The 72089-nt window shown below is 32.3% G+C and overlaps 5 protein-coding genes across 5 annotated transcripts; 1 reads left to right on the top strand and 4 right to left on the bottom strand.

The window, feature by feature from the left end:
* Positions 1 to 177: 177 nt before the first annotated feature.
* LOC139495756 (uncharacterized) lies at positions 178 to 24301 on the top strand. The gene is made up of 18 exons (XM_071284129.1): positions 178 to 1103; positions 5712 to 5871; positions 7960 to 8114; positions 8678 to 8848; positions 9621 to 9727; positions 10256 to 10404; positions 11468 to 11565; positions 13060 to 13179; positions 13673 to 13913; positions 14938 to 15028; positions 16541 to 16605; positions 17007 to 17136; positions 18212 to 18309; positions 19163 to 19255; positions 20677 to 20778; positions 21125 to 21259; positions 21910 to 21997; positions 24100 to 24301. Exons 1-18 carry the CDS (start codon positions 479 to 481, stop codon positions 24202 to 24204), a joined length of 2733 nt encoding a protein of 910 aa, XP_071140230.1. The 5' UTR covers positions 178 to 478; the 3' UTR covers positions 24205 to 24301.
* A 13210-nt stretch (positions 24302 to 37511) lies between these two features.
* Positions 37512 to 43961, bottom strand: LOC139495755 (uncharacterized). Its single transcript, XM_071284127.1, has 5 exons — positions 43844 to 43961; positions 42093 to 42142; positions 41018 to 41199; positions 39960 to 40040; positions 37512 to 38755 (listed from the first exon to the last, which is right to left on the bottom strand). The coding sequence occupies exons 2-5, from the start codon at positions 42103 to 42105 to the stop codon at positions 37832 to 37834; spliced, it is 1200 nt and encodes a 399-aa protein (XP_071140228.1). The 5' UTR covers positions 42106 to 42142; positions 43844 to 43961; the 3' UTR covers positions 37512 to 37831.
* A 7896-nt stretch (positions 43962 to 51857) lies between these two features.
* Positions 51858 to 53417, bottom strand: LOC139494347 (uncharacterized). Its single transcript, XM_071282513.1, has one exon. It carries the CDS (start codon positions 53415 to 53417, stop codon positions 51858 to 51860), a length of 1560 nt encoding a protein of 519 aa, XP_071138614.1.
* A 13-nt stretch (positions 53418 to 53430) lies between these two features.
* Positions 53431 to 55740, bottom strand: LOC139494345 (uncharacterized). The gene has a single exon (XM_071282512.1). It carries the CDS (start codon positions 55738 to 55740, stop codon positions 53431 to 53433), a length of 2310 nt encoding a protein of 769 aa, XP_071138613.1.
* A 499-nt stretch (positions 55741 to 56239) lies between these two features.
* On the bottom strand, positions 56240 to 57070 carry LOC139494344 (uncharacterized). Its single transcript, XM_071282511.1, has one exon. The coding sequence runs from the start codon at positions 57068 to 57070 to the stop codon at positions 56240 to 56242; it is 831 nt and encodes a 276-aa protein (XP_071138612.1).
* Positions 57071 to 72089: the final 15019 nt, after the last annotated feature.

The raw sequence follows: 72089 nt of genomic DNA, 5'->3' as shown, positions 1-72089 counted from the left end.
ATGTTGTGCTGCATCAATTTAAACAATATTGTACGTCGAACTGTGTACGTCATTTTTACTTTGAACCATTAAAATTATGCATAATAAAAAGCCACAAATCACAGTGTTTGTACCAATCTAGTTAGAGGTCACCAATTACAAAGGTCAAATAATTATAATCAATACCCAACAACCCGTGGAATATAATCAACTGTCAATTGCTTTTTAGGTTTGCTGATTGATATCTTATTAAAGAAACGCCACCACTATAAATAGTCAATTTCTTTTATTGAAATTCAGTGATAACCGACAATCATTTAGTCAGATTTAATTTGTAATAGTTAGACGTTTTGATGGATTAATATTACATGATAAATTATGATTTGATATTAGGATCAATTTTAGAGTTGATTTAGATTGACAACATACAAACTATATTCTTTTCTAGTAAACAGTTATTTTTTATTAGATTTTTGTGATACGAGTACGAACGTTTAAAATGAAATCATTTTCAATACTTTCAGTATTATATCGTTTAGTTTTTACATCAAGCAGTCAAGTGGGTAATCGCACAGAACTATTCAATGACAATTCCAAAATGTATCTTTCGGATTTTACAACCACCTCTGTTATATCACTGCTGCATTTTGAAAATGGAAGGACAAAGAATACATTTAAACCGACATTGCTTCAGACACTTAATTATATAACTGATACCGTGCATAAGGTTTCCATGGGCGAGATTAAGGTTCATACTGAAACCGATGGATTGACAATGCAGGAAAATGTTAATAACGGAATTGTTCAAATAGGATGCACATATTTTGGGACTTTTGAAAAGTTGAAACATACCAAGCTAAACATTTCACACTCGAATAAAAATACTCAGGAATGTGACAATAATACGAAAGGCCAATGTGAATCAATTATGCCTGCAATAAAACATGGACACGTTATAAATGTGTGTGGAGAACATTTTAATGGATTGTCTATCGTATGTTTTCGTAATTATCTAAAAAGTTGTGCATTTCCATTTGATATAAATGCTAACATCGATGGATTGTTTTCTAAAAAATCAGAAAGTACAGCCCGTCAAAGACAAATAACAGCCATGATAATTGAAGGTAAGCTTAAAATAAATTTCCTGTCAACACCATGGTCAACAAGAGTGCACACACTGAAATGTCTCGCCTTCTATACTAATCATTGATATTATGTTGATAGTCCTAAGTATAAAGCTAAGCTATAATACAACTGTCACATAAACTTAACATTAACCAAGATAACTAAACAAAGACCAAGGAACCTTGAAAATGAGGTCAAGGTCAGATGAACCATGCCAGGCAGACATGTACAGCTAACAATGCTTCTATACAACATATATAGTTGACTTATTACTTATAGTTTAAGAAAAATAGACCAAAACACAAAAACTTAACACTGTGCAATGAACCGTGAAAATGAGGTCACGGTCAAATAAAACTTGCGCGACTGACATAAAGATCATAAAATATTTCCATACACCAAATATAGATGACCTATGGCATAAAGTATTAGATAAAAAGACCAAAACTCAAAAACTTAACTTTGACCACTGAACCATGAAAATGAGGTCAAGGTCACATGACATCTGCCCGCTAGATAGGTACACCTTACAATCATTCCATACAACAAATATAGTAGACCTATTGCATATAGTATGAGAAAAACAGACCAAAACACAAAAATTTAACTATAACCACTGAACCATAAAAATGAGGTCAAGGTCAGATGATACCTGCCAGTTGGACATGTACACCTTACAGTCCTTCCATACACCGAATATACTAGCCCTATTGCTTGTAGTATCTGAGATATGGACTTGACCACCATAACTTAACCTTGTTCACTGATCCATGAAATGAAGTCGAGGTCAAGTGAAAACTGTCTGACAGACATGAGGACCTTTCAAGGTACGCACATATCAAATATAGTTATCCTATTACTTATAATAAGAGAGAATTCAACATTACAAAAAATCTGAACTTTTTTTTCAAGTGGTCACTGAACCATGAAAATGAGGTCAAGGACATTGGACATGTGACTGACGGAAACTTCGTAACATGAGGCATCTATATACAAAGTATGAAGCATCCAGGTCTTCCACCTTCTAAAATATAAAGCTTTTAAGAAGTTAGCTAACACCGCCGCCGCCGCCGTAGCCGCCGCCGGATCACTATCCCTATGTCGAGCTTTCTGCAACAAAAGTTGCAGGCTCGACAAAAAGAAAACTACTAAAGGACAAATAACATTGGCAGAAAACAATACTTCCAACTTAAATATTAGGAAACACGAACACCATCATACAATGGAGGGAAACTCGTGTTCTGGATCACCATCATACAATGGAGGGAAACTCGTGTTCTGGATCACCATCATACAATGGAGGGAAACTCGTGTTCTGGATCACCATCATACATTGAAGGGAAACTCGTGTTCTGCATAAAGGTTACTTTATCAGCTCAACTAGTTGCATCATATGTATTATTCCTGTTTAATGATGAAAATAAGTCGTATAAGATGTATTCTCTTGATACATTAATGGAAATGTCAATATATCTTTCATAGGCATAAGACATCAACAAATCCAATAACCATCATCATAGAAAGGTCCGTTGTCAAAATGAAGTGAATATTGCAGCTATGCGAGGTAGCAGAGTGTTCAAGATTCTGTCATATGGAACAAATTGTCAACTCCACTCATTTAGCATTACGAGTTCCAAACAATTTGATAGAAAATTATTTTTAAACACGCCTTAAGTAAAGTAAGCGATCCCTTTCCTGGCCTTGTCACAAGCACAGCAGGAGGTAAAAAATAAAATCACAAAAATACTGAACACCGAGGAAAATTCAAAACGGAAAGTCCCAAATCAAATTGCAAACTCAAATGATAAAAAACATCAAAAGAATGGACAATAATTGTCATATTCCTGACTTGGTACATGCATTTTCAAATGAGGGAAATGGTGGACTGAACCTGGTTTTATAATACCAAACCTCTCATTTGTATGACAAACGCATAACATTCCAATATATGATATGTGAACAAAACAGACGTAATAGGTAAAAAAAGTCACAATATGGTTAAAAGTAGTCGTCATTGTATCACAATCTCAAAACAAACAAATATTCAACAAAAAAGCACAAAAAGCATCTATCAAGTTTAAAAACCACATGCATTGTTTCGCGTGTATGACGTCGGAAAATATGAACGTCATATAGGAAGAAATTTAAAATAATTTTGTCTTTCAAAGTATTTTCAGAAAAATTGTAATTTCACATGGGAAATGGTGGTATAAATGGTTATACATCCAAAATCACTATTTACAGAAGAACAATATGTTAAATTGTACTTTTTTGTTGTATAACGCTAGTGGAAAAATGAAAGTATGTTGCTACTTTTATATTTAATTTTCCTAAGAAGAATAGGGACACCTGCTAAGGAACGTTATTATAATTTAAACAGCAATTATCATATGACATATCAAGTACAATGTTTATCCTCAACTCTGCATTTTAATAAGCATTGCCTTTACAGCAAATGGAAATAGTTATGAAAATACTATTTGCTTGCTTTTTCAATGTTTTGCTAGTATAATCTGTGCAATTCAAACACAAGAACACCAATGCACTAGAGATGTTCATAATACTTTATGATGATTAAAGTTTACCATTTGAATGGCTGGCATATGCCACGCATTATTAAACGATTGTGTAATTTTGTAATAACAGTTGACTAATTTTTGTAGGTAAAATAGTATTTACTTTTCATGCAATCAAAAACGAAATCTGATTGCTAATATTTATAAATAACACAATAAACTAGTAACTACCAATCATTAATTGTTTTTATCTTGAAAAAACATCTTCACTTTCTACTTTATTACATCTGAAAAACTAAATAAAACAAATCCATTTTCATATTTTACCAAGCCAAAATTACTTGATTTTGAAAAAAAAATCAGTCCTTGCCATTTCACAGCATTCCCATTTGTCGACAATTAGCCATTCATGCATACAGTGTCAATAATCAATGTGTTAAATCATCTGTTATATTCACACGCAGGATAGTGGTATGATATATTGTTTTTTTTCAAACACGCGTGTTTCAATTTTTTATTCAAAAACACATAAATAACTAGTTATATCAATATTATTATATCTGTTGATAATGGTCTTCATGCAAAATGATTTAAAGTTTGATGAACTGATAAATTTTAACTTGTTAGACAGTTACAGGTCGATATGAAGAGATTGTGCAGATACTCAATTATTTAAGGAAAATAAAAACAAAATAGAATTTTCTAAAAGAGGAACGAAAGATATCAGATGGACAGTCAAACTCATAAATCGAAAATAAACTGACAAACGCCATGGCTAAAAATGAAAAAGACAAACAGACAAACAATAGTACACATGACACAACATAGAAACTAAAGAATAAGCAACACGAACCCCACCAAAAAACTAGGGGTGATCGCAGGTGCTGCAGAGGGGTAAGGTGATGTGGCATCCGTCGTGTTGACCATGTTATAACAAATCCGGTAAATAGTCTAATTCTTTAGGTCACATTCATGAAAGGGAAGGGGATTGTAGTTACGACGCAAGGAACATATCAGATATTATTTGTGAAACGGTTATTCCATTACGGTCTAACTTATTAGATTTCACATATAATGCGCGATATTTGAATAATTACACTAGTATAGCAATTATCATACTCGGCGTGGCTAGAGAAAAAAAATCTCTTTTTATAGAACAAAAAGTAGCTGTAATTGTTCAGAACATTTGTCGAACAGCTGCGTTAACGTTGTTGGCAGTGACAAATGTATGTAGAAAATTTCAAAATAAAAAGTAAAATTAAAATAGCAAACAGGCAATAACTAAGATAATATTAAAAGGAGCAACGAGTTAGTTTCAACTCGATTCCATTTTTTGCACAGTAGTATTCAAAATCTATTTTATTCTTATTTTATTCGCCGTAAAGTGGTGATTTGTATGTTTTCATAACACAATGTTAGGACTACCTTTTGGTTTGTAACATATCTTGAAATTTAAAACAACATCAAATTGTAAAAACGTTTGATGTAAATTTTTAAACAGACGGACGTTTTATTTATGTTTAAATGCTGAGTATACTAAAATGTATATTTATTCAATTCATCAATTACTGATAAAGTATATTTGATATGGTCTTATTTGTGTTTGAAATTCTTAATATCAATAATAACATTTCAGAAATAATTAAAGACACTATTAAAACCTTAACGATTGTCATTGATATAATTTTATGTCATAATACCATATGTCACTATTACATCAAAGATAAAAAGAATTTAAATGAATATAATGAGAAGTTTACAGCAATTATCCACTGATTTTAAAGTGCATACGCTATTATTTGATTAAAAATAACATACGTAAATAAGGTTGTTTGATACACCATGGTATAAAAGAAATAAAATAAAATTGTTATTAGCTTCTTATTCTCTATTCCATTGTTAGATGATAAGATATTCATTTGTACCATTTCTTTGATTTTTATACTTCATTAAATGTCCCGACGAAAAGTTTAATGAAACGATAATTGCACTAATTATGAAAAGTAATTATTAGAACCAGAAAACGAAAAAAAATAATTACAATATTTTTTTCACAATCGATTCTTTTAATTATATGATTCTTCATTGCAGGCAAGCGTAATAAATTGATCCTGACTGTATCATCTCCATACTTTTATCGAACATCATCGCAGTGTAAGCTGATATTTCAAGTGTACGGTGACTTTGACTATGAAGTAATGATGATTCTTAATAATGAGACGACAGTACTTTCAAAAGGATATGATATGAGGTAATACAAAACACTGAACAGGTCTTTAGAATATGTAGGTAATGATAAATGTGCATGTGCATTCTAACAAAAATGTAAAATTGAACATATTATTTTACTAAAATTTTTGACAAAAGAGACAATTTTTCATTTCCTATTGTTAATTTTCCTTTTTTATACGGCGATGTGCCTTTGGCTCCGTCGTACGGTGATTATATATCCCAACTCGTTCGGTATGCCGTGTGTGTTCTGATGTCATAGATTTTAACGAACGTTATCAATGCATCACTGGTAAATTATTGTGTCAGGGATTTCGATGCCATAAATTACATAAAACTTTTACTAAATTCTTTCATAGATACAAAGATTTGATTAGTAAATTTGGCTGTACCTGTCAAAAACTTATTAGAAATGGTATTTCACATCCTAAATTTACGGTAATATTGTACTTAAAGCGCGGAAATCACTATGTGATCCGTATAAACTCATCAAACCTTTAAACACACTTATAAGTAAGGGTTATCGTACCAATATTGTAATTAGATCTCTGAATATAGTTTACATTGGCACTTATATCGATTTTGTCATTAGCAAATTAAAACATAACTAAATTGTATTTTCTTGAAAGGCGGGATGTAAAGAGGCACACCCACGTTATTTTTTTTTTATCTCTAAAGAAGTCATTCCTCACTATCCTACTACCTGTTGATACCATTTAATTTGGCATTGCACAAGTCATGTCTTCTCTGACTGTACATGACGTTTAAATATTAAATCCCTGGGATGTGTTTTAGTTGATTTGAGTCTCTGATGCATGTTTTTTAATCATTAATTGTTTTGGCTTTTAACTAGCTGTCAGTAACTGCGAATACTCTCAAATCGAACTTTCTTGTTAATTTGACCTGTTGTTACTATTTGTAATGCTTTTTTTGCTAGTTTATATTAATATGGATCTTGTCTATATACCAGCTTTGATTATTTGGAATATCTACTAATTTTCACTTCTTCCTACTATGAGCATCAGAATTATTCCCCTTTAATCTGTACAGGAAGTTTTATCTACCTCTAATTGTAAAGGTTTATTGTTGATATTTACCCCATATTTTTCAAGTGTTAAATTAGGTATTTAAATTACAGAACTTTCTTGGTATTCCTTATTGGTAGATTTTATCTTCACAGAAGTAGTATACCTAAAACGACAAAGTTCTTTTTCATTTACCTGTGTATATAATGAAACCGTTTTTTTTAAAGTGATTATTTTCGAAGAGCTGTTAAATATGTCGAGGTGGTGTCTTGCAACTGCTTTGTTTGGACTTGTTTGTTTGCCTTTTGACCTTGAAGTTTTTTCCCAAATAAATTTAATCAATTGTGTGTTTGCATTCTTGTGTCTCAGTTCGGATTTGTTCGTTCATGGTGTTTTAATTTACGTTTTTTGTTTGAGTTAAGCCTTCCAATTGATATTTTATCGTGTGTTTTATTTATGTTGTGATCTTGTACTATTGTTTCAGAAAAAGGGAGAAGGTTTGGTACCATTTACACGTTTAATCCCGCTGCAAATGATTGCACCTGTCCTAAATCAGGAATCTGATGTACAATAGTTGTCGTTTGTTTATGTAATTTATACGTGTTTCTCGTTTCTCGTTTTTTTTTATATAAATTAGACCATTGGTTTTCCCGTTTGAATGGTTTTACACCAGTAATGTTGGGGCCCTTTATAGCTTGTTGTTCGGTGTGAGCCAAGGCTCCGTGTTGAAGGTCGTACATTGACCAATAAGGTTTACTTTTATAAATTGTTATTTGGATGGAGAGTTGTTTTAATGGCACTCATACCACATCTTCCTATATCTATATTTATTATTTATTAGTTTTCAATTTTCTTATAATTGGATATATTTATATTTGTATTATCATGTCACTATTTTTGTCAACAACACTTATCCCAATTCATTATGACCTTCTACTGAATACAATAATTTCGATAACTGTTGAGAAAACCGTTTATATGATGAGAAGTTCAATTCTATTGGTAATTGTAAAGAGAAAACAGCTGTGAAACCTTATTATATTAAGCTCTGTACTATTCTGAGAATAAGCCTTTTGTACTTGTAGGAACAGTGTTATTCAACAAGAAATTGGTTATATGGTAACTCGATTCCGGATTTTAGTCAGATTAAAATTAAGTGGTCGTCAAATGAAAACAAATGCACTGAACTTGACGGAAATAAGGATGATAAATTGTTCTCAGGATCACAACAGAAAATTAGGTAAATAAAAGTGACACTTAAGAAGCACTTCATTATGCAATGTAATGAAGGCATACATTAATTTGACGTTTGACCTTTTTGTATGAATAGGAAATACAAACATGTTTCAGAAAATTCATTTGGTGAAAAAATAGGAATAAATGGTATGTGCCACTTCAAAAAGTATATTTTGCCATTTCTATCCAACTTTGCGGGGATAAACCATGTCATCGTTGACGATTTTGAAAATTTCTTAATGTCCTATCATTTAAAATAAAACAGGATAAACCACACAACACAACATATCGATTAATGATACATCCTTTACTGCAAGTATCTATAAGAATAATAAACCGACTTAAAGGAAAGTTATTTATTATCTTTTCACTGCAACTTATTCTTTGTGGAGAAGGACACATTTATGCTTATTTCATATCATCTGCCTTTCTATTTATTCAATGAGTCAACACCTGTAATATCGTTAAAGGGGAAAAAATCACTAATTTTGTCAATTGTTTTTTTTTTCTATATACCATTAAATATGGTTTAAATATTATTTCAAACGTACATCTTTTAAATAACAGAGAAAGACAGAAGTTTGAAATATAGGGAATGCAGCTTTGAAGATGGGGTATGTCCATGGATCAATACAACAACCAGTGACGAAAGCTGTACATTCAAAGTTGTAAATGGTCTTAATGTGGCTGACACAAGGATAAGAGCACTGACTGACAATAGTATCAATTCTTTTGTAGGTATGTCTTATATTTTGTATCAAATTTCATATAACAGTATTGAAATAGACATGAAATATGAACCGGTCATATAAACTCATTGATAACACCATGACCAAAAATAAGAAAAACAATGATCACAGCATACACATCATTATACAAAAAGCTGCAACATATCAACAATGTACAACTTCGCTTCTAATATGGTATGAAATTTTGAAGCACCTAGGTGCTCTTTTATAAACTTTAACGCAGTTTTAATTTTCTTTTCATAGTTCATGAGTGAATTATTGATTTACAATTTGATGATTACACACAATTTCGTAAGTCACGTTTTGTAAACGTATAGGAACTGTATGTACATAACGACGGAGGGGTTTTCGGATCAATTCATTTATGTTCAATGCACATATAATTGTTAAACCATTGTGATACGTAGATTGAGTATCAAGTCATTTTTTTGTAAACGTATGTCAACCTCGTAATAGTCTCTAAAATCAATTGGTGTCTTTTTCATGCCATTTTATCTCAATGTACAAAAATTCTTACATGATGATGCAGTAAAACGCACAAGGACGTCTTTAAACGTATTTAAACCTTGAAATAACGGTTGTATAGTTTTTCTAGCAATTTTCTTTATGTTATCTTTATTGTACGTTTTACTGTGTTTGTACGAGTTTTCGTGCAGACAAATTGTAGAACCATATAAAACGTACAATAACCATTTAGTCACGTTTAGTAAACATTGTTTAACATTGGAATAATCTGTATCTAACATATTGTATTGTTTTAGGCCACTTTCTTTATGTTCATGGTAAGACTATTTGTTCTAGACGAAGTGCCTCCTTTACGTCAGTTCTAATGAGTTATGCAGCAGGTGACAGAAATAATACTTGCAACGTATGTATAAAACATTTTTTATCATTTCTCTTCCATCAGATTTGAAAAATGATTTTACGAATAGAAAAATTGTCATAATTAGACTACACTCATTCAGAGACAAATGTATTGAGACAACTGGTTGACGGTTGTAACTACACAGAAACGTCTGGTCATAACAGATTCCCTTCATCAGCTTTTTGAAGAAATATTGGACATGTTTAAAAGAATGATACCAGCTCTTATCAAACATATTTTCATTTTCATAGTTAAACATTATACAGTCAAAATTATCGGATCCAAGATGACTTTACATACTGATTACTCTACCATGATTACCTCATCTCCAAATTCTAATGAAGTAATACTATTTTTAACATAAAAGTTCCTTCTTCCTAAGTAATTCATTTGACATTAAGATTTTTATAACATTCTGACACAATCAATTCATTTGAAAAGGTAACGATTATATAACAAACTTACCTTTTCTTTATCATTGATCAAATAAGAACCAAAACATGACCTTTACATCTTTTGTTAACCTTTTAGGTACAATTTGCTGTCATTGGAACATTACTATTAAAGCTGGTACTGATATCGCCAATATCGGGAGAAATATTGATTTTATGGAACCAAAGCTTGATATTTAAAGATTGGACCACCATATCAGTTCCCATTCCGGTAAACATATTGGATGTGTAAGTTTTATAGAATCAATTAAAAAGTATCCAAATACAAAACTTTAGCGTCAACATTTTATAAAGTAATTGATAGAGATAATGAGGCAAGACAAAATGACCGTGCATGTCTTTTCTTTAATCCGGTTAACAACATCAACAAGATATGTAGGGGAATATATGTTCTTCAATCTTTCCTTCTCCCTTCTTCTCCACTTCCGGAGCACCTGATTTTACTCCCGGTTTTTAGTGGAGTTCGTGTTGTTTCTTAATTATTATTTATAACTGTTGATTTAAATGTCCTTTGGTTTTGTGAGTCTTTGATGTGTTATTAAGATATCGACCACCAGGAGTATTATCATGGTGGATAACAAAGCCGTGAAAGAAATGGAAATGCATTTTTTTACATTTATTCTAGATGTTTACCGAATTCGGAGACGAATAAATGACATTAAACATGTTAAATAAGTAAGAATATTTCTGTTAAAGATCAATTTATTGCAACAGTTAAGAAGCTAAGTTTCACTTTAATGAGAACTTTACTTGGATACATTAGAACAACATTACTAATAAATATCTGTTGTTAAAGTTATTACAGCGATTAATGATTTATTGGATGCGCTACAAATAAATCGGATGATTAAGACATGATTTTTTTCTAATGAACTGTCTTTTATCCCTAGGAAATGGTTTGGAAATATGTAATCAATTTCAAATAGATATTTTTCGAATTTTAAAAGAAAAGCATACAATTTGAAACGTTAAAAAATATAACTCAAGATATGCATTTAATATCAAAAGAGGGACGAAAGATACCAAAGGGACAGTCAAACTCATAAATCTAAAACAAACTGACAACGCCATGGCTAAAAATGAAAAAGACAAACAGAAAAACAATAGTACACATGACACAACATAGAAAACTAAAGAATAAACAACACGAACCCCATTATATTTTACTTATGATGACAGAATTATGATATCAACATATATGTCAATTTCTTATATTCAGACACTTGGCTCCAATGTCATTTTTGTTTCGTTAGCGTGTTTTGTAAAAGAAGTACAACTCTTTATATTTCAGATTTTATCTACAATTTGAGACTGTAAGGTCAACTGATCTATTTAAGGACTATATTGCTATCGATGATGTATCATTTTCGCAAGGATGTACTTTTGTAGGTCAGTACTTTTTTGGGGGTAAAAAAGTTAACAATCATTTGAATGCATTAAGCTTGAACATGAATTATGTTCACATCGCAAAGGAGGTCACATAAGTTAATTATTTATTTTTCTTATTTTTCATTTCTGTTTCTCAATCCAGCTATGATTTTTATTTGAAACAATACATGCTATGGCTTTAAAAGTTGATAATACCAGAATCAAAGAAAGTCACTGTATAAAAAAAAAAACATCAACATTGAAATTTGCGAAACGAACCACCAACCTCACTCAATTGTATTTTATCTTGTGTTCACCGAAGGAAATTACCTAAGAAAAAGTGTACTAGAACTTTATAAATATCTACAACAGTAATTTTAATGTCATTGAACGTGTAACAATACACGCATGCACTTGGGACCATTCATACCCATAACTTAATTCTGTCATCATAAGTAAAATATAAACGTTTGTTATATTGTAAGTGCAGCTATTGTTTAGATGTTTTTGTAATTTTGCAAAAATAGAGACAAGAAAATGTTTACGAAAATAACAACTTGCGATTTGAATGGTTATTTCATTGTTTATATAAAAAAGAAAAGATGTGGTATGATTGCCACTGAGACCACTTTCCGCAAGATGTCAATTGACACAGAAATTAACCTGTTATAAGTCACCATACGGGCTTCAACAATAAGCAAAGCCAAAATGTATAAAATACCGCGAAATCACAAAAGTAAAAAATTAAAGAGAAAACTAACGTCCAAATAAATGTACAAAAAATTTACCAAAAACAAATATATAACACAACAACAAACGAAAACCACTGAACTACAGACACCTGACTTTGGGATAGGCACATACATATTGAATTTGGCGGAATTAAACATTTTAGCGAGATCACAACCCTTTCTTTACATAAGACAATGTTGTAACAGTACAACATAAAAACGAACTATTGAAATCATTTGAAAAAACTATTTCATGTTCGAGAGTAGATGCAATTCGTGATAGCTAGTTTAAAGCCAATATCAACTGATACGAAAATCATGCATCTGAGGCTAAATTATCAATCAAACATCCAACATCCAATGGATTAAGTGTAAAAATAAATATGAGCAGATATGATACTCTCAATTCGAGTCACATTTTGTAAAAAAAACCCAACTAGAGGTCAAAGTACAATCTTCAGCACGAATTTTATTTAAAGGATCGATAAGTTTACTAGGATCGTTTCGAAATTTCCCGGCACGGTAAACAACATCGCCGTAAAAATGAGGACATAATATCCCGTTTCAAATACGTTTTCTTCAGATACAACTGAATTGTAAATCAAATCTTATATCTATAAAAGAATCTAGTAAAAGTTTGCATGCCTCATTTCCAAACTTTGAAATAATTAGTATTTGCCGTTCATTTTTCACCAATCGCAAAAATAAATTCAAGCAAGCATTTCTAAATTGACAGTAATGAAAACAATGCATGAATTATTATAATGTATACCATGTATTACAGATTCAACTAGCATCGATATGATAGAGGTAAAAGAAAACAATGATGTATTGTCCCTAGAAGTTATTATCCCAGTGATTGTGGGTGTAGCATTTACAACATTGGTTTTGATAACAATAACAGGCATGTATTTGAAAATGAAATTTCAAAACTTTAATTTTACGTTGGTTAAATAAGAAAAGGATGATGTTAAAGAGCTGGTATATACCGTCTGAACAAGACATCCTTACATTGTAATACTGAATTACCAAATTTGCATCAACGCGTCAAGATGCAAACAATAATATACGAAACTGAACTAAATAGAATAGTGCATATGAGCTCTTAACAATTTACTTTGAAAATTCAATCTTTCTAAAAACTTATTTGGTTTTACTTAGAACAGGTTCTGTCATATTGAAGACTATATTTTAAGATAAAGAACATAAACTGTAAGATTTGTCGGAAGCATGCAAAAATTTTGCGTTAACAATTGATGCACGATAGTTTCCTATTAATTCTTGTGTATAAATTGTATCGCATAGGACTTGAGTAACTGAACCAATCTTATGATGAAGGACATATTATATCACACATGTTTTATACATTGTTATTGAAACCATCATTTATGTTTCAGTTGTAACAAAATGGTATAGGAGGAATTCGTTTAATAGAAAAAGTCAGCCTTTACATAAAAGCCCTGTGAAATGGACAGCTCTAGAAAACTCAGAGACAACATTATCTTCGATTTCACTCTCAACCTTTTGCAATATTGAAGAGTTTCTTACAAAGAAGAATCCAAATTATGAGTGGTATAATGGCCGCATTCTCAACAATAAACTTATTGAAATCCCTCGTGAAAAACTGACGATATCAAAGTAAGTTGAGCTATGATTCTTTTTCAATTATAATCTACACAATATAATATTCTGAAGGTTATGCAAGTACTTTTCGTTCTATTGTAACGTGATTGTTAATTAGGAACAGTTTGATCATTACCGCTTCAATCATTCTATTTCTATCAATTTAAAAGACATGCTAAATTCGCCCGAGTGACATTTCCACTCAGAAGATGAAAATAAATGGACGACGCCATGGCTTAAAAAAGAGAACGGCCAGCAGACAAAAAAAGTACCCAAACTGTAAAAAAGAAAGACTGAGCAACACGAATCCCATCAGAACTTGGGATGACCTCAAATGCACCGGAATGGTAAGCAGATCCTTCAACATATGTTGCACCATTCAAGGTGCGTATCTAAGTACAATCCCGGTATATAGTCTAATTCGGTAGGTCAAATTCGGTCAAAGTGACTCTACTAGTATTGTATTGTGAAAAAGAAAGTGAAGGTATTAAAATGTAGATTGGCAGAAATAGATGGTTTTTAAACTTTGACTGTTCTTTGCATATTTTTTTTTTGAATTTGTATTTATGATAAATATTTATTAAAAAATATTTTGGTTCGTTTTTTACGCATTGCATTCATTAATCTGTGTTTTTCATGTCGTTGACTTACTTACTCATTTATCTAATTTTAAATATATCTATTGAATAATACATGGTTGTTTACATAATAATACGAGGTAGAATACCAAACCTTATCTTACCACATTAAGCATTGAAAAAGGACAACAGTCCTTTTCCGAAAGCAAAAACCATAAATGACATATTTTCGTATTATGCATGATAAAAAGGTCTTGCTTTAAATCTTGAATTTATGTGAATATAATTAAAAAAAAAACGATTGTCTATATGCAGGTATATGCAGCAGGAATTTATAATGTGATTTCGACTACCAGTATTCTACATTTACATCCAACATTTGTATGCTTTCAAAGTTATTATTTTAACATATATTGATCTAAATAGTTTACCTTCAGTTTTATAATTTCTTGTTTTGATAGTAAAATAGGAAGTGGTGCCTTTGGAGAAGTGTATAGTGGTATTATTGTACAAGATTTTCCAACGAAAAATTGCAGACATGTTGCTGTTAAGGTAGCATTAGAAATAAAGATACTTTTAATGTATAAATTCATGTTTAGCATATGCTTAGTTATTTTTGTGAATTTGAAGTTGACGAAATCTTTTTGATAGTATCAACACTTTTTTATATAATAAGTAATTTAGGCGATTTATAAGTTTCTAATGTCAATTTTGGAAGGCCAAACTCTATTCTTCCATTTACATGTAAACAAGTATTTACAAATTATTTTGATTACAAAAAGACGAGACAGCAATACACAAGTTTCATATTCAAAAACACGCATGATGATTATAAAACAACGATCAACAAAACAATATGATTTAATTATCATGTATACACAGGTTTTTTCTTTTTTTATGTAGTAGAAGCGCCAATTATTCTCAACCAGAGACCACATTAAATCTAAGGTAGTGACTATAGGTCACTGTTTTGCAAAAAATAAACTGATTTATGCACAAAAAAATGAACAAAAATAATATGATATACTGCAACAACCGACAACCACTTAATTTCATGCATCTAACTTTGGCCACACACATACATAATGTGGATTGGTTAAAAAAAGTAGATTTGAAATCTGCCAAAACATCCATACACGATTTTATCACTTTGTAATATAGTAACGTTCTGAACGTGATAGTTTGTGTACTACTTTCAACAAAAGGACAACCTAGCAAGAAATAATGACAACAGTATTATACCGCTGTTCTATCGTCATAAATTGAGTACGCAAAATCAAATACATGTCACAAATTAAAACTGAAGTTAACACATCAACTTTTACAGGAAAACAACGGTACAACAGAATCATTATACTGTCAAAGTAAAGCTTACTTGATACAATTTTTTTATAACAACTGCAATGGTCCTGACTTCGAACATGTCATTTTGAGAGAAAAAATGGGTAGAATGAAACTGGTTTCATGGCAGCCAAACCTCGCACTATTTTGGCAATTTTAAAAATACCGTTTAAATAACAACATAACACGAGACAGGAATACAGTACTAGTACATATAATTAACAAAAAGACATAATATAGTAGTACACTGCAGTTCAGAAGTCATCAATTGATTAAGAGAAAACATGATCGTGTTACAAAAAGAGGGAAACACAAACATCTATAAGAAGAAAGCAACGAAACAACAACGACACTGACACAAAACAAACGCAAATACATACATGTACACCAAATTTTTGATAACAACTGCAATATTCCTGACTTGGTACAAGACATTTCAAAATACATGGTCGGTGAAACCTGGTTTTATGACTCGCCAAACCTCCCGCTTTTATGAATATGTTAATGCATATATATTGATATTTTAATTTGATCATGTTGATGTGAGCTTTGGAATAAATGACTATAATTAAAGTCTCCAATGATACAGAAATAAACATAATATATCATTACTTGATATTTAGATAGCTGCTCCTTAATGACCTATTACAGGTGATTTTTATTATATAAATTGCATTGAATGTTGGAAGTTAAAGAACTAATTCGTGTTTTCTTATATTTCAGTCAGTATTACATGGGTCTTCTGAGAAAACTAGAGCCGACTTTTTCCTTGAAGCTTTAACGTTAAGGTACAAGGTGCATTTTTTTTAAATTTTAACCCTTATGCTTATATTAAAAGAGAACGGAAATTTTTCGAGTTTAATGATCTTTTTCACGTTTAAAGTAGACGAACCTTACTTTTAATATTCTAAAATGTATCGAAAAGTTGAAAAAAAGTAGTAATCGATAAACTCACTTAATAGTAAATTGCAAGGAAATCAGCAAATTACGTTTTTTTTTAAACTTTGACAGACAATGTTTTAGTTTTGAAAACAATATTTCTCCATTTTTTATTTCTTTAATTTAATAGTGCACAATTTAACACGCATACATACGTAACATACTTTTGTATCATTAAAGTCTAAAACATTTTATTTGTTTCGTCTGACCATTTTCATAATCATATGTTATTCTTTTGTTTTTCTTTCAGCAAATTTTCTCACAAAAATATAGTTGAGTTTTTAGGAGTTTCACTAGAGAAAAATTCCATTTTGTTAATTTTGGAATATATGTCAGGAGGAGATTTAAAAACATACTTAAAACAGTTAAGATTAGATATGGTAAGTATTAATTGGTTTGCAATCAATGAATGTAGTCTTCGAAACTATTACATTATATGATGTTTAATAAAAAATGTATCATGTTCTCATTTCGGCTCTTTAAAACTATCTTATACAAAACTATGTTGCGTGTAAATTTTGTGTCCTACCTTATGCACCTGTTAACAAACTCTTGTTGAAACTAAATATTTACCTAAAATTGACATAATTTCTTTTGATAATCGACCTTTAGTTAGTATATCATTAAATTTATATATCTTTTTTTTACATTTTATCTCTCGAAGTAATATTAAAAGTTTGTTCAATACACATATGTTGCTTGTATGTATGTCTTTTTTATATAGATTATACCGTTTGTTTTCCCATTTGAATGGCTTTACACTTGTAAATTTGGGGGCCTTTTTAGCCTGTTGTTCGGTGTGAGCCAAGGCTCTGTGTTGAAGGCTGTACATTGACCTATAATGGTTTACTTTTATAAATTGTTATTTGGATGGATAGTTGTCGAATTGGCACTCATACCACATCTTCGTATATCTAGGCCATTGAATGTGTTAATGTGTTTTAATTTGTTATTGTTAGTTTAGTTGTCAACGGAAAGGCTGACATGAAATGTAAATGAACTATTGTAAAATTTTTAAATCTTTTACAATAGGTTTGTCTTGTATAAGGTATTTTGATCTTTGATGTTCTCAGCCAGATTTTGCACAACTTACCTTTTCCTTTTTGGTTTAACGAAAATAGGTATTAGCAATTAATATCAAATGATCATATCGAAGCAAAAATTCAGCATGTAACTACTTCACTAATTACTTATAAACGTGAAAGTCCAATTTAACGAGCATTCGGAATGTGTTGATCGTATGAAGAATAAAATACATGACATAACTATTAAAACCTATCGGAGAATGGATCCTGTGTGTTCTTTAACCTTAAATCTTTTTTGACCTTTTCACTGTTTGTGATTCGAACGTCACTGTTGAGTCTTTCGAAGTTGAAATACGAGTCTGGCATACAAAACTATAGCTCTGATATCGGTAATTAGTTTTGAGTCATATCTCGTTTATGATTATTTCAGAATAACGAGTCAGACCTAAAAGCAGTTGATATGTTGAATATGTGTATTGATGTTGCAAATGCCTGTACATATCTAGAACAAATACAGTTTGTACACAGGTTTGATTGTGTGAACCTTTATGTTTATACGAGTATTTCAAATAATTAAATCACATACGATTAAACGACGGTTAATTGTGTAATATACCATTTGGACTCGTTTCAAATATATTCAAACAACGTTTTATTTAATAGTTTCTTTTTCTCAATTGATGCATTAAACCATTATACATCAGCTACATTCTAATATCTTTAATTACTGTTGAACACTTATTTTACGAAAAGATATATCTTTACACGTTTGAAATAAAAAAAATGCAAAGTAAAATGATCTCTGTAAACTGAAATTATAAAACGACAATCAACACAACAAAATGCTTTAATCATAATGCACACACAATGATCTTTCATTTATATTTTGTAGTATAACCGCCAACAATTGTCAACCAGAAACCAAATCAATTTAAGGGAGCAACTATAGGTCACTGTATGGCAACAAATAAAATTGAGAATGGAAATGGGGAATGTGTCAAAGAGACAACAACCAGACCAAATAAAAAACAACAGCAGAGGGTCACCAACAGGTCTTCAATGTAGCGAGAAATTCTCGCACCCGGAGGCGTCCTTCAGCTGGCCCCTAAACAAATATATACTAGTCCAGTGATAAATAGTCTGATTTATGCACAAAATAATGAACAAAAAACAATATGATATACTGCAACAAACGAAAACCATTTAATTTCATGCAACTTACTTTGGCCACCCACATACATAATGTGGAATGGTTCAAAAAATAGATTTGTAATCAGCCAATACATCCATACATTTCATTAATATGTAATGTAGCAACGTTCTGAAACATGAAAATTTGTGTACAACTTTCAATAAGAGGGCAACCAAATCTTTTTTTCAGGGACATAGCAGCACGTAACTGTTTATTAACGTCGAAACAGACAGATATGCTTGTTAAAATAGCAGATTTCGGCTTAGCAAGAGATATTATTGGGTATAATATTTTTTATTTATATATGGTACAGTAATTGATAATATAACTTAGAAATGACTCACAGTAACACACACAACATATATCCTCAAATGGCGAACGAACATATCTTGCATTGAAATCCAATTTTTATGCATCGCCTTAATCTCAAATCACTATGATCTATTCTTTAATATAACATTGAAATGTTGGTTGATACAAAGATATATTCTTGTCACAAAAATTAATAACAAATAACTTGATAGAGGTTTGCTGCTCACAAGGAAGCTATTAAACCAAGAGTTCCAAATGGTGAAGTTGAAATCATCCCTTCGTAAATTTTACGGACGCCATCACGAGTTGGTTGACCGTTATGGAATAACCGTTTCACAAATGATATCGGATATGTTCCTTACGTCGTAACTACAATCCCCTTCCCTTTCATGAATATGACCCTACCGAATTAGACTATTTACCGGATTTGTAATCACATAAGCAACACGACGGGTGCCACATGTGGAGCAGGATCTGCTTACCCTTCCGGAGCACCTGAGATCACCCCTAGTTTTTGGTGGGGTTCGTGTTGTTTATTCTTTAGTTTTCTATGTTGTGTCGTGTGTACTATTGTTTTTCTGTTTGTCTTTTTCATTTTTAGCCATGGCGTTGTCAGTTTGTTTTGGATTTATGAGTTTGACTGTCCCTTTGGTATCTTTCGTCCCTCTTTTGATAAAATAACATTAAACATCAAATTAAGAATCCTTTGAAATATCTTCACTGTATGTTATTTTAAAGAAAAAGCATCGTAAGATTCACATTCTTCATTTTTTGTTTGCTTCTTTTACATAGATATCTAGTGTACTGCTGCAAGCAATACTTTTTACTGGTCACTGTAATCATATTATTACAATGTAAAAAGGGAATATGATATGAATAGTGTATACCTGTATCAACCCCAGACACTAACATAATCAAAACAGATCACAATTCGCCTTTTAAGAAAGTAGAGGACTATGGGCAATCTCATTGTTCGTACACCAAAATGAAAATAACGTTACGTCATTGGTTGAATTTCAATTGTTTAGAACGGTTTTAAGCAATCACAATGTTTTTTAACATATTAAACTGAATGCATTAAATTCTGAATAGGCGAAGCCGTGTCATCGTGACTGATATCGACGACGTGACGCCATATCAATTAGTGTTTTTGATAAAGCCGTTGAAACCGTGACTGATATGAAAATCCTCATAGATACATAATTATTTCCTTGGCTTTACTTACACATTCACTTTATCTGCATGCACTATTTAGTATATGATAAACATGCTATTACCTTTGAACTATTGGCGTCTTTAAAAAGTGTTTTATATAAGTTCAAGACGAGAGATAAACCGAAATATAAAATATATTTGGAGATATAAATATAATGCACTACTATCTGTTTCAGTTCCAACTACTACAGAAAGACTGGTTCTGCAATGTTACCAGTTAGATGGATGTCGCCAGAATCGTTTTCAGAAGGAATGTTTTCAAGTAAATCTGATGTTTGGTAAGAACATACGAAACAACATTTTATCATTTAAAACCTAAAAATATCTTGGTTAAGACCAAAATACCATTTATTCTTCTTTGGAGTAATTACAAGTTGTATTTATGTGGGCTTTGTCAACTCATTGGACATTCTAATGATCGATAAGGTGCAGTCCAAATACATAAAAATACTTATCTTTTTTCTATTTCGTCGCAATCGGAATTAGATTTGAAGATTACAATGAATATCACCTTTTACATACATGTACTAAATATTTGTCATATAAACCTTAGCGCTTTTTTAATGAAAGAACGACATGTTTTTCGCACTGATTATTATTTTGAAGATTTGATATATATTGCAGGTCCTTCGGTGTCTTGATGTGGGAAATATTTTCATATGCACAGACACCTTATGGAACAGACAACAACACAACTGTCGTTACCTTGATATTAAAAGGTCAGCGATTACAACAACCGTCCGCCTGTAAGCCAGCCATGTACGTAAACATATCCTAAATAAATTTCTAGGTTGATAGAATTAGATGTATAGCCATATATAAACCCTTATGGATTTTAAGTTTAAAATATCTTGATGTTAAAACATGTATAGAAAAAAAACTTGTCTTGTTCGACATAAATATGTGCCTATTAATCACGAATCGGTTCAGACCCATTTTAATTCGACACTTGCTATGTATAAGTCAATGCAAGAAGGTGTTTCCTTCTAATCGATCTCAAACACTACGTGCTATAAAATATGATTCTTATATAAATAGAATTAAACAAATTAGAGATTTGGTACATGAATGATTGTCAATGGGAAAAATCTCCAACAAAACTCAAATGAAGTGGATCTTATCAATTATAGACAATCGTTTGTCCTTCGACAATGTGAAAAACCTTTACCGTAAAGTTGGCTCCAAAAGTCCACATACAAAGCATATGCAAAATTTGAATAACAACCGGCCTAAAGTTTTACCAAAAAAATGACGAAAATTAAGATGACAGACATGCCCCAAAGACAATCATTGAGGCTCGTAGATTTATACTATACCCTCTTTTAGTTTAATAACCCGGATTCGTTTTTTTCTCAATCGATTTATGAATTTAGAACAGCGATATACTACTGTTGCCTTTATTTTTCTAGTTACGATGTCATGTGTTCATGTTGGAAAACAGATCCAGTTGAGCGTCCGTCCTTTCAAGATTTGTCACATTTGGAGACATTGAAACAGGTAGGCAATTTGGTAAATAGTCTTTTCGAACCTCTGCCATTGAGATTTAGGAAATTACAAATATATAGATAGTCCATAGGGTATGGCATGGCAAACACATACGTATTCAACGAGATACAGAATAATATATAGAGAAATAGTTCATGAGGTACGAAATGGCATACATCTAGATATTCCATGAGGTACGAAATGGCATACATCTAGATATTCCATAAGGAATGAAATAACATACATCATGTACATTAAGATATTAATTTAATAAAGATATGCTCATGGTAGAAAATTGTCTGGTTCTAAATGGTTTTGCAAGGGTACAAAAGTTTTTTTTTTTTGCGGTGTTCGACAGGTACAAACTATTGTACGAAATTGCTATAATTTCCCGAGTTAACCTAATCTTTAGTATAATACATAATATACAAAATATGTAGGGCTTGTTGAACAGCAAATGTCAAATTCCCGACTTGTTACAAGAATCGAAGTAAATGATGGATCAAACAAGGTTTCATAGCGTGCTAAACCTCCCACTTGTTGACAGTGGTGTATACTATAGTTCCATTAAAATAGACAAATTGTGTGAGCAATCCTAACAGATCTAAAAGATATACGAGAAACTATTAGGAATTTAGCAGCCAAACTGTGTAAACATCCATCAAAGACTACAACACAATTACAATGACGCCATCATACAGTGTTGTCCTTTTTTATATTTGGTTCTTTAGTTTTAAATGCTTTTTTGCATTGTGGAATTATTCTCGAACTATGTTTTCTTTCAAAACTATCGTATGTATCCATCATAGACTAATTCTACTTCGGATGTTGCATCCTTAACTTCATTGTGCAAACAAATCAAACCATGCAGTGTCATTTGTAAAGAATATCATTGGTTGAGTAATATCAGACACGATAAAGACGGTCCATACTCATTTCGCTCTTACAATTACGTGTCTTATAAGACAACTGCTCCTTGAAATGAGAGATTTTACAGCCTTCAGTAAAATGATATGGGGTAAAGACATAGAATATTTTTAGTTCTAGATTTTACAATGTACGCCTGAATTTATTTTCAATACTTTTTAACAGGGAGAAAACACGATTGTAATCATATAACATATACAATAATTTGAAACTGACGACTTTAAACTAACATGTAGAACATCAACAATGCAAATAATAGTTATACAATTGGTATAAAACTGTACATTGATTGGTTATGTCGGTTTAAAACATGGTTGTAAAACGTTTCTGGTCCTCCTAAAACAGGTAGTGTTTAAATCATTTTGATTTAAGGAGAGCCGTGGTGTAGTGGTTAGCGCTTCGGACTTCTAACACAAAGGTTCCTGGTTCGATCCCCTGTTCGAGGAGAAAATTTCAGAGACTGAATTTTAGGCTCTCCCTTGACACCATTTGCGAGTATGTTCTTAAGAAACGATGATTATCCTTTGGAAGGGGACGATAAATGGCTGACCCATGTTACGGGAGAGACACATCTCTTGCACGTAAAAGACACCCTTGTAGATTTCGAAAAAGAGCTGGTTAATGCCGCTTCAAGACAGTTCTCGCACCCGCAAAGTGGAAAAGGAATTAATATAAGTTGCAATAACTAGTTTCCAAATCCACTATCAATAAATATGTTTGAATCATTTTGAGGATGCAACTAGTACAAATGTTCATGACAGCTTAATCATTGTATCAACTTTGTTTATCATTTAATGCGTATCTTTTATTTATAGAGTGTCCAAGGTGCATTTACTCTTTAAAAAGAAGGAAGTAACAAAAACTTTCAGCACAAGCCAAGTTCTTTGCGTTTCATTAACATGATTAAAATAATAAACATACATACAGACCTATAAACAAGTATTTAGATACATCGATCATTCACATTTATCTGAAATTAATCCTTTATTCCATTAAATCTTGGTCACAATGTTCGTCGCTGTTTAACTCCTCAAAAATTTGTCGACCCCCATAATAAAATGAACAATGATTATAAGGAAATGCTTGTGACTGTTTCCATCCAGAAATGCACATTGGCTTGTTTAATAAAAATTACTTGATTAATTTAAAGCGAAAACCTTGATATATACATCATTTTCTAATTGTAGATTCATCAGAGTGAAATCCACAAGACTCCTAAAATATATGTCCGACAAAAGAAGTTTAATACATATACCAAAGATGAGTTTGAAGGATCACCTTTAACATCATGATTTTCAAACTGACTGATTTATTTTAAAAAGAATAAGACAAAAACTCTTACCAAAGATTGCATGTTGAACTGGAATTTATTAAAATTTATATTTCATATTCGCTTGCGTTTGTTCTTATGCTTGTCTATCATTGAACATAGGTTGATTTTTTTGGTTATTTTACTACTCCATAAAACAACAGTTAGGTTGCACCACTAGCACGTTGCTTGAGTCAAAAAAATCAACAAGGTTGGCTGTTTGTTCTTTATTAAGGCCGGTTGGTGGTTCATTTTTGTTTTCAAATTATTTTTTGTATATTTTGATACATTTACATAAAGACAACAGTAGTATACCGCTGTTCAAAACTCATAAATCCATGGACAAAAAACAAAATCGGGGTAACATATATTGTTCGATTGTTAATACCCATTGGCATATAGCTCATGCAAGTTCAGATTAGCAGCAATAACAAATTGTTGCAAGAGGTAGGTAATGTTATAAAGCCAGACCGAGATTACGGGCGAGTCCTTGAAGGAATTTTTTCAAGATCGGTAAATCGTGAAAAGAGAACGATACAGTCTACTTACATCAAGGCATCGAATTAAACTGCCTAATTCTGTCCCAAAATGACTGCGTATTAGTTTATCTTAAACATTTAATCAAGCCCCTCGTGTAAATGTGTGAATATTTGAACTGTTTTGGATACATTTTTGTATATTTATTTTGTCTTGTTTTTTTGAAAAAAAAGGGTTTTCCGAATGTTTCACTATCATCGATTGGCGATGAGCGGCAAAACAGGCTATGTGCAATATCAATATTTTTCAGGTAAAATTCGAAATGTTCACTCTAATCGTTCAATAGTTGTGTTGGAGATATTGGAATATGACACGTTATGTCCTATCTGTCCGATAACGTGTAAACCGCTCAACAAATGCTTTCAAATTGTAATGTTATTTTAGAACTAATCGCTAACAAAAAAGAACCAGTTTCAGTATTTACAATTTTCACTTTTATCACTTTGGGGTAATGATCCTTGAATGATTAGAACATGACTCTTCGTATATGTTCTTTATGATAACTTGTGTATAATTTCTTTTTTGCCGTTCAGGATTAATGGTACTTAATATATTTTTAAATGTGACAGGTCAAACAAGCACAACAAATGTCTTGCTTATATGGAAAATCCGGTTTTTCTGTCAATATGACATCTTATTGCTTTTTCAATTCATACTTCAATCAAAGACATATATTTTTGAAATACAATGATTTTTGTAATTCATTTTTGATAATTCGTTTGCGTATGTCTTTCATAGAGTAATCACGAATTTTGTCTTTCATAGAGTATTGTCTTGTTTCGTTTTTAAAGCGTTTATTCAGAACATTTCTTTTAGCGAGAGCGACATAGGTTTCTTTTGAATGACATAGAAGACATTTGTTTTCAAATTAGCTGTTAAAATTTAGGTATCGATAAAATAACGAGTATTGTTGTTTTTATTATAACACTACAAATATAAATGACAAATGCGTATCAATCAATTGTATTAGTAACAATTGTATATATAATTATGTCAATGTTAACACAAGTAGATCAGTTGGAGGCAAGTGTATTTCATTGCTAAAATCAGAAACATACATTAGGAAGACGGGAATCAAGGTAAAAAGGAAACACGTTTTTGTTTGGTTATTTTACTTATTATACGAAAGACATCTCTTCAAAGTGGACATTACGAATATTGCTAAATAACCATATATCGTTAAAGTCAAGATCACGACACCATCCAATCCTATTAAAATGATTTACTCGTTGTATCTACTACACAGATCAACCAGATTAGAAACATAACATTAATTAGCAATAATACTTTCAGCCTTTAATCATTATTTTATTAATTTCGTCATTCTCTCTGCTTATTGCGATGGCGTTTTTACAGGTGACCATGACCAATTAATTTAGATGTGAACCACAGATCAATTATTTGTAAGTGATTTTATAACACCATCTCCCTCCACCACCCAAAAAAAAATAATTGATCTCCTTTTCTTAACAATTGAACAAGTTAACACTTTGCGTGATTGTGACACGTTTTTGAATGAATTATGACCAACGAAATGGTTATATATTTAATCAAAATGTGAAATAATTTTGTCAAGAACAAAGAATTAATAGTTGGTTCTGAAATCAGATAAAAATTAAAAAAATGTTAGACTTTTCGGCAAATTTGTTTTCATAAAGTATTTTCTCCTTTCTTTATCATTTTGTCATGACACCGTCGTCGCCTCCAATCTCAATATATCAGTTCTTTTGTTTCTCTAGTTTATAACATTTAAATTCACAGGTGCTGAAAATCAATTTACTTCTGTTGCTTTTAGCTAATTGACAATAATTGAAAGATGCTGACAATATAAGACTGTTTACAATCACTAACTTTGAAACAAGTCACAAGTACCATTCATTGTAAAAAACCTTTCATCTTGATACCATTCGTTATTTAAAAAATAGTCCTTGTTAAGCAAATGAAAAGCCCTGTAAGATCTAGCAACTAAGGTCATGTTGTACGTAAACTATTGTGAATATCATATTTCAAAGTTTGTGACTGTCTTTGTAGTAGTATGAGGTGAGTGATGGATATATGCCCAGGCACGTCATGTCTGGTTTTGTTTGATCTTGTTCTTTATATCCATGTGATGATGATGATAAAATAGAATTGAGAATGGAAGCGGAATATATTTCTAAGAGACAAGGACCCGACCAAAGCAAAAACAGCCGAAGGCCACCAATGGATCTTCAACGCAGAACAAAATCTGTTTTGATAGGAGCGTCACTGATGAGTCTTAAATGTAGACGAAACGCGCGTCTGGCGTATTAAATTATAATCCTGGTACCTTTGATAACTATCTTAGTACTTAATGTTTCTTTTGGTACTTATTATAGTAAGAAAAACTAAGGGAAATAAATATAAACTTACTACTAGTATGCTTAAACATTTGGGGAACAGATAAGTTTTTGAAGGTTTCTTCGCATGATAAATGAATCGGAAACAGTTAATTGTGTTCTCTGAATTGCAACGATTGTAAACATAATTTTACTTTTTTTTGTTTCTCGTACTTTACCGAGTAACAGAATGTCATACCACATAATCACTTAACTGTAGAAAACACATAAACTCCGGAGTTAAAAGTCGGTTATTGAAAACAAACTATTGAACTGGTTATATCAAAATCCAACGAAAGCTCATATCGTCTTGTGAAATAATACATTTCATATCAACGGCGGTCAATTGATCATTATCACAGAATTCAGTATATATGTAAATATACTGCTCATTACTACGACAATTGTAATGTATCGAAAATAAACTCTCGCAGCTGCCATTGATGTCTTAAAGATGGTTAATACATTTAGGATAAATACTTTAATAGACGTTGTTGTTACAATGTAATTCAACTCTGTGTCAATTTAATAACAGAAGTTTAAGATGTTTACCAGTCATATCTAGATATATATTGTAAGTTATAATGAGCTTATACAACCATTATATAAGTAAGATTAAACTCTTATACACTTCCGTAGAAGAACAAAAACAAATCATGAACACTATACAGACATATCATTTTATTTTATTTTTGTCTTTTGAAAGATAGGTATCTAAGAAACACAAATAAAGCTCAAACATTCACCAACACAATTAGTATCTTGAAATTACATGTGTATAAACTCATCATAGATACCAGGACTAAATTTTATATATACGCCGGACGCGCGTTTTGTCTACAAAAGACTCATCAGTGACGCTCGAATAAAATAAAAAACCAAAACAAATAAAGTACGAAGTTAAAGAGCATTCAGATCCAAAATTCCTAAAAGTGTTGCCAAATACAGCTAAGGTAATCTATGCCTGAGGTAGAAAAGCCTTAGTATTTAAAAAAATTATATTGTGGAATGTCTTAAGTCTGATATATTTTTGTATTAAGCCGATTTGCAATGTTAGTAGTAATTGGATACATATTGATTTTTTTAGTTAAAATATGTCACGGGCAGATATATATTTTCTGTACACACTTTACTGATGTAATCTCATTGCAATTTATACCATAAATCTCACTATAATTCATAATTAAAATTATTACCCATAATACATTAGATTATGAAAAGGCGAATTCTGGAAATTCAAATCTGCAGGTTCAAGGATTGTTTTCAACCTGAAAAATATTATTTTAACTGCAAGGAAATCCCTATTATCAAACAATCGGATTCAATGCTTTTAAATGTTAAGCAGCTTATATCATGTATAAATATTGATGTCGGAGACAAATGTGATATTTTTCAATATTAATCTGACTTATGAAAAAAATACGTTTGATATAAAAAAAAGAAAGTTACTTCAAAAGATAATAACAGGAGCCTTGATAAAAAGAATAGTAATAAGTGATAAATGTGATAATTGTTAATGGAATACTGTTAATAAAGGGTTAAAAGGCCAGAAAAAGTACAAAGTTGAAGAAAATTGCTAACTCAAAATTTAGAAATCTTTCTGGCAAATACAGATAAATAAGGTAAAATGTTCCCTATTAGAGAATCCTTGATATTGCTTACAGATTGTAACTTTTGAAAATTGTAATAGCTAATTTATAGCTATGACCGTTTCAATAATAGGTCATGTCAACACACACGTGCTGACTATAGTAAATGGTGATGCACAGTATAATGTTAATGATTTTGCGACATGATGCTAATATTCAGTAATTAGATAATATTAGGCAAACATTGATGCGGTTAATTATTGAATTAAAGTTCCCATCATGATCCTCGTTGTTATATATAATAGATTACTATAAATTGAAATAAACAATTAATTTCCCCATAGGCGACAATGATAAACTTTTTCGAGATATAGACTTTAGAAAGTTGTTTTTTTTTGGTGTCATCCTGTTTTGCCCACTTTAATCATGTTAATTATATGTATATGTAAACATAGAGGGAATTTTTGTTTTAACAATTATAGTTTATTTCTGAATTACAGTCATATTTTTTACTTTTTATTTTACCTGTAAAAAAATATTATATTCTGCTATTAAATCAAGGAAAATGTGCAAAAAGTTTCTATATTTTATATATATTTGGCAGGATAATGTATTTTATTAAAATAAGTAGGAAACTATGTGTACTAAAATGAATAATTATTTCAATTTATCAACAAAGAGTTTTAATTATTGGTACATTCTGAAAAAAAAAGTGACAAGTAAAATAATGAAACTAAAGACTTAGTAGAATAAATTTCAATCTCATTTGAATATCTTTTAATTTATTCAACTTTATTTTTTTTTAAATTTCAATACAATACACAGTTTCAAAATTTAATAAAATTTAGAAATCTTTCTTGAAAATACAGATAAGGTAACATATTCCCTATTAGAAAATCCTTTATATTTCTTCAAGTTCAAAGTTTTGTAAACAGTTAACTCATAGGTATGATCGTTTCCATTATAGCTCAACACACAAGTGCTAACTTTAGTAAATGCTGATGCGCGGTAGAATTTTAATGATGTTGCGACATGATGTTATATAATATTTAATCTATTGCATATGCTATATGCAATACATCAAATTCACTAAGAATAGTCATTGAAAGTGTTCGTTTTACATGATATGAACACTTGTTCATTATCTTGAACCTTTCAATATTTCGTTTTGTTTATTATTTATCGTAAGTCCCTTGGGTTGATAAAGTTATTTTATCCACAAGGCAATCTTACATCATAAATTTATCAATTGAAATAATTCAGTTTTGATGTTAAGATCTATTTTAGGCTCTATTGACATCAAAATTAACAAAAGTTTGGATGGAGTGTCCAGTGGTTTGATAGAAAAAAAGAGTGCTAAAATGGGAAAAAAAAGACAACTATCTTGTACACTCAATAATGAACAAACAGAGCAAAATGTGTTGCTAATATAAAGGTATTAGATAACAACAGGCAAACATTTAATATGTAAATAAAATTGAGAATGAAAATGGGGAATGTGCCAAAGAGACAACAACCCGACCATAGAAAAAAACAACAGCAGAAGGTCACCAACAGGTCTTCAATGTAGCGAGAAATTCTCGCACCCGGAGGCGTCCTTCAGCTGGCTCCTAAACAAATATATACTAGTTCAGTGATAATGTACGCCACACATTTAATATGTAAAGTATTTTTTAACTCCATATAGCGTCCCCCTTAGTGGCACAATGACAAGAGTCTTGGTATATTTTGTAGTTCTTAAAATATTGAAAATCCACAAGAACTAACAAAGAAATTTTAAATAAACAGTATAATATATTCACTCTTCTAAAATTGCTATGCTATTTAAACTCCCAGTGCGATGGTCTCGTGTTTGCGATAATTTTCAAATAGCTGAATAGATGTAAAAGCTGGATTTTGGAAGGAGACACTGGGTTATTATATTTAGAACAACTATTGGTACTAAATTTGCAGAAACGTATTCCTTCGCAAAATTTAACACTATAAGAAATCGGTAAATAGATATAGGAAGATGTGGTATGAGTGCCAATGAGACAAATCTCCATCCAAGTAACAATCTTGTGCGCATGCCTAAAAGGAACAGACGTGTTTTGAAGCTCCGTTAAAAAAAAAATGTGATTTCTCAAGAAAACAGCTTCCATATGTGACTTTAACATGCTTTAGTGCCTTAGTTTAATGTATGTACGGTACGGACATCAATTATATGAATTTTGAATCACATGTAACTGAAAACTACGATATGTGAACAGGTATAATGTTTTCTATAGTATTATTCGAGTGCACCTTTTAAAAGTAAACAAAAGGTAAACAAACAAACATTCCGTTCATGATATAGACTATGTTATTCGAGTGCCTGTCATTCATTTGTCATTGAAAACCAAACTTGAAATATAAAACATATAAACAATTGTGTAAATCACTTTTGAAGAATTCAAATACAGTTTAATGCAGGGTGATGAATGCAATACACCTGAGACTTTAAATTTAAAAAAGCGGAGACGTAGAAACTCATCCAGACCATCTCCCCAAAACACACATATTGCCAAAAAGACCAATCTGATCAGAAGTACTGACATTGATAGCTCTACTGATAGCATGGCAGCGACCAACCAACAACCCACTGTTAGCATAAGTGACAGTGATATCGCTAAAATAGCTATAGCAGTAAAGCAAATTTTGTCTGATGATTTCAAAGCCCTTATTGAAGAAAAACAGAGGCCTATTCTCTTTGAACTAGCAGAAATTAAACAAAAGCAATCTGAATTAGAATTATCCTATGGAGAAGATGTCAAAAACTTTAAAAACCAGATAGACTATCTTAAAATTAAATGTGACGAGCTAGAACAGCACAGCAGGAAGCAATGTATTAGGCTAAGCGGAGTATCATATACTATAGGTGAAAATACCGATTACAAAATTATAGAAATCGCCAATAAATTAGGTGTTGATATGCAGCCAAATGATATACTGATTAGTCATCGTGCAGGGAGAGCTAAACCTAGACAAATTATTGCTCGAATACCAAACCATAATCTAAAAAGAAAACTGCTCAAGGCATCTAAACAACTTAAAGACAGACCTGATCTACAAGGTATTTCAATAAATCAAGATCTCACCGTAGCCAGAAGTGGTCTAGCTTACGAGGCACGACAGCTACTTAGAAGAAAGAAAATCAAGTCAACTTTTGTGGTAGATGGTAAAATTTATGTATATGACTTATCAGAAACTAGACATGTTATCCGGAATGAAATTGAATTCGCCAAGATGCTGTGTGTGTGCCATATCGACACAGACATCTCGTATGATGAATCTACTCCTGAAAAACAACCTGCATCTGATGAAGTAGTGATGGGAAACGGGAACTGAGTCTATCTAGAACGTGTTTGTTTTTTTGCAAACCGCTGTCTACACATATAAGATAATACTTGTAACAAAGTCTGAAATAGGAATTTGAAACTGTTTTTATTAAAAAAAAATATATGTATTATTTTTTATTTTTTTTGAAATATCTGTAACTGTAATATAGGGTCTGTTCGAATGTCTTTACTTGACTTATTGCCAAGAACTAGTTCATTTTCTACATTTATTTTAATCTCAATATGTTATTAAAAGTTGTCTTCTCAGATAATACTATAGGCAGTATTCTGAAAGTATTATGCACTGCTAAAACGTTTGAAAAGATATTATAATAAAGCACATATCATGATACTTTTAGATGAATGAAAATATAAACAGATTAAGCTAACAGATTTCTCTGTATTCCTTAACATTATTATTTTGATTTCAAATCGAAGCATACCAAGTACATGAACTATTTTGTCTTTTTTTTTTTTTTTTTTTTTTTTTAAATTCCTTGGGTTTTGTGTTTTGCCTGTTTTGCTTGTTTTTTCAATTTTATTATAGATACATTTGAATTGTATTTAATACTTTGTCCAATTTGATTCAAAAAGAAAACTTTTTTTCTTCCAGCACAAACTGAAAACATAAGGAAAGATCTTTTACTAATTTTGATCTATATAATTAAAGTCACATTGGAAGGCCTTTACCAACAACTAAACAATTTGTGTACATATGTTTATCTTGTCCTTTTTATTTTATTTTGTTTTATATGCCTGTTTTGTGGTTTGCCATGCTTTATGTCTGTTTGAAATTGTTTATTATATTGTTGAAGCCCCACCCTTGTACTTTGTATACCTTTTTTATATAACTTTATATGTCTACTGATATAACTACTTACAGAATAAGGGTGGGGTTAAATCATTTTAGGTCAACTCGACTGCATCATAAAAAATGTATTGACATGAATACTGTTGTTCTTGTTTCACTTATGCTTCGATATGGTTATTTAGGGATCACAATTGCTGTATTATATACTGTTATTTTTGAATTAGATCAACTTCCAAGAACACCATTTTCAAGTACACGATTAACTTCCAAAGTGTTTAAAGAAGTATTCAGATGTTTTTTTGTGAAAACTGAGCTTATTTGTTACTTGATATTTCTTGTAGTTTTTACTATCTTGCTTTCTGGTGATATTGAAACAAATCCTGGGCCATCATTTGCAAATGATCTGAGCCTAAATGATTCAGTTTCGAATTTAGATCTTCGCGATTTGATTACATTTACTTGCATTAATATCCAAAGTGTCAAAACAAAACTTGATATTTTGGAAGCAGAGCTTGGGGATAGAGATATAATTATATTAACAGAATCTTGGTTAAAGCCGAACATATCCGACAATTCAGTTGTATTATCAAACTTTAAGGCTCCTTATCGTAACGACAGAGAAGGTGATAAGCTTGAAGGGGGAGTCATGATGTATGTAAAACAAAACATCCCAAGTAAGCGACGAAATGATCTAGAAATCAATACTCTCGAATGTTTATGGGTCGAAGTAGTGGTTAAGGATTGTAAAGTACTGTTTGGCCTATTTTACAGACCTCCGGATTCACCATTTCATGTTTGGAATCATATAAACCAGTCAATTGAAAACGCAGTAAACAGCGGTATAAAAAGTATTGTGGTCATGGGCGACTTTAACGAAAATTTATTACTGGCAAACCGTAATAATTTAAAAAACATATTATTAGATAATGGTATGCACCAAGCAATTACTGAGCCAACATTTTATTGTGAAAATTCCTCATCACTCCTCGACCCCCTTATAGTTAATGATATCAATATTCTTGCATATCACGAAGTGAGTGAAAATATTTTAGAAGCAAATACTAGGTTCCATTGTCCAGTAAGTGGAATACTAAATTTGCACAAACCGAAATATACCCAATTTAAACGTAAAGTTTGGGATTTTGAAAAAGGGGACTACAATCTCTACTGTGAGGAGTTAAGACAAGTTGACTGTGATAGTTTACTTGATACAAATTTAAATAATGCAGTCTCCATTGTTACACAAAAAATTCTAGATGCTGCTAACAAGCATATACCTAGTAAACTAATTGTTGTTCGCACGAAAGATCCACCCTGGATGACGTCACTTATAAGGAGACAAATTCGAAGACGGAATCGTTCGCACAAAAAAGCCAAAAAATACAATACTCCTGAGTCTTGGGCAAACTTTAAGAAAATTAGGAATGAATGTGTAAACATGATTAAACTAGCAAAAACCCATTATTTTGAAAAACAATGTGAATCATTACATTTACAAGTAGATTCCATCAAGAATTGGTGGAAGAAATTGCGTAACCTGGCTGAATTTCCTTCTAAATCCTCAGACTACCCCCCTATTTTATTAAATGATACCTACTTAGACGATAATAAGGATAAAGCAAATGCCTTTAATCGTTGTTTTTGTGATCAATCGAGTGTTGATGACTCGTCTGCAAATATCCCAGATCTAAATTTAGACGAAATTATACATACTTTAGATAATATAATTATAACGCAAGAGCAAGTTTATGACCAACTTCTCTTGTTAGATGTGTCTAAGGCAACAGGCCCCGATAGCATTAGTCCAAGATTTCTCAAATATGCGGCTTTAGAATTAAGTTATCCCCTAGCTCTGTTGTTCAATAAATCACTTCAGTTATGCATTTATCCTTATGAATGGAAAATAGCAAATGTAATACCAGTTTTCAAGAGTGGTTCTCAAGAAATTTTATCAAACTATAGACCAATCTCTCTGTTGTCTATTATTGGTAAAACGATGGAAAAATGTGTTTTTAAATATTTATTCAATTTTCTTTCTCGTTATAAAATAATTACAAACTTGCAGTCAGGTTTTATGCCTGGAGATAGTACTGTTAATCAACTTATTTATATTGCCAACGATATTGCTAAAGCCCTTGATTTTGGAAAAGAAATAAGAGTTGTGTTTTGTGATATCAGTAAAGCATTTGACCGGATCTGGCATGAAGGCCTCCTTCACAAACTAGAAAAATATGGAATAAGAGGTGACTTATTAAAATGGTTTAAAAGTTATTTATCCGAGAGAAGACAAAGAGTTGTCATAGGAGGACAGACATCTGATGTGTATAGCATTAAAGCAGGTGTCCCCCAGGGCTCAATTTTAGGCCCTGTATTATTTTTATTATTCATAAACGATATTGTCTGTGACATATCATGCAACATCCGACTTTTTGCTGACGATACATCATTATATATAGTTGTTGAGGACGAGTATGCTACAGCTGAATTAATGAACTCTGATATAGAAAAAATTCACTTATGGTCTCAACAATGGCTCGTTAATTTTAATCCAAAAAAAAACTGAAACCATGACTATATCTAGAAAAAGAGCAAAACCCCATAATCCACCAATATATATGAATGATACACTGATACAAGAGGTTGAAGAACATAAACATTTAGGGTTAATTTTTCAAGAAAACGGTTGTTGGGAAAGTCATGTAAACTATATTATTGATAAAGCTACGCCTCGCTTAAATCTTATGAGGAGTTTAAAGTTTAAGCTATCGCGTAATAATCTACAAGTTATATATATCAGCTTCATCAGGCCCATTCTCGAATATGCAGACACTGTGTGGGATAACATACCAAATTACTTAAAGGACAAGCTAGAGAGCATTCAAATAGAAGCGGCTCGTATAGTCACAGGTGCCACTAAGCTTTGCTCTAAATCTAATCTTTATAATGATACTGGTTGGGTGTCTCTAAGTGAAAGAAGATCCAGACATAAAATTATTAAGTTTCACGAAATGTTTCACGATCAAGCTCCTAATTATCTTTGTAGTCTCGTACCTCAACAACTATATCAGGTCTATAACTATAATACTAGAAGTGCATTTAATGTTCAAAATATGAACTGTAGAACTGCTTTTTATCAAAATTCTTTCCTACCATCTGTAATTCGTGATTGGAACAGGCTTCCACAAGATGTTAGATGTAATCCTTCAAAATTTACACTTAAAAATTATATAAATCGAGATACTAAGAAAGTCCCCACATATTATAATGCTGGTTGTAGAAAAGGCCAAATACTTCACGCCAGACTCCGGTTGAACTGCAGTGGCTTAAATGAACACCTTTTCCAGAAAAATATTGTTCTTTCAAGTCTCTGTATATGTGGGCAAGTTGAGAGCAGCAAACACTATTTGCTAGAATGTCATAATTATCGACTCATCAGAACACAAACCATTTCTACACTACCAATATATAATATACAAACATTATTATCAGGTAGTGAACTAATCAGTGATGAGGAAAACGAAAATATTTTTAAAGTTGTACAAAGATTTATTTTAGAAACAGGGAGATTTGGTCCGTAACAATTATTTTTATGTCGATGTCGTTTAAGATTTTGAAACTTTATTTGATGTAACCTTATTTTCGAAACATTAACATATTTCTCAGTTACATGCACCTTAATTATTTAAATACGAGTTGATCACATTTTTAGATCAAACTGACTTCTGAGCAACGGGCAAACCACAGAATAAACATGTTAGCTAAGAATTGAAAATTACGTTATACGAGTTTCTAATACTATGTTCCTAATTTTGTCATTTTTTTTTAAAAGGGAGACGGATTTATATAAGTTTTTCTTGTTTCCGAATCCCTGTATTTCATATTGTATAATAATATTTTTGTGCACTTCTTGAAATAAAATATTGTTTAAACTAAGTAACAATCTATTAAAGTAAACCATTATACGGCATTCAACACGGAGCTTTGGCTCACACCGAACAGCAAGCTATGAAATATGGATTCAGAATAGATTTTTTTGTCGTCTGCTTGACCACATTATTTTGTTTCATCAAATAATGGATCAAAATAAAAAAAAAAATAAAAAAGGAAACAACCATAATCCCCTTTTCTTTAAAGTTAAATGGTCGTTGCCTAATTTGGGAACATAAACATATGTCGCTTGTGGAGAATCGTTGCGTTGGGAACTATACAACAAATTCTTATTTCCATACGAATAAAGAAACAAGAATGTGTCCCCAGTACACGGATGCACCATCCACACTATCATTTTCTATGTTGAGTTGACCGTGAAAATGGGAGATAATCTCTACTTTGGCATTAAAATTAGAAATATCATATCATAGGGAGCATGTGTGCTAAGTTTCAAGTTGTTCGGACTTCAACTTCATCAAAAACTACCTCGACCAAAAACTTTAGTCTGAAAACTTTAATCTGAAAACTATAACCTGAAGTGGGACAGACGGACGAACGGAAGGACGGAAGAACGAACAGACGTACGGACGCAGAGTCCAGAAAACATAATTCCCTTAAATGGGGCATTAAAAAGCAATGCATTACAATGTACAACTGGGAATGTATAATGTTGTAATATTAAGTCCCAGATCAATTAAAATGTCTTAAAATTGAAAATGAAAACTTGTATTTAACACTTTGAAACACATATCACTTCTTCATGAGGCATTTGTATTGAAAAACATAATTTTTGTTGTTGGAAATTGCAACAAAAAATGATATACTAATAGTTATTAGTTCTTTCGTTCAAGCTATTTGACATTATTCATTCCCCGCGTTGTTAACTGCGCATATTCATGGTGGTAATTGTAGTAATTGACTTCCTGTCTAGTTGTTGCCATGTAAATAGTTGATAAAATTAATGTATGCAGGACTGTTCTTTAACTTTAACTAATTGCTTTATCTGCAAGGTTACGACTCCATGCATTTATCAATAACGTGGATAGCAGGCCTCTTCATAAGACGGTGGAGTTCCGTCTGGTATCTCGGCTACAGATTTGTATCGATATAAAGGTGGTTGCCCTGAAACGTCAGCCTGGTGTTCGGGTGCTTGTGATTGTTCGGCTGACATTAGAGCCAACGGTGGCCCTGTATCATGTACATTGCCATACGTGCTATACAAATTTTCTAAGTCATAATTATCGTCTGCTTCGTCAAAAGTATATGGCTGATTAAGGTCACGTGCTAATTTGTAATTTTGCCTTAAAAATGACCAAGTGCTCGTTCGGACGGGTTTTCCGTCAATGGTAGACGATTTAGAACTTTGAATCGTAGAAACTGTTTCCTGTTGATCTAAGATTTGGTTGTTCCTCTTTGCGAGATTGATGAATTTTAGCTGTGTAGGTATCGCTTTTAATTTTGCCATCCTACCAGTGTTTTTATGACCCATTTGTTCATCCGGTTTTTGTATACGCATTTTACCTTTGTTTTTATTATCCGTCAACCATTCATCCGGTTTTCGTATGCGCAAAGCTTCTGCACTGTATCTTCTTGTCAGTTTTGGTGGTTTTGGTATTGGTGCAAGTTTGATTTTTGGATTCTCAAGTGTTCTTGTATGTGGTTTGAATTTATTGGAACGATTTATTGACGTTTTGAGAAGTTTTCCCTTATCAGCACTTCTTTGGGCACAACTTTGTGCAATCGAATAAAAAAATATTACAAAGCAAACTGTACATGCGATGGTTGAAGATTTATAAACATTAGAACAAAGACTGAGTCGAACGTCATCTTCCGGAATTGTAACATTTCTAGAACAACCAAAAACGTTCGATTCTGCTATAAATCCTCCGAGAAACGCACATGACGGAAATATTGCCACGAACGAGATCCACAACCCAATCACGAAATGATTCACCTGAAATTAAAATAATCATATATAGTAGAACGAGTTTACAATCAGTCTTTTCCGAGTGCTCCTAGACAGGTTTGAACTACGATCGAAAGAAGAAGAGAGTTAATGAAAGAAACCAGTCAAACATTCAAAAAGTATCAATTACTTGTTTACGGAAAAGATCTACATATGAAGATGTTTACATTTGTACTTATTCATAACATTCAATGTGTTTTTCTCGATATAATTAAAAAAAAAATTCTTACTCAAATAGTGTGTATACTGTATCATATTAATTGACACTGTATATACATGAATTGCTTTTGAAATTTAAATTATATTTAGGCACAAATAAATAAATAATTAATCTACTCGCAAGGCAGTTTCTCCTCTGTACAGTGTAAATCAAAAGTAGGTATGTACATTCTTGTGTTTTGTTACCCGGACGGGACATTTTGTGTCGTAAAGACGGTTTGTTTAACCTATTCGTTTAAATTTACTATTGTCATGATGCCATGTACGTTTTAAAGTAGGCGATAAATTTCAGCCTTACGATGATGACCTGTAGTTAGCTTTTGTGTCTTTTGGTCCCGTCTGAAGGGTAGTCTCATTGGCAATCATAGTAATTACTATGATATCTTCTTGTATTTATATCCAGATGTATAATTCAGCTGTCTATATTTATCAGGGTGGGGATGAGGTTTTACCAAAAGGAAAAAAAATGAAAATTAAACACTAGAATAAAAAAAAAATGGTGTGCTAAAATATAAAGAACAGAAACAAATGCATTACAGAATAAAGAAATAGAGTATACCCCTAACACCGATCCAGACCCTTTGTATTTTTTAATTAGACATTTAACGTTTAAAAAAATATACTATGTACCTCAGTGGTTGTCGTTTGTTTATGTGTTACATATTTGTTTATCTTTTATTTATTTTTTATATAAATAAGGCCGTTAGTTTTCTCGTTTGAATTGTTTTACATTGTTATTTCGGCTTATTTTTGTTGAAGGCCGTATGGTGACCTATAGTTGTTAATAACTGTGTCATTTTGGTCTCTGGTGGAGAGTTGTCTCATTGGTAATCATACCACATCACAAGAACAACTTTGCCTACCAGATCATCAAATTGTACTTTCTCTCGACTATCATTTTCTAGAATATCTGTCTTACAATGCAACAGTTACACGCTCGCCATAGTTCGTACATTTATTCATGAATACCTACCCATTTTTTAACTTCATCACGTTGACCTTTTTTCTCGTGTTCATCGATACAACAAAATGTGATAATTGCAAGCGCCAATGACTGAAAATAAAATAACACAGATTCAATGCATTCAGTTTTTTTTTTAATTATCTATAATCTACAATATAAATGTCCAAACAGTACACACAATTACACAGAAACACAGTCTAGATCATAACTTGTTAACTTTGTCTACAATAAAGTGACTTACGAGAGGTTTAGTGCAAAAGCAAACATATATGTGCTTTGATTGCAAATGAGATACATCTCCACAAGAGACTACATGCCATAGACGTTACCTATATTTCACAGTATGAACTTCACCAATGAGTAAAACCAATACCATATAATCATCTATAAAAGGCTTTGAAATGACTTATGTAAAAGACTTGAAACTATTATAACTTACGGCATGATTTATGTACAGAATAATTACTATCTAGAATAGATTGTGTTACGCTATAACAAATTACTACACCGGAATAAGGTAAAACCAGTCTTATCAGAAAAAAAAATGACAAGAGTCTGGATTAGAGATCATCATTTCTTGATTCTTTGATTTAAAGCCGAAAATATCATCAATCCTGTATATCTAGTATACAGCCAAAAAATCCCTTTTCTGCTATGAGGGTAGGAATGCCTTTTACTGTCAAGCGTCAAATGGTCATTTTCGGCAAACATTAGCAGAAACAATTTGACTGTGATTGGTCAAAATATCCTTATCGTGATTCGTCAGAGTTATCAAATAATCATCGTTACCGTCAGTTCTGAAAAAATGAATAGCGTGGTTCGTCAAAAACAGCTGATTTTTTTTTTACCGTATTTAAACGAACGTGTTCATTCTATTACCATGCACCAACGCTTAACGTTATCGCCATTTGACAAGAATTTTAACTGTTATTCGTCATGAAGGTACACCTATTACTATCTGAGTATTTTGTCGACTTTCTTTCTATTTGTTTTTGATGTGAACCCTTCTGGTTGTCGTATGATGTTAGGACCATGAAGTACTAATGGCAGATATAAAGTATACTTACACACAGAGCTATTGTAAAAGTGCCATAGAAAATTTGGTACCAGGCACTTATATCCCAATCTGGATCTTTAGACAAAAAGTTAGCCAGAATTATTCCACAAATCGTCAATATAACAAAGCAAATCGCAAACAACAATCCATAGCAACCAAGATCCGATAATGCTTTCTGTCTTTCTTTTTCAGCTGGAAAAGAAACCAATTTTATTAATTTTTGTTTGAATACTTTTTGATATACTTTATTTCTTTAGTCATCTAGCCAAGGATATAATGGAATAACTTCATTCACATGTTGTAAATTATTCCTATGCTACATGTTCCCTTTATGCATGAATAAACTCATTACTATAAAGTGTTTTTTGTTATATCTTAACGTATGGTGGCCTATAGCTGTTAACTTCTATGTCATTTGTTATCTAGTAGATCGAGAGTTTCATTGGCAATTCCCCGTTTCAGAATCGAATCTTATGCATCCTGGGAAATATTTTCAAAAATGTACACCAAAACGTCCTGATTGGTTAAAAATGTCATAAACAATGGAAATTTAACCAATGACATGACGTTATTTTAATTTTTGAGTGCGAACAATGAAATTACCCATGATGCTTTAGATTATGAATCGGCGAATTGTACCACTACTTTTTATTTTGATATGCTCTTCTTGAAACTGACGGAACTCGGTTTTATTACAAAACAAAATGAGTCAAAACTTACTTGTTCATATCAGTTGCTGATACTTTTAACGATATTTTATAGGACAAAACGTTGTGGATGAATAAAATGATATGTGTGGGACTCATATAAATTCGCTGATATAAAGTTTCAGAAAAGACTACATATGAATTGTATTTACTAAAACAATACAGAGATCTGGCTTTGAAGGCATAAAACTTTGCCTAGTGCTCGGAGCACAAAAATCATGCTCGCAAGATGAAATCCAGCAATTTGATTGGTTGATTTTCGAGTACGAGTACAACAAAATGATTTGAACATTTTATGACCTCACAAAAAGACTAGTATCTCACTACAGACCAACAGAAAGGATGTAAACAACTGCTGTATTTGTTTGAAGAACGTACCAGTAACAACCATATCTTGTCTTTATGCGCTTTCGGTGTCACAACTCGCCCTAAAATAAAGAAAAATACAACATATATAGGAATGGCATCTTCGATATATTTAAGAAATAACAATACTGTAGTTACACAATTGCCGTCACCTATTTGGGGATTCGTTGGTTAACATGCAGTTGTTCCGAAACAAATTAGAAGTAGATGTTTTTGTTGTTATATTTTGAACTATGGATATTTTCATATTCAACTTATACATTTAAGCTCTGATCACATCTTTTATATCAAACATTCAAATTAAAAACAAAATTGTTTGTGAATCCCCCCCCCCTTCTCCCTGCCCCCTGCCCTCTTTTTTTCTTCTTATAAAACTGTGTAAATTAACACAAAAGTTGTGTTAATAATATACATTTCTGTTGGATTTAAAATGCAGCATTTCCTTCAAACTCAGATGTGAAATGTCTTGCGTCCGCGCGGCCAACGATATCACCTGATTACCTGATTTTTTCATATCCTCAATTGAACACATTCATGTATAACTGTTCTAGTAACTGTTTAAGTCTGACGAAAGGACAATAAAAAAGACCAGTTCAAGCATAAATTTTTAATTGCAATCCGATTAACAAAATTTAGCCATTTTTAATTACAAAAATACATCATCAGATAAAATTCGTATTCAATTAAAGTTGTATTTTTATGAAATGAAATAAAATTTGTTTGGCATCCTTGGCAGTCTAAACCGAACCATCATGTTTTGTATTAAACAATCTTTCCTGTACTCACAAGTAGCCTTTTAAAAAAGCATGTGCGAAATCACCCAACTTTTCAAGAATTTAAAAAAAGATATTGATTCACACATTTACATTAAATCTGAAGGTTGGAATCATTTATAAAGAAGACTGCATGGAATAAAATATAAAAAAGAAGATGTGGTATGATTGCCAACGAGACAACTCTCCACGACAGACCAAAAAAGACACAGAAATTAACAACTATAGGTCACCGTACGGCCTTCAACAATGAGCAAAGCCCAAACATATGTCATATAAAAAAGGAAGATGCGGTATGATTGCCAATGAGACAACTATCCACAAAAAAACAAAATGACACAGACATTAACAAATATAGGTCACCGTACGGCCTTCAACAATGAGCAAAGCCCATACCGCATAGTCAGCTATAATAGGTCCCGATAAGACAATGTAAAACAATTCAAACGAGAAAACTTACGACCATATTTATGTAAAAAAATTAACGAAAAACAAATATGTAACACATAAACAAATCATGAATTCGGTTTATGAGATCTCAAAGGTGCAGCCAACAATTGTAGTTGTGTGGATCCCCCAGACTGTACGGTAAATGTATCGTAATTGATGATTGATGGTACTGTACGCATTTAATATGATGGTCGAACATGTGGAGCAGGATCTGCTTACCCTTTCGGAGCACCTGAGATCACCCCCAGTTTTTGGTGGGGTTCGTTTTGCTTAATCTATAGTTTTCTATTTTGTGTCTTCTGTACTATTATTTGTCTCTTTGTCTTTTTATTTCTAGCCATTGCGTTGGCAGTTTATTTACAATCTATGAGTTTGACTATCCCTCTGGTATCTTTCGTCCGTCTTTTAAAATACAATACTATTTTTCTCTTACATGTTATTGACATTACCCCCTTTTTGCACACATAAGAGAACAACACGGACATTAACAACGATTGTTTGGAAATTCCACTAGAAAACCCCCAAAACATCACATCTTACCTCATAACTGTTTATATAATTCCATACATTTATCGTATTAATGTTGTTTTCTGTAGCCACGAGATTTTGAAGTGCATGAATTAAAATTTCGGATTACTAATACTCTAATTTTTCACCCGTAAAATCAACACTATATGTATAAATATATCGATTGTAAATTTTAAACTTTAAATGCCAGTAACTGCTTGATTAGATGATCAATTCGTTAGGTGTTTAAATACCTGTTAATATCAGTGTTTGATCTTCAGGTTGGTAAATCTCTATTATAAAACAACGACTTGACATTAATCTTAATGACAGTTTAATATATAGGTCGTTTTAATGTTAGTTTCTTCTTCTTCTCTCTAATTGTTTAACTTAAAGATGATATATGTGCATGTAACAACTGCAGATTCATTAGAGCCCTCTATTTTCTGAACTTGTGTAGTTAGGTTGCTGCCTAGTATCATCAATTTGTAACTTATTTTCCCTTTCATTGGTGCATTTTGTTCAGTTTTAAGGAAGGTGATACTGAAGTGGAGTTGCTTTTCTTTGATTAGACAACACGACTCAGCCTCGACAGGTAATCCACCACCAGGTTTTTGATTTTTATATACAGTTAAATAAGCTGTAAGGGAAAGGTCACTTCTATTCAACGAAAGTCCCCATGTCAAGTTATTTTCTACTTTTTCTTTATTCGGGTCGATCGATATTGCACATGTTACAAGATATATACATATCGTATGCACTGTGACTTTGTTATCGCCATGAACAATTCTGAAACATTGGACAATAATGATTCAAGGGACTATCAACAATCTATTCGTCAATCAATCTCTATAGTTCCGCTGTAGTAATACCTAAATATTTGAAACATTAAGGTGACATTTCTTATAAAATCAATATTGTCCTGTCCCATGGGGTAACTTTCTTTACAGGTTTGACTATGTTCCGTATATGGGTCATTTTCAAAAATTGTCGAATTTTGAAATTGAAAAATTTATTAAAAGTTACTTATTCAAACAACCCTCTACATAAGCAAATCAAAACAAACAGTACTTTAAGAACAACATATTAAAAGATGCAATCTTAATGATGTCATACAAGAATATCTTGAAACATTTTTTGATCGGTGGTAAAAATGTACAATATTTTGTCTATCCTGTTACCATTTTCAATAGAAATTTTGAGTTATTAAGAAAAGGTTTAGATAAAATGTTAAGCTTGTTTTTTGTTACCAATTAGATGGTTTTCAAGAGAATAAACTTCTATATATATTCATTCTGTAAAATAATAGATTATTAACCAATTTTCTAGGTTGTATTGAAAAATGGCTCTAAAAATTGGTTTTCAAAGGTTGTAAAAATTACCACCAGTAATGCAAGTCTAAGATAGCAATTTATATTGTGCGGCCTTTTTTCACCCTTTCAAATAAACCCAACATCAAGTAAATCCCTCATAAGTTAATTTACTTTTCTCTTTATTTCGTTGGTAACAGGAACGTACGTTTCTGATATATCACTATATAAAAGTTTATCCTGTTACCTTTTTGTCTATCCTGTCACCGATATCAGTATTGCACCTGCAAATGCTTAATTGGGAAGATTAAGACGTTATAACCTTAAGATGAGTTCAAACAATGAAATATTTTGTTCGTTTTCCACCTACATGTTAAGATAAAAAATTTAACGACGTTTTTGTCTATAATTGTCTATCCTGTTACTGTAACCATAGCAACCATAGTAACAGGATAGACATATTAGGATAGACAAATTTCTTCGTTTTTAATTGCTGTTGTGAAATAACTACTCCCTTTGGTGAAGTGATTATGGTTTTCTATTGTGAATTTGGTTTCCAACACGTTATTGCACTTTTTACAACCATAGTGTTAGTTTAATTAATCAAAATGATTGGTAACAGCATAGACATGAAAACAAGTACGCTCTATTTTTTTTTCACTAAATGTATTGAAATTTCTTTTCTCTACACTGTCCTTCAAGAAACGAGGCGTTTTAGATGTAAAGATTACTTTGCATTTTTGAAATCAACACTGACTGATTCAATATTCATAGGGAGAATAATTTAAGACTGATTTAAATAGCGGTAACAGGATAGCCATGAACCTCATGTACGCTGATTGAATTTAGTTTGTAGATAATCTGTTACATACAATGATAAAGAAGCTACAATTTTTCGTTAGAATTATAATTAACGTTCTTAAAAAGTCCCTTTTGCAGATATCAAGACGATCAGAAAATCGGAAAAAAATCATTTGAAATGTGTTTTTCTGAAAATGTACGCACACAAATACCCCCAAAATCGGCCTTAAATGCAGTTTAATCTTATCAAAATAGATGTAAGGTGTGTTTATTATTAATGTTCTGAATCACAAATCCGACAAGCTTTCATTTAAACCATTACAACGGTTCGATTCCCGTTTGGGATGAAAATTTCAGGAATTCAATTTTCGGCTCTCCCTTGACACCATCTGCGAGTATGGTCTTGAGGAAACGATGATAGTCCGTTGGAAGGGGACGATAAATGGCTGACCCATGTTAAGAGAGAGCCATATCTCTTGCACGTTAAAGACACCCTTGTAGATTTCGAAAAAGAGTAGGCTAATGCCGCTACAAGGCAGCACTCGCACCCGCAAAGTGGAAAGGGATTATTATAATATAAGTTGCAAAACTTGTTTCCCAATCCACTATAAATAAATATGTTTAAACTACTACCATTACAACTGAAATTTCCATTAGAAATACAAATTTTAGCATGGGTGTACTGAAAATTCGACATTTTTTGAAAATGACCCATATATCAATGTAAATAACATGTGAATTAGGCTATTGTTCTTTGTGTGTTGTAAGGGAAGCGAGTTAAATTATCTAACGACTCTTAACATAAAACCCCATACCAATAATACAATACAATAGAAGATAAAAGGAAGGTATGATATAACAAGTCGTCCACATAAAGCTCATTTGATGTGAAATTCGATCCTTAACCGAACATTCCGTAAAAATGAACCAACAAGTTTTCAATTCTGGACTAGCTGGTTATACATGTCTGAAACAATCAACCAAGAAAAAGACGACAGCATATTTTTTCGATTCCTTTCATAGACTTGAATGTTAACTATACTTTCTTTCATTTTTCATTACTCCTTAATCAAAGACGATATTTTGTTTCCATGTTAAAACATTGTCACACAAATCACATCTAAATATCGATGGTTAAAGGTTTATGCTTTCAGTATTACAGCCGTATCTGATGCGAACAAATTATAATATTCTTTTAGGCATTGTGTAAAGATGAGATCGAATTAGGAATTCAATATCTGAAACATAGGGGCACACATGTTGTGTACATACGAATAATTTAATCCACTCATAAGAGCTCCGTATGATACTAACTACTGCTGAAATAATTATTTTTCCGTGGTTTTTCCATATATATTTATTAATAAGCGTTTTTTAAGTGTTTTATGAACAGCGTTTGTATCTGTACGTCATATTTGTTTTTCGTTATTGATTTCAGCATAAATGCCGTTAGTTTTCGTTTTCAATTTTTTGCAGTGTGCCTATAGTGGAGCGGCGAATGTTGAAAAAGTCGCTTAGTTAACGATTTTAAATTACCTAAATACCTCATGGAATTTTAAGGTCTAAAATTGTTTATCGATTATTCAGCTTTAGACAAATGTTTGTCGTAAATATCAAATTTGGTACAAATGACGTTAAACATAGCCTTAACTGACGTTACCAAATTTGCATCGAATACCCCACTACTGATTCGGTAGACAAAGGAGTAGGTCCGGTAAGGACCGATTTTGGCCTCAAATTTCAGGTTCATCTAACGAAAGTTTTTGGACACTTTTTAAACACTTAAGTGTCTATTTTAATTGATTCAATTAGTTCATGTGAAAGGTTTTAACTGATTTAGTCACTAAAAACGCTCTGATTCAAGCTTAAATATGAAAAATATATCAAATATGCTAATAAACGTCACTTTTCAGATGGTTTTTGTCAAAATTGAAAGTGGCCGCATCCGTGTTCATACTCAACCTTTATATATGTTTTGTATTATCATCAAATACAACTTACATTTCAATAATACTAGAACACACCCGTGATATCGCGGGTCCGTGACTGAATTAAAGTATATAACTATGCGCAAGCCTTATTTTGGTATTAGTACTGTCATCTGATAAAGTCATGCCGATTATAAGATACACAATTTTCTCTGCTTTCAAATCTTTCTATTTAAACCCATCAAACTGGAACTTATCGATTATTGGTAATATTAATTATTTGGAAAACAAAAGGTCCTGGAATGGAGTATTTTTTAATCAACAGCATTGTCCTATATTAGTTATGAATAAAGTTGAATTCTTTGATTCGCTGTTTTACGTCATGCCCACTAACAAATTGAAACTTATTTTTAGTCCAGATTTTTAGTATTCGTAGTGTTATCTTAGAAAGACTTACGGATTAAAATACTACAATAGGTAACAATTTGACAATTAAGTAGTGTCAACCCTGTGATTATGACCCGTGTATATAGCATATCAATCCTGAATACACTGTTTGGTGGTGCGCCTGTCAGATGCGGAACGTACAGATAAGGTAATAGGTAACAGGTGATTATACTATTGGTATCGGTATCGGACTCGACCCGGAACTTCCTAATTATTGGCAATATTAATTACGTGAAAAACAAAAGGGCCTGGAGTGGTGTAATTTTTAATCTACACCTTTGTACTATATTAGTTGTATATAAAGTTGAATTCTTTGATTCGTCGTTTTTACGTGATGACGGCTGACAAATTGGACTTCGTAATTTTAGTATTATAGATGAATGAACACGAATGCGGCCACTTTCATTTCAGACGGAAACCGTCTAAAAATTTAACCAAAATGCAAAAATTTTGAAGATTTCAGTAATTTAGCATGACTTAATGATGCTAGATCGCGATATTTGTGCATTGTATTGTCAAAAAGCAGCTCATATTTAAGTAGCAGAAGCATTTTACTTTCCAAAATATAGCTTAAAGATTACATTTTCACAGTTTTCTTAAACTGCTTTTTTTGGGGCCAAAAAGGGGTCTTACTGAACCTACTCCTTTCATAACAAACCCGTTCTTAAAAATAATGTGTGAACGAAATTGGTAAATACAGTTATTCTTGCACTTCATACAATATAAGGGCATTTCCAAATAGTCCTATATGTAAAGAAAGCACAATGCATCTGCAAATTGTTGAAAATAACACTGAAAAATCTTCATTTTTCACCTAGCATTATTTGCACATGCAGTATAGGTGTATTTTAAAAGAACAACTGTAAAGCCGTCTTATAATACTATAATCTACCCGATTTACTTTTTGAAGTTGATTCCTAATAAGATAGATATTTGATTAAATATCTGCTTTTTATCCAAATTACAAGTCCGAATATTTGTCTCAGATTTACCGACATTGTTGTGATTTCTAGTTATAGTCCCACATTCAGCGATTTAGCGAAGGTCATTTGTAGTCATTTACAAGCATATTTCTTGTTCATTTTATAATTATCGAAGCCTTGTGATTAATTTATGTTGTTTGGTATTGTTGTTTGTTCGTTTTTGTTGAATTTAATTGGGAACGAGAATATCATTTAAGGGTTTGTTTGGTTTTCAGGTGTGTTTCATTTGTTTGTTATTCAATCGAATGGACAATTCTACAGTCTCGTTAAAACTGGTCCAGCCAGATGTCAAAAACAAGAGAGTGGATGTTGGTGTTGATAAATGTACTATCTGCGATTCGGTTGTTGAAGAAATTTTAATAACATCAACAGAATCTGGAAGAAAAAGTCTGCTAAATGCTGCAGCAAAGAGACGTGATGATTTTTTTTTTAGTTATTTGAATGAATTCTGCAATGAAACAGCAAGTGAATTACCCGTATTTATGTATGTACTTTAGGTGATGTTATAAAAGCTACACAAGTAAGAAGAATTTGAAATCAGTATCATGTTCTTTAGCTGAAAATTAAGGAAACACCAGCTATAAATTCCGATTTATCTAAATGTTTGGTGCATGAAAATAATGATCAGAATACACCAAAGAGTATTATTTGCAAAATAATGTCTCATAAAAAGGTGAAAACATTACATACAATTTTATCTGCTGAAAGGTTAGTAAATCTTAAAGATGCTGCTGTTAGAGCATGCGACGCTGAAATGATTAATCGAATAGAGCAAGATAATTTACTTTATAATGCAGTGTATCACGCAGCATCTCTGACCACATACTTGGTATATAGACCAAAATCCATTGATAAATCTGCGTATGATTTGGCATTTGAAAGATTATTTGAAATTATAGACAGAGACCTTATTCGTGAAAAAAGTCTCCCGTATTGTCATTACTTTTGACAATGTACCAGTTTTTTTTACCTATTAAAGTAAGTAAGACAAACTGTAATTCCTCTAAACTTAAGGCTTAACTTGAGAAGCACTACAGGGATGCCATTGTATTTTTTGCTCAACAAGAACAAGGTAATTCTAGCATTTCTATTTGCTAGCGATATTTCCATTGGAGACGCCGTTAAAGCAGCGAATAACATCTAAGCAGAATTAGAAATGCTTGAGATAAAAGCCGACTTAGGTACATGTAACTTTAACAAAACCAACGAACAAACCGATTTGCATGTACTTTATGAAACAGCCTCAATATTAAGACAAAAATGGAAAATGTTTATGTATCTTATTATTATCCTGCAAATGACGAAGTATCGTTGGAAATGTCAGATGTTATTAATGGTGCTACCCTGTATGATAAGTTTTGTTACTTGGCTTCTTGACAAAAAGTCTTTTGAAACATTTTCTTTTGTATTAATGGATATTTCGCATGAAATTCGAAGAAAAGGTGCTGCTCTCGCAGTAAAATTGTCAAATTGTAATAACATAACTACTTCTTTTACTCTTAATCTTGCAGTACAGTTGTATCATGAGTTCGGATCGAAGTATGTGATTGAAAATTTAAATGCAAATGGTTTTGTGTCAAGTTTGACGAGGTTCGGAGGTTTTTGACTAGTGTAGCGAATGCTGAAATAACAAAAATACAAGGTGGTTGTTATGTCCCATTCGGTATAGCTAACTGTGGTTCCTTATTCCAAGAAGGTGTGGACAATATTGACATTAATACCGAAACGATTGGCGGTAAAAACACATTTCACTCGATGGCGCGTGCTATATTTCAAAATTCAGTTCTACAGGATAAGTGATTAGTCTATGACGAAAATGTATCCTCGCTGATGCAGTGCTTACCCTTTACAAAACTAAAAATAAGAGGCGAACCTTCGCGACGCCAAATGCCCTTGAACTTTTACACACTTGCAAAGATCCAAATCGGCCAGACTCCAAATATGTTGTGGGTAATTGGTAGAATGATATGCATGAATTGTCTAGTAATTGTACCGAACAACTTGTTCTATTTTGACAAACCAAAATAATAATGGCTCCCCATGTGCTCTTTGTTGGAAAATTGCGCAAAAATACAAGTTAGAGCCATTTTTTTAGGGACTAATGGCATCAGACTTTCTACAAGATCCAATTTGTTCGTGAAAGGGGGGAAAAGCATACCAGGCTGTAGATTATTGCGTTGCGTTGTGTATTTGATCGTAAGTTAACTAAGTCTAAGGCGATAAAGATATAACTACGTCTGCCATTATACGTTTCTATTCAATACAACATAAAGTATAACAATTACGCGACGTCACAAAGATAGTGGCCGTACCGCAAAAAGGTACGTTAATATTAGCGCAATTCATAACATTCTGGGGCCGCAGAAAATGATATTTAACTTAAATTTGAAATACAATATGAAAAATTCGTAAATTGTGACATAAAAAGAAATAAAATCATATTTAAAGTCTCTCAATAGTATTTTAACTGTTCACGTCTGAATAATTTAACACTTTTACAAGTCTATATAATAACTGGAGTTAATTGAACAGTCTATATATATATATACATCCACTAATTTCTCCAGGGCAGAAAAGTTCATTCACTGTCATCATGTGTACTGCGTATTTCCAACGGATAGAGCTTCACAATCGGACGGTTGGTGATTCCTGTGTCGGTCTTGATAACAGCTGATCGAATGAGTCCATCCTTTCCACGAACTAAATCTTGTACAACTGCTAATTTCCACATTATACGATTTGTGTCATTGTGTACTTGTACAATGTCACCTATTTGTATTGTTTGTTCGTTTCTTCCAGATGTACGGTGAAATTCACGGAGTGACGTCAGATATTCGTGTTTCCATCTTGAGCGAAAATGGTTGATTAGTTCATTATTTCTCTGTAAATTTTTATTGAGTTTCACGTGCAAATCTTCGGAAGTAGCACTGTCAATATGCTGTTCCGATTGGTTGTCAAGTCGACGACCATATAAAAGGTGCGCTGGCGTCAGCGGTTCAGGATCTTTAATATCAGTAGAAATGTGAGTTATAGGACGATTATTTAGAGTTCCCTCGATTTCGATTACAATTGTATTCAACATTTCCGTAGAGACACATGACTTTCCTAGTATTGCTTTAATTGACTTTTTCGTGAGTCCAATTAGGCGTTCCCAAAAGCCTCCAAACCACGGTGCTCGGTTGGGTATGAATTTCCACTCCGTTCCTTGATCGGCAAGTTTTTCTTGTATTCGGTTGTCTTTGCTTGATCTTGTAATCTTTTCGGCGGCTGCCTTGAAGGTTGTTGCATTATCGGACAACATAATCCTTGGTGTAGATCTCCTAGCGACAAATCTTTTAAAAGCAAGCATGAAAGACTCCTCGGTTAAATCTGTGACTATCTCTAAGTGTATAGCTCGTGTAGCGGCGCAAGTGAATAAACAAATATATGTTTTGCTTAATTCGTTGTGTTTTCCTTTTGTATACAAAGCTCCTGTGAAATCAACGCCGGTTACTGAAAAAGGATAATCGTAGTTGACTCGATCTTTAGGAAGCGGTGGCGGATCGGGTGCGCTGTAAGGCATTCCTGATATTTTAATGCATTGAACGCATTTACGAATTTGTGATTTTACGCACTGCCTTATTCTCGGTATCCAGTAATTCTGTTGAATATATGCGATTGTACTGTTAAGTCCGGCATGTAAAGTCTTTGTGTGTGCATCCATTACGATTAAGGACGTAAGACTGTGGTGTGTTGGCAATAACAACGGATATTTAGTACTCTCCTTAACAGGTGCGTTTTGTATTCTCCCGGTACAACGTAGTAATCCGCTTTTGTCTGTATAAAGTTTAAGTTGTCGAACAAGTTGCACTTTTTTCTGTGAAGATGAATTCAAGCTGTCAATTTCATCCTTAAATGTTTGCTGTTGTGCTGCTACTATTAGAACTTCTAATGCTTTACATCGCTCCTCAACACTGATAAATCCGATTGTCCGTTTATCTCTTGAGTTCCGTAAATTCTGTATAAAGCGCAAGACGTATGCTGTTACTCTAATTGCTTTTTCTAAAGATCTGTATCGTTGTATATCTATACATGAAATTGTCTGTGTTAAAGCATTTGTACTTTCATCGTCTGTTTTTTCATCGCTAACAGTTATCATCGTGCTGCATTCTTCAATTTTCCTCGTCCATGTCGGCCAATTTTTTACGATTTAAAATCCATTGTGGACCGTTCATCCATAAGCTGTTGTTATAAAGTTGTTTAGCGTAAATTCCGCGAGTTAAGTAATCAGCTGGATTGTCATCTGTTGGACAATAATTCCATTCAGCATTCTCTGTTAATTTTCGTATTTCTTTAAGTCGATTTTCTACGAACGGTTTTAAGATTTTTGACGATTTAATCCAACTCAAAACAATTTGGCTATCGCTCCACATATACACATGTTCTGTTGGTATGACTTTAAGAAGATGCGTTGCTAATCTGGCGCCGATAAGCGCGCCCATAAGTTCTAAACGTGGTAATGAAATCGGTTTAACGGGTACTACTCTGTTTTTAGCCATGACGAGGATCGATGAATTTGCTGTAACTAAGTAAGCACAAGCTCCGTATGCTAACTGACTGGCGTCTGTGAAAATATGTAGTGACGTTTTCTCGTTAATTACTCCTTCCGTTAACATTCGTGGAAATACTATTTTGGTAGCCTCCTCGATATCTAAAGCTATTACCTGCCATTTACTTCTCAGTTCGTCGGACAAACATTCATCCCAATCCAACTTTGCCTTCCATAAAGTTTGCATAAACAGCTTAGCTTTCACCGTAATTGGCGTGATTAATCCAAGGGGGTCGAAAATTCTAGACGATGTGCGCAAAACCTCGCGTTTTGTTATCATTCTGTCCTTTTCCATAAATTCAATCTGTTGAAATTTCAAATCATCGGATTCCCTATCCCATCTCATGCCTAAAATTTTGACTATGTCGTCATTGTCGCCGATCTTGTCTAGTCCTGCGACGTTCTGTAATTCCGTACTATTAGAATTCCAAGACCGTAAGTTGAATCCTGCTTCTGACAATAATTTTCTTGACTCCGTGTAGAATTTCAAAAGTGATTGTTTATCTGTAAAACTGGTCAGAACGTTATCCACGTATACATTTCTCTGTAATTCAGTTGATGTAGTTGACGGATTGTCTCTAAAATGTTTCATTAGCGTGGCGCTTAACATGAATGGCGAACAGGTGGCGCCGAAAAGTACAACTTTAAACCGGTAAGTAATCAAACGGCTTTCTGTGTCCATGGGATTCTCTAACCAATAAAATCTTGTGACATCTCTGTCATCAACATCTAATTCAATATGCAAAAATGCTTTTTCAATATCTGCTGTAACTGCATATTTATACATTCTAAAGCGTACTAATATCTCCGTCAAATCAGTCATAATTGGTGGATATGTTGCTAGGCAATCGTTAAGACAAGGACTACTGTCGTTCGCTCTACAACTACAGTTATATACTATGCGTATCGGGGTGGTGACTGAATCCTTTTTTACGGGATGATGCGGAATGTAATGAACCTTGTTTGTGCATGTACTTTCATCACATACCTTTTCAATGAATCCTCTTTGTTCTTGGTCTGTAATTATCTCACCATACTTTCGGAACATCTCGGGATCCTTCTTCAGTCGACGAATAACGCTTTCCGTTCTGCGTTTTGCGATGTCTTCATTTGTCGGTAGTTCTGGCGCATTCTCTCTCCATGGTAATTTCGCAATATACTTATCATTTTTCTTCGTAATAGAGGTTTGTAAGTAATTTTCAATTGATTCAGCTAGGTCTGGATCATTTTGTTCTTTAGCGTCAATTCCCAACGATTCAAGCTTCCAAAATTTTTCAAGATCGCACTCTTCTTGTTTGTGACATACTAGTATATTCATCATTGAGAAAGATGCATTACTGGCTCGTGTAGGGACAGGACCGGAAAGTAAATATCCAATTTTCGAGCTAACTGCGGTTGGACCGTTTCCACGCACTATTTTGTCTTGAACTATGTCCCAGTAAAAATCACCTCCAATTAATAAGGATATTTCAAATTGCTCTCCATCCATGACTGGGTGTGCTAATTGTAGACCACGTAAATATGAAAACTTCTGCGGTATTCCTATGTTGTGAGTTTGAAGTGGTGAAGCAATGGTTGGTACAATTAAAACTTTAATCGGGATTAAATCTCCTTCTGTAGACTTAAGATTAATTGTTGTTTTGTCAAGATTTCTCACCTTTTTCGTAGTACTTCCAAATGTAGCTATACTTAATGTTTCAGACCCCTCTATTTTAATGTCCAATTTAGCTGCTAGTTCTTCCGTTATAAATGAGCGCTGAGCTCCCTCGTCAAAGAGTATTCTTGCATCTATACATGTATTTTTGTGAACGACTGGACTGAATGCGGTTTTCAATAAAACAGTGGACCTTTCTTCGCTAGCGGTATACAACATAGAAGTTTCTTTGTCTACTTTATTTTGCGATTGTTCAGTTTCAATATGATGTTTATTTGAGTACGAGTTCTGTTTACATAATGAAGAGTGATGCTTCCGGTGGCAACACTTACACGTATTCTTTGATTTGCAATCGGCTATTTTATGCTTACCTAAACAATTAAAGCATAACCTCTTTTCTTTTATAATGGCTACTCTTTTATCGTGATCTATGACATCTTTACATTCGTTAGGCCAGTGGTTTCCGTCACAATATGTGCATTGTTTCTTCCGATTCGAGTTGAATGATTTGTCTGTTGTGTTTATCGGACGGGTTTTATCTGTAGTTACTCGTTTAACGCCTGTTATGAAATTTGCGCTAGGTGTTGCGGTTGAATACGTCTGTGTATAATCTCCGTATCCGGACTCTTGAATAGAAATCTCTTTACCTATCGCGTTTCGAAGCGATTGAATATTCCAACTGTCGCTCCCGTTTTCTCGTGTTATATTTTTTCGTACTTCATGCGGTATCTTCCCGAGAATTACTGGTATCAAACGATCCGTACATTTCCTGACATTGTCCGAGAGACTCTAGACCCCGTATGTAGGCTTCCGATTTGTCATGAAATGTTCTCAAACTTTCTAATGTATCATGTGGTGCGGGTATATCAAGTAGTGCTCTCATATATGCATTAATGATTTTATGTGGTTGCCCATAGCGGTTTCTCAATAATTCAATTGCTTTGTGGTAGTTTGGATTTGTCATGGTCAATCCTGAAATTACGTTTGCAGCTTCAAATTGAAGCAATGAGTTCAAGTACGAACATTTCTGAATGTCAGTTAATGTGTGATTGTGATGAATCGTGGTTTCGTATGAATCCCAGAAATATTGCCATTGTAAAATGTCTCCATTAAAATTGGGAAGAGATAGCTTTGGTAGGCGATGGTTATTACTTGAGGTCGAACTTGACTGAGATAATTGCTGACTTGTGTGAGTAAATGGGTTTGTGTACGGAACAAACTCTGGTGCGCTTGAATCTAGTATCGAAGATGTTGCTTTTGGTACGGGTTTTAAGAACTTTTTAAATTTTCGAATTTTACCCTCTAAATCTAAATAATACTCATCTGTTTCAAGAATTTCATTTGTTATATCTTCTGATTCGACTGCATTTAATATCTGTTCGTCTATTGAGGCTAACGTCTTCTTTTTCTTCTCAATTGCTTCGAGCAATGTTGATACTTCCTCCGTGTCTATTTCTGAATCTCCGATGGCTTCCTCCAGTTTTTTAAAAACTTTTGTTACTGCTGCTTTGTTCCCCGCTCTCAAGGATTTTAGTCGGCTGATGTCCATTCTCTCCGTTTGAAGTCACGGCACCAATGTAGATTATTGCGTTGCGTTGTGTATTTGATCGTAAGTTAACTAAGTCTAAGGCGATAAAGATATAACTATTATACGTTTCTATTCAATACAACATAAAGTATAACAATTACGCGACGTCACAAAGATAGTGGCCGTACCGCAAAAAGGTACGTTAATATTAGCGCAATTCTTAACACAGGCAGCATGTGTTTGCAAGGACCAGAGTCTGCCTTGCACTGATTTATGTTTTTGTCAAAATTTAGGTAGTTGTAACAATGTCCAGGCAGAAGCAGACGACATAGCTGATGACACAGATGAATATTTGGTAACTTTATTTTAAGTTGCTATAATTTTTTCGACGCTTCATTTGGTATGAAAATAAACTCATCATAGATATCAAAACGGTCATGTCGCAATTTTTGAATTTGTTCTACAATACGCTTACAAACATTGAGTAATATATCACTCCAGTAACTATATTATATGAAAAGGTATTTTGTATTGAGATAGTTGGAATTCATTTTAAGAAAACTCAGTGACATGTTTAATCCTTGAAAACCGAAAGAAAATTTAACATGACTGCACATTTGGTTTGATTTATCAACTATGTATTTCGGATACTCTTTGGAAAACTTTTATCATAAAGAATTCAAGAAACGCTATTTCTCGAGGTCAAATAATAAGGTTATTCTGTTACTGTTCTTTATTAGGCTTTATAATTTGTATACCACGGACTACCTTTAAACAAGTTTTAAAAAACGTTGTTCTTACGTCATGTGCAAATATGAAAAAGATTTTGTACGAACTAACGCATTTCTAGATAAAACTACTCATAAAATTTTTTGAATAGATTATTAATTTGAAAAATATCAATAGTATTGTTTCTCCAGATGAAAATAGGATTTTTTCAAGTGATGACTTTTGACCTTGATTTTCGGTATAATTGTACCAGATTTTATACTTACGACACATATTTTCAAAAACTACACGATTTCAGCTTTCCAATGAGCTTTTAAAATCCCATGAGGTATTTAGGTAATTTAAATTTCTAAAATTGTCTTCTCCGCCGCTCCACTACTAATGATGAGTCACGTACCACACTTCACATTGTATGAACTTGCATGTACAGTCTCAAACAAGAGAAAACTTGGTCTTGCTTGCTATAAAACCGGTTTAACCTAACATTTCTACAGGGTAAAGTATGTACGAGTTCAGATATAATTGTTTGAGCTTTTGATTTTGCCATTTGACAGGATACTCTGCATTTAAACTTCTTGGAATTCAGTATTTTACCTATTTTTCATACATTTTCATGCAAGACCCTTTAAAATCATATTCTACGGCATAAGGATTTGCTAGTTTAAGAAAGGCCCTATGGTAAACTATAGGTGTTGATACTCTCGTCCTCTGGTCTCTGGTAAACAATTATCTCGTTGGCAATCACATGTTGAATGAAACCATACAACTTAAGAATTTGTAATCAGTTTTGCATTTTTGAGCATGTCCCAAGTCAGGAGCCTATGGCCTTTGGTAGTCTTTCTCGCTACATTGAAGACCTGTTAGTGACCTTCTGCTGTTGTTTTTTCTATGGTCGGGTTGTTGTCTCTTTGACACATTCCCCATTTCCATTCTCAATTTTATTGTATGCTTTTTATTTTAGTGTATATTTCGGAGTTTAGTATGACGTCCATGATCACAACAAAAAGACATAAACTGTAAGTACTGATCAGAGAGAACTGGCAGTTACTGATAGTTAGTTCAAAGACACGTCTTACTACAATAAAAACCATTGCATCTAAGACTAAAGAACAGTTTAGATATAATAAAAACAAAACGAAACGTTTTTGTAACATCCGTTACATGTGTTTAAAGTATTATTCAATGTTTATCCTGGATCAGGACTATATCAAAATTGACTTTTCACTGTCTATACAACAATATACAAAAATTAAAACAATGCAGACAAAGCATGTTGCAAATCATGTTCAATGCTGTGCAGCTTTCACATGAATAATGTACTTAGTGCTATGCTATAAGAATGTTTCTTGCAAAATCGTTTATGCAAATGTGTTTTGTGTGATGTTCCTAAGTAAGAACTTGGTGCTTTGCTATAAGAATGTACGCTTTAATGAGTACGTGTACAGTTTTCGATTCATCTGATTGAGTACTAAAGCTATCAAGTTCAGAATGTGTCTTGTTTTATGTTATAAGTATGTACTTAGTGCTTTGCTATAAGAATGTACATTTTATTGAGTAAGTGTATAGTTTTTTTATTCATCTGAATGAGTACTAAAGCTATAAAGTTCAGAAGGTGTCTTGTCTAGTGTTATATTATAGGAATGTACTTAGTGCTATAAGATAATAATGTACTTAGTGCTATAAGATAATAATGTACTTAGTGCTATGCTATAAGAATGTTTCTTGCAAAATCTTTAACGAAATAAGAAAAATACAACTTCTCATACATAAGATTGAGAAAGGATACAACATATGTGTCTGTATGACTTAGGGTCAAGCTTTCTCAAACATCTGCCTGAAATCCCAAGCTTGTTTCAAATGCATTTGAATGAGAGAGGGCACAGCTTTGCAAACATATCAGAATATGGTTCCAGTCTAATCTACAGTTTATTGAGTAATTGCACAGCTTCTTATTTACCTGATTTAGATTTAAATGCTATGTTATTCTACTGTATCTAGTGGTATCTAACAAGAATGTACTTAATCTTCTGATAATATAATGTATTTTACGTGATGTTCCTAAGTAAGAACTTAGTGCTTTGCCATAAGAATGTACGCTTTAATGAGTACGTGTACAGTTTTTGATTCATCTGATTGAGTACTAAAGCTATCAAGTTCAGAATGTGTCTTATTTTATGTTATAAGAATGTACTTAGTGCTATGCTATAAGAATGTATCTTGCAAAACCTTTAACGAAATAAGTAAAGAATACACCTTCTCATACATAAGATTGAAAATTGATGCATCACATGTATCTGTATGGCTGAGGGTTTAGCTTTCTCAAACATCTGCTTGAGATCCCAAGCTTTTCTCAAATGCACCTGAATGAGTAAGGGCACAGCTTTGCATATCAGAATATGGTTCCAGTCTAATCTACAGTTTATGGAGTAATTGCACAGGTTCTCATTCATCTGATTAAGGTTTAAATGCTATGTGATTTTATTGTATCTAGTGGTATCTAACAAGACTATGCTTAATCGTCTGATAATATAATGTACCTTCTGTTATGTTTTTCAAGTAAGAACTTAGTGCTTTGCTAATAGAATGTACATTTTATTGAGTTAGTATAGTTTTTTATTCTTTTGATTGAGTACTAAAGCTATAAAGTTCCGAATGTGTCTTGTCTAGTGTTATATTATAGGAATGTACTTAGTGCTATAAGATAACAATGTACTTAGTGCTATGCTAAAAGAATGTTTCTTGCAAAATCTTTAACGAAATAAGAAAAATACAACTTCTCATACATAAGATTGAGAAAGGATGCACCATATGTGTCTGTATGTCTTAGGGTGAAGCTTTCTCAAACATCTGCCTGAAATCCCAAGCTTGTCTCAAATGCATTTGAATGAGAGAGGGCACAGCTTTGCAAACATATCAGAATATGGTTCCAGTCTAATCTACAGTTTATTGAGTAATTGCACAGTTTTTATTTATCTGATTTAGATTTAAATTCTATGTTATTCTACTGTATATAGTGGTATCTAACAAGAATGTACTTAATCGTCTCATAATATAATGTATTTTGTGTTATGTTCCTATGTAAGAACTTAGTGCTTTGCTATAAGAATGTTCGCTAAAATGAGTACGTGTACAGTTTTTTATTCATCTGATTGAGTACTTAAGCTATAAAGTTCAGAATGTGTCTTATTTTATGTTATAAAAATGTACTTAGTGCTATGATATAAAAACGTATCTTGCAAAACCTTTAACGAAAAAAGTAAAGAATACACCTTCTCATACATAAGATTGGAAATTGATGCATCACATGTATATGTATGGCTGAGGGTTTAGCTTTCTCAAACATCTACTTGAGATCCCAAGCTTTTCTCAAATGCATCTGAATGAATAAGGGCACAGCTTTGCATATCAGAATATGGTTCAAGTCTTATCTACAGTTTATTGATTAATTTCACATGTTCTCATTCATCTGATAAAGGTTTAAATGCTATGTTAATTTACTGTATCTAGTGGTATCTAACAAGAATGTACATAATCTTCTGATAATATAATGTATTTTGTGTGATGTTCCTAAGTAAGAACTTAGTGCTTTGCTATAAGAATGTACGCTTTAATGAGTACGTGTACAGTTTTTGATTCATCTGATTGAGTACTAAAGCTATCAAGTTCAGAATGTATCTTATTTTATGTTTTAAGAATGTACTTAGTGCTATGCTATAAGAATGTATCTTGCAAAATCTTTAACGAAATAAGTAAAGAATACACCTTCTCATACATAAGATTGAAAATTGATGCATCATATGTATCTGTATGGCTGAGAGTTTAGCTTTCTCAAACATCTGCTTGAGATCCCAAGTTTTTCTCAAATGCATCTGAATGAGTAAGGGAACAGCTTTGCATTTCAGAATATGGTTCCAGTCTAATCTACAGTTTATGGAGTAATTGCACAGGTTCTCATCCATCTGATTAAGGTTTAAATGCTATTTGATTTTATTGTATCTAGTGGTATCTAACAAGACTGTGCTTAATCGTCTGATAATATAATGTACCTTGTGTTATGTTTTTCAAGTAAGAACTTAGTGCTTTGCTATAAGAATGTACATTTTATTGAGTTAGTGTATAGTTTTTTATTCATCTGATTGAGTACGAAAGCTATAAAGTTCAGAATGTGTCTTGTCTTGTGTTATATTATAGGAATGTACTTAGTGCTATAAGATAACAGTGTACTTAGTGCTATGCTAAAAGAATGTTTCTTGCAAAATCTTTAACAAAATAAGAAAAATACAACTTCTCATACATAAGATTGAGAAAGGATACAACATATGTGTCTGTATGGCTTAGGGTGAAGCTTTCTCAAACATCTGCCTGAAATCCCAAGCTTGTCTCAAATGCATTTGAATGAGAGAGGGCACAGCTTTGCAAACATATCAGAATATGGTTCCAGTCTAATCTACAGTTTATTGATTAATTGCTTCTTATTTATCTGATTTGGATTTAAATGCTATGTTATTCTACTGTATCTAGTGGTATCTAACAAGAATGTACTTAATCGTCTGATAATATAATGTACTTTGTGTTATGTTGTTAAGTAAGAACTTAGTGCTTTGCTATAAGAATGTACGTTTTAATGAGTACGTGAACAGTTTTTTTATTCTTCTGATTGAGTACTAAAGCTATAGTGTTCAGAATGGGTCTTATTTTATGTTATAAGAATGTACTTAGTGCTATGCTATAAGAATATATTTTGCAAAATCTGTAATGAAAAAGGTAAAGTGTATAGTTTTTTATTCATCTGATTGAGTACGAAAGCTATAAAGTTCAGAATGTGTCTTGTCTTGTGTTACATTATAGGAATTTACTTATTGCTATGAGATAATAATGTACTTAGTGCTATGCTATAAGAATGTTTCTTGCAAAATCTTTAACAAAATAAAAAATACAACTTCTCATACATAAGATTGAGAAAGGATTCAACATATGTGTCTGTATGGCTTAGGGTGAAGCTTTCTCAAACATCTGCCTGAAATCCCAAGCTTGTCTCAAATGCATTTGAATGAGTAAGGGCACAGCTTTGCAAACATATCAGAATATGGTTCCAGTCTAATCTATAGTTTATTGAGTAATTGCACAGCTTCTCATTCATCTGCTTTAAGTTTAAATGCTATGTTATTTTACTGTATCTTTTGGTATCTAACAAGAATGTACTTAATCTTCTGATAATATAATGTACATTGTGTTATGTTGCTAAGTAAGAACTTAGTGCTTTGCTATAAGAATGTACGCGTTAATGAGTACGTGTACAGTTTGTTATTCATCTTATTTAGTACTAAAGCTATCAAATTCAGAATGTGTCTTGCTTTGTGTTATAAGAATGTACTTAGTACTATGCTATAAGAATGTATCTTGCAAAACCTGTAACGAAATAAGTAAAGAATACACCTTCTCATACATAAGACTTAAAATTGATGCATCACATGTAACTGTATGGCTGAGGGTGAACTTTTCTCAAATATCTGCTTGAGATCCCAAGCTTTTCTCAAATGCATCTGAATGAGTAAGGGCATAACTTTGCATATCAGAATATTGTTCCAGTCTAATCTACAGTTTATTGAGTAATTGCACAGGTTCTCATTCATCTGATTAAGGTTTAAATGCTATGTGATTTTATTGTATCTAGTAGTATCTACCAAGACTGTGCTTAATCTTCTGATAATACAATGTACCTTGTGTTATGTTTTTTAAGTAAGAACTTAGTGCTTTGCTATAAGAATGTACGTTTTAATGAGAAAGTGTATAGTTTTTTATTCACCTGATTGAGTAGTAAAGTTATAAAATTCAGAATGTGTCTTGCTTTGTGTTATATTATAGTAATGTACTTAGTGCTATGAGATAATAATGTACTTAGTGCTATGCTATAAGAATGTTTCTTGCAAAATCTTTGACGAAATAAGAAAAATACAACTTCTCATACATAAGATTGAGAAAGGATACAACATATGTGTCTGTATGGCTTAGGGTGAAGCTTTCTCAAACATCTGCCTGAAATCCCAAGATTGTCTCGAATGCATTTGAATGAGAGAGGGCACAGCTTTGCAAACATATCAGAATATGGTTCCAGTCTAATCTACAGTTTATTGAGTAATTGCACAGCTTCTCATTCATCTAATAAAGGTTTAAATGCTATGCTATTTTATTGTATCTAGTGGTATCTAAGAAGACTGTGCTTAATCTTCTGATAATATAAGGTACCTTGTGTTATGCTTTTTAAGTAAGAACTTAGTGCTTTGCTATAAGAATGTACGCTTTAATGAGTACGTGTACAGTTTTTTATTCATCTGATTGAGTACTAAAGCTATAAAGTTCAGAATGTGTCTTATTATATGTTATAAGAATGTACTTAGTGCTATGCTATATGAATGTATCTTGCAAAACCTTTAACGAAATAAGTAAAGAATACACTTTCTCATATATAAGATTGAAAATTGATGCATCACATGTATATGTATGGCTGAGGGTGAAGCTTTCTCAAACATCTGCTTGAGATCCCAAGCTTTTCTCAAATGCATCTGAATGAGTAAGGGCACAGCTTTGCATATCAGAATATGGTTCTAGTCTAATCTACAGTTTATTGAGTAATTGCACAGGTTTTCATTCATCTGATTAAGGTTTAAATGCTATGTGATTTTATTGTATCTAGTGATATCTAACAAGACTGTGCTTAATCGTCTGATAATATAATGTAGCTTGTGTTATGTTTTTTAAGTAAGAACTTAGTGCTTTGCTATAAGAATGAACGTTTTAATGAGTTAGTGTATAATTTTTTATTCATCTGATTGATTACTAAAGCTATAAAGTTCAGAATGTGTCTTGTCTTGTGTTACATTATAGGAATTAACTTAGTGCTATGAGATAATAATGTACTTAGTTCTATGCTATAAGAATGTTTCTTGCAAAATCTTTGACGAAATAAGAAAAATACAACTTCTCATACATAAGATTGAGAAAGGATACAACATATGTGTCTGTATGGCTTAGGGTGAAGCTTTCTCAAACATCTGCCTGAAATCCCAAGCTTGTCTCAAATGCATTTGAATGAGAGAGGGCACAGCTTTGCAAACATATCAGAATATGGTTCCAGTCTAATCTACAGTTTATTGAGTAATTGCACAGCTTCTCATTCATCTAATAAAGGTTTAAATGCTATGTTATTTTATTGTATCTAGTGGTATCTAACAAGACTGTGCTTAATCTTCTGATAATATAAGGTACCTTGTGTTATGTTTTTTAAGTAAGAACTTAGTGCTTTGCTATAAGAATGTACGCTTTAATGAGTACGTGTACAGTTTTTTATTCATCTGATTGAGTACTAAAGCTATAAAGTTCAGAATGTGTCTTATTATATGTGATAAGAATGTTTCTTGCAAAATCTTTGACGAAATAAGAAAAATACAACTTCGCATACATAAGATTGAGAAAGGATACAACATATGTGTCTGTATGGCTTAGGGTGAAGCTTTCTCAAACATCTGCCTGAAATCCCAAGCTTGTCTCAAATGCATTTGAATGAGAGAGGGCACAGCTTTGAAACATATCAGAATATGGTTCCAGTCTAATCTACAGTTTATTGAGTAATTACACAGCTTCTCATTCATCTAATAAAGGTTTAAATGCTATGTTATTTTATTGTATCTAGTGGTATCTAACAAGACTGTGCTTAATCTTCTGATAATATAAGGTACCTTGTGTTATGTTTTTTAAATAAGAACTTAGTACTTTGCTATAAGAATGTACGCTTTAATGAGTACATGTACAGTTTTTTATTCATCTGATTTAGTACTAAAGCTATAAAGTTCAGAATGTGTCTTATTATATGTTATAAGAATGTACTTAGTGCTATGCTATATGAATGTATCTTGCAAAACCTTTAACGAAATAAGTAAAGAATACACTTTCTCATATATAAGATTGAAAATTGATGCATCACATGTATCTGTATGGCTGAGGGTGAAGCTTTCTCAAACATCTGCTTGAGATCCCAAGCTTTTCTCAAATGCATCTGAATGAGTAAGGGCACAGCTTTGCATATCAGAATATGGTTCTAGTCTAATCTACAGTTTATTGAGTAATTGCACAGGTTTTCATTCATCTGATTAAGGTTTAAATGCTATGTGATTTTATTGTATCTAGTGATATCTAACAAGACTGTGCTTAATCGTCTGATAATATAATGTAGCTTGTGTTATGTTTTTTAAGTAAGAACTTAGTGCTTTGCTATAAGAATGAACGTTTTAATGAGTTAGTGTATAATTTTTTATTCATCTGATTGATTACTAAAGCTATAAAGTTCAGAATGTGTCTTGTCTTGTGTTACATTATAGGAATTAACTTAGTGCTATGAGATAATAATGTACTTAGTGCTATGCTATAAGAATGTTTCTTGCAAAATCTTTGACGAAATAAGAAAAATACAACTTCTCATACATAAGATTGAGAAAGGATACAACATATGTGTCTGTATGGCTTAGGGTGAAGCTTTCTCAAACATCTGCCTGAAATCCCAAGCTTGTCTCAAATGCATTTGAATGAGAGAGGGCACAGCTTTGCAAACATATCAGAATATGGTTCCAGTCTAATCTACAGTTTATTGAGTAATTGCACAGCTTCTCATTCATCTAATAAAGGTTTAAATGCTATGTTATTTTATTGTATCTAGTGGTATCTAACAAGACTGTGCTTAATCTTCTGATAATATAAGGTACCTTGTGTTATGTTTTTTAAGTAAGAACTTAGTGCTTTGCTATAAGAATGTACGCTTTAATGAGTACGTGTACAGTTTTTTATTCATCTGATTGAGTACTAAAGCTATAAAGTTCAGAATGTGTCTTATTATATGTTATAAGAATGTACTTAGTGCTATGCTATATGAATGTATCTTGCAAAACCTTTAACGAAATAAGTAAAGAATACACTTTCTCATATATAAGATTGAAAATTGATGCATCACATGTATCTGTATGGCTGAGGGTGAAGCTTTCTCAAACATCTGCTTGAGATCCCAAGCTTTTCTCAAATGCATCTGAATGAATAAGGGCACAGCTTTGCATATCAGAATATGGTTCTAGTCTAATCTACAGTTTATTGAGTAATTGCACAGGTTTTCATTCATCTGATTAAGTTTTAAATGCTATGTGATTTTATTGTATCTAGTGATATCTAACAAGACTGTGCTTAATCGTCTGATAATATAATGTAGCTTGTGTTATGTTTTTTAAGTAAGAACTTAGTGCTTTGCTATACGAATGAACGTTTTAATGAGTTAGTGTATAGTTTTTTATTCATCTGATTGATTACTAAAGCTATAAAGTTCAGAATGTGTCTTGTCTTGTGTTACATTATAGGAATTTACTTAGTGCTATGAGATAATAATGTTCTTAGTGCTATGCTATAAGAATGTTTCTTGCAAAATCGTTGACGAAATAAGAAAAATACAACTTCTCATACATAAGATTGAGAAAGGATACAACATATGTGTCTGTATGGCTTAGGGTGAAGCTTTCTCAAACATCTGCCTGAAATCCCAAGCTTGTCTCAAATGCATTTGAATGAGAGAGGGCACAGCTTTGCAAACATATCAGAATATGGTTCCAGTCTAATCTACAGTTTATTGAGTAATTACACAGCTTCTCATTCATCTAATAAAGGTTTAAATGCTATGTTATTTTATTGTATCTAGTGGTATCTAACAAGACTGTGCTTAATCTTCTGATAATATAAGGTACCTTGTGTTATGTTTTTTAAGTAAGAACTTAGTGCTTTGCTATAAGAATGTACGCTTTAATGAGTACGTGTACAGTTTTTTATTCACCTGATTGAGTACTAAAGCTATAAAGTTCAGAATGTGTCTTATTATATGTTATAAGAATGTACTTAGTGCTATGCTATATGAATGTATCTTGCAAAACCTTTAACGAAATAAGTAAAGAATACACTTTCTCATATATAAGATTGAAAATTGATGCATCACATGTATCGGTATGGCTGAGGGTGAAGCTTTCTCAAACATCTGCTTGAGATCCCAAGCTTTTCTCAAATGCATCTGAATGAGTAAGGGCACAGCTTTGCATATCAGAATATGGTTCTAGTCTAATCTAAAGTTTATTGAGTAATTGCACAGGTTTTCATTCATCTGATTAAGGTTTAAATGCTATGTGATTTTATTGTATCTAGTGATATCTAACAAGACTGTGCTTAATCGTCTGATAATATAATGTAGCTTGTGTTATGTTTTTTAAGTAAGAACTTAGTGCTTTGCTATAAGAATGAACGTTTTAATGAGTTAGTGTATAATTTTTTATTCATCTGATTGATTACTAAAGCTATAAAGTTCAGAATGTGTCTTGTCTTGTGTTACATTATAGGAATTTACTTAGTGCTATGAGATAATAATGTTCTTAGTGCTATGCTATAAGAATGTTTCTTGCAAAATCGTTGACGAAATAAGAAAAATACAACTTCTCATACATAAGATTGAGAAAGGATACAACATATGTGTCTGTATGGCTTAGGGTGAAGCTTTCTCAAACATCTGCCTGAAATCCCAAGCTTGTCTCAAATGCATTTGAATGAGAGAGGGCACAGCTTTGCAAACATATCAGAATATGGTTCCAGTCTAATCTACAGTTTATTGAGTAATTGCACAGCTTCTCATTCATCTAATAAAGGTTTAAATGCTATGTTATTTTATTGTATCTAGTGGTATCTAACAAGACTGTGCTTAATCTTCTGATAATATAAGGTACCTTGTGTTATGTTTTTTAAGTAAGAACTTAGTGCTTTGCTATAAGAATGTACGCTTTAATGAGTACGTGTACAGTTTTTTATTCATCTGATTGAGTACTAAAGCTATAAAGTTCAGAATGTGTCTTATTATATGTTATAAGAATGTACTTAGTGCTATGCTATATGAATGTATCTTGCAAAACCTTTAACGAAATAAGTAAAGAATACACTTTCTCATATATAAGATTGAAAATTGATGCATCACATGTATCGGTATGGCTGAGGGTGAAGCTTTCTCAAACATCTGCTTGAGATCCCAAGCTTTTCTCAAATGCATCTGAATGAGTAAGGGCACAGCTTTGCATATCAGAATATGGTTCTAGTCTAATCTACAGTTTATTGAGTAATTGCACAGGTTTTCATTCATCTGATTAAGGTTTAAATGCTATGTGATTTTATTGTATCTAGTGATATCTAACAAGACTGTGCTTAATCGTCTGATAATATAATGTAGCTTGTGTTATGTTTTTTAAGTAAGAACTTAGTGCTTTGCTATAAGAATGAACGTTTTAATGAGTTAGTGTATAATTTTTTATTCATCTGATTGATTACTAAAGCTATAAAGTTCAGAATGTGTCTTGTCTTGTGTTACATTATAGGAATTTACTTAGTGCTATGAGATAATAATGTTCGTAGTGCTATGCTATAAGAATGTTTCTTGCAAAATCGTTGACGAAATAAGAAAAATACAACTTCTCATACATAAGATTGAGAAAGGATACAACATATGTGTCTGTATGGCTTAGGGTGAAGCTTTCTCAAACATCTGCCTGAAATCCCAAGCTTGTCTCAAATGCATTTGAATGAGAGAGGGCACAGCTTTGCAAACATATCAGAATATGGTTCCAGTCTAATCTACAGTTTATTGAGTAATTGCACAGCTTCTCATTCATCTAATAAAGGTTTAAATGCTATGTTATTTTATTGTATCTAGTGGTATCTAACAAGACTGTGCTTAATCTTCTGATAATATAAGGTACCTTGTGTTATGTTTTTTAAGTAAGAACTTAGTGCTTTGCTATAAGAATGTACGCTTTAATGAGTACGTGTACAGTTTTTTATTCATCTGATTGAGTACTAAAGCTATAAAGTTCAGAATGTGTCTTATTATATGTTATAAGAATGTACTTAGTGCTATGCTATATGAATGTATCTTGCAAAACCTTTAACGAAATAAGTAAAGAATACACTTTCTCATATATAAGATTGAAAATTGATGCATCACATGTATCGGTATGGCTGAGGGTGAAGCTTTCTCAAACATCTGCTTGAGATCCCAAGCTTTTCTCAAATGCATCTGAATGAGTAAGGGCACAGCTTTGCATATCAGAATATGGTTCTAGTCTAATCTACAGTTTATTGAGTAATTGCACAGGTTTTCATTCATCTGATTAAGGTTTAAATGCTATGTGATTTTATTGTATCTAGTGATATCTAACAAGACTGTGCTTAATCGTCTGATAATATAATGTAGCTTGTGTTATGTTTTTTAAGTAAGAACTTAGTGCTTTGCTATAAGAATGAACGTTTTAATGAGTTAGTGTATAATTTTTTATTCATCTGATTGATTACTAAAGCTATCAAGTTCAGAATGTGTCTTGTCTTGTGTTACATTATAGGAATTTACTTAGTGCTATGAGATAATAATGTTCTTAGTGCTATGCTATAAGAATGTTCTTAGTGCTATGCTATGAGAATGTTTCTTGCAAAATCTTTGACGAAATAAGAAAAATACAACTTCTCATACATAAGATTGAGAAAGGATACAACATATGTGTCTGTATGGCTTAGGGTGAAGCTTTCTCAAACATCTGCCTGAAATCCCAAGCTTGTCTCAAATGCATTTGAATGAGAGAGGGCACAGCTTTGCAAACATATCAGAATATGGTTCCAGTCTAATCTACAGTTTATTGAGTAATTGCACAGCTTCTCATTCATCTAATAAAGGTTTAAATGCTATGTTATTTTATTGTATCTAGTGGTATCTAACAAGACTGTGCTTAATCTTCTGATAATATAAGGTACCTTGTGTTATGTTTTTTAAGTAAGAACTTAGTGCTTTGCCATAAGAATGTACGCTTTAATGAGTACGTGTACAGTTTTTTATTCATCTGATTGAGTACTAAAGCTATAAAGTTCAGAATGTGTCTTATTATATGTTATAAGAATGTACTTAGTGCTATGCTATATGAATGTATCTTGCAAAACCTTTAACGAAATAAGTAAAGAATACACTTTCTCATATATAAGATTGAAAATTGATGCATCACATGTATCGGTATGGCTGAGGGTGAAGCTTTCTCAAACATCTGCTTGAGATCCCAAGCTTTTCTCAAATGCATCTGAATGAATAAGGGCACAGCTTTGCATATCAGAATATGGTTCTAGTCTAATCTACAGTTTATTGAGTAATTGCACAGGTTTTCATTCATCTGATTAAGTTTTAAATGCTATGTGATTTTATTGTATCTAGTGATATCTAACAAGACTGTGCTTAATCGTCTGATAATATAATGTAGCTTGTGTTATGTTTTTTAAGTAAGAACTTAGTGCTTTGCTATACGAATGAACGTTTTAATGAGTTAGTGTATAGTTTTTTATTCATCTGATTGATTACTAAAGCTATAAAGTTCAGAATGTGTCTTGTCTTGTGTTACATTATAGGAATTTACTTAGTGCTATGAGATAATAATGTTCTTAGTGCTATGCTATAAGAATGTTTCTTGCAAAATCGTTGACGAAATAAGAAAAATACAACTTCTCATACATAAGATTGAGAAAGGATACAACATATGTGTCTGTATGGCTTAGGGTGAAGCTTTCTCAAACATCTGCCTGAAATCCCAAGCTTGTCTCAAATGCATTTGAATGAGAGAGGGCACAGCTTTGCAAACATATCAGAATATGGTTCCAGTCTAATCTACAGTTTATTGAGTAATTGCACAGCTTCTCATTCATCTAATAAAGGTTTAAATGCTATGTTATTTTATTGTATCTAGTGGTATCTAACAAGACTGTGCTTAATCTTCTGATAATATAAGGTACCTTGTGTTATGTTTTTTAAGTAAGAACTTAGTGCTTTGCTATAAGAATGTACGCTTTAATGAGTACGTGTACAGTTTTTTATTCATCTGATTGAGTACTAAAGCTATAAAGTTCAGAATGTGTCTTATTATATGTTATAAGAATGTACTTAGTGCTATGCTATATGAATGTATCTTGCAAAACCTTTAACGAAATAAGTAAAGAATACACTTTCTCATATATAAGATTGAAAATTGATGCATCACATGTATCGGTATGGCTGAGGGTGAAGCTTTCTCAAACATCTGCTTGAGATCCCAAGCTTTTCTCAAATGCATCTGAATGAGTAAGGGCACAGCTTTGCATATCAGAATATGGTTCTAGTCTAATCTACAGTTTATTGAGTAATTGCACAGGTTTTCATTCATCTGATTAAGGTTTAAATGCTATG

This window comes from Mytilus edulis, chromosome 11, assembly GCF_963676685.1.
Source record: "Mytilus edulis chromosome 11, xbMytEdul2.2, whole genome shotgun sequence".
Classification (NCBI taxonomy): Eukaryota; Metazoa; Mollusca; class Bivalvia; order Mytilida; family Mytilidae; genus Mytilus; species Mytilus edulis.
Note: the sequence above shows the minus strand (reverse complement) of the source record. Positions and strands in the feature narration are given on the sequence as shown.

Coding starts and splice junctions, on each gene's coding strand:
- LOC139495756 (XM_071284129.1), top strand. CDS start 479: ATGAAATCATTTTCAATACTTTCAGTATTATATCGTTTAGTTTTTACA. Junction 8,115..8,677: donor GGATCACAACAGAAAATTAG/GTAAATAAAAGT, acceptor TTTAAATAACAG/AGAAAGACAGAAGTTTGAAA. Junction 13,914..14,937: donor GAAAAACTGACGATATCAAA/GTAAGTTGAGCT, acceptor TTGTTTTGATAG/TAAAATAGGAAGTGGTGCCT.
- LOC139495755 (XM_071284127.1), bottom strand. Junction 40,041..41,017: donor CTTTTACAATAGCTCTGTGT/GTAAGTATACTT, acceptor TTTTATTTTCAG/TCATTGGCGCTTGCAATTAT. Junction 38,756..39,959: donor GTGATGAAGTTAAAAAATGG/GTAGGTATTCAT, acceptor TTTTAATTTCAG/GTGAATCATTTCGTGATTGG.
- LOC139494347 (XM_071282513.1), bottom strand. CDS start 53,417: ATGATAACTGTTAGCGATGAAAAAACAGACGATGAAAGTACAAATGCT.
- LOC139494345 (XM_071282512.1), bottom strand. CDS start 55,740: ATGTTGTATACCGCTAGCGAAGAAAGGTCCACTGTTTTATTGAAAACC.
- LOC139494344 (XM_071282511.1), bottom strand. CDS start 57,070: ATGGACATCAGCCGACTAAAATCCTTGAGAGCGGGGAACAAAGCAGCA.